This window comes from Ambystoma mexicanum, chromosome 2p, assembly GCF_040938575.1.
Source record: "Ambystoma mexicanum isolate Mex_15411 chromosome 2p, UKY_AmexF1_1, whole genome shotgun sequence".
In the NCBI taxonomy this organism is placed as follows: Eukaryota; Metazoa; Chordata; class Amphibia; order Caudata; family Ambystomatidae; genus Ambystoma; species Ambystoma mexicanum.
In genome coordinates, this window is record NC_090923.1 from 194,515,982 (window position 1) to 194,588,070 (window position 72,089).

Here is a 72,089-nt window from a genome sequence, read left to right on the forward strand (position 1 = left end):
AACGTAAAAGTGAAGACGAAGTCTGGAAAACCTTTGCCCCACATTTTGTATTATTTGAAAATAGCGCTTCCAAAATGGCCACTATGACTGCTACTGCACTGGGAAGCTCGAGCCCCTGCTGCTGCATCGCCTGATTGGCTGTCCTGCCCCAGAAGAGCCAACCACAGCCGTCGGCAGGCAGAAGTCGGCCTCCTACTCCTAAGGCCTGCTTTTGCATGGCCTGTCGATGCCTGTATCCTGCAGCGCCTCCACTTCATCCACACGCGTCGCATAGGAGAGAGCTGGAGCCCTTCTCCAGCACACACGACGGCGCCCGGCAGAATTGGAATCAGCAGCCTGACCCCCATGCCGCTTTCCGGTGAGATCACACAGCTTGCATCAATGCACACACCATCAGCCACAATTGCGCCAAAATTGCCATAATTGCGATTCATTACCTCTACTGCCTCTGCACAATGTAAAAGTGAAGACAAAGTCTGGAAAACCTTTGCCCCACATTTTGTATTATTTGAAAATAGCGCTTCCAAAATGGCTGCTATGACTGCTACTGCACTGGGAAGCTCGAGCCCCTGCTGCCGCATCGCCTGATTGGCTGGCCAGCCCCAGAAGAGCCAACCACAGTCGCCGGCAGGCGGAAGCCGGCCTCCTACTCCTAAGGCCTGCTTTCACAAGGCCTGTCGATGCCTGTCCATTGCCTGAACTGCCTTCTGCCAGAACCCCTGCACAATCCGCAGAGCCCTCCACTGAGGCCGTAACCAAGGTACTGTTCTTGCCCCTTTCCTGAGCACGCCCTAGATATTGGTCCTGTTCACATTGCAAAGATTCGCATACTATAACGCTCCTCGTGCCCACGATTATCTCTCATCACGTGTCTTCTCTCTCATCACTGCAATTACGAGAATTGCGCCTATGCCACTAATTGTAATACTGCCATACAATTGTAATCATATCTGCTCACACTTCTTGTCTATTAAGTACATGTACTTGAGTTCTTTTGCTGTTTGAAAATTTAGCATCAGCCCATCTGCACATATGTGGACCTGGCTATAAGAATTGCACTGCTCATTTGCCACTAGCCTTCAGTTGTTTATATTAGCCATAGTTGTGGTACTCTCTGGGCTTAGACTACCCACACCCTGCCTAGCCAACCCGATACCGACAATGTGGATCCATAGAGGAGCTACTGACTAACTGTTTAACCACTGAACCCTTACTGCTGAAACTAGCCACCTGATTTATTGTTGTTGCATTGTTAGCCCACACAGTGGACTCTCAAATTTAGGTGAAGACTCACTGTTCAAACTAGCTATATGTATTTCCAGCCCATATTGTGATTTACAAATGTAAGTGAACCCTCATTGTTTAAACTAGCTATATGCATCCTCAGCCTTCATTGTGACTTTCAAATTTTGGTGAACCCTCATTGTTTAAACTAGCTATATGTATTCCCAGCCTTTATTGTGACTCACGAATTCAGGTGAACCCCCACTACTGAATTCAGCCACCTGCATACTGCATTACCACCCCATACTATGATTTTCTAATATAGGTGCATCATAATTCAGCCCCTGCTGAAATTGCACCCTCTACCTGTACATTGCACTGTCAGCTTCTACAGAGACAGCTCAACTAGGTTATCCCCTTTCTGCCGAAACTGCTTCCTGGCCATCAATGTATAGTAGCCCCTTAGCGACACCTACCTCTAATTGCTACTACTAATAACGCTAGCAAAGTGCCTACTGCCCACTACCACCCTGCCTGTCATGAGTAAAAATATAAATACCCCGATTCTCATGCTCACGATTGGTCTCATCATAATCATGTCCTCTGCTACCTATAGCACACGTCCACCCACAGACAGAAACATGAGACTTAGGTCAAGACTGCCCTGCATCTATGAACCCAAAAGAAATAAAATAAGTAACACCACTGGACTCCTCTCCACCACCCACCGCCTGGCCAAGCGAGCACAGGTAGCTAAAACAGACACTCCAATCTCAACGCCGGACCACTCCTACACAAAGAAGCATTCAAACCAAAATAGTCACATAACCAAATCTTCTCACAATCCTAACCCTAAGAGCTCTTTAACGCTAACAGGGTCACTCATTAACGCCAGATCCATGGTTGCACATGCCACCGAAATTGCGGACATCCTAAACAACGACAGTCTGGACCTACTCGCTATAACAGAGACCTGGCTCCACGAGGCTGCAGGACCCACCCTGATGATAGCCATACCTGACAGCTACCAGATCCTCAGGGTAGATAGACCCAATACCAAAGGCGGTGGCCTAGCCATCATCTCCAAAACCCCCTTCCCCATTAGGCTTGCCACCTCTCCCCTGTGTTCTTCCTGTGAAATACTCACAGCCAAACTGCTATTATCTAATAATCGCACGTTGACCATCCATTTGATCTACAGGCCCCCGGGACCACTAGGGACCTTTAAAGACGACCTCACTAGCCTTATAGCGAACAACACTCAAAACCACTCTCAAACCTTGCTGATGGGCAATTTCAATATTGGCCTCAATGAACTGACAACAAACACGCCAGCTCAATAGCAGCTCTACTTAATGATCACGGCTTTACCCAAAAAGTCCTCGCCCCTACCCACATCAAAGGTAAAACCCTTGACTGTGTATCAGATCTCAACTGTAACATTGCCATTACCGACATTGTCCCACAACTCTGTACGGACCATTATCTAATAAACTTTACAGTCACACTTGATCTCCTGAGCCCTAAAACTATCAATATGGTACACCCCTCCCCACCAGAAGTAAAAAAGATATTACTGCCGACAAACTCATCCCTCTCCTCCTCCCGGCTATTAATAGCCTGGACAACAACACCGACCCAGACACCTTAGTGGACACCTTCAACAAAGCTATGACCACTGCACTAGACACCACCGCACCAACCAAACTGTGCAGAGGTAAGCAGGAAGGACACCTTAATGCCTGGTTCACACCCCAATTTAGGACTTAAGAAAACTAAAAAGAAAGCTTCAAACCATCAAACCATCTGGCGCACCTCACCCACCGAAAATAACAAAGTTAAACTAGCCCAACTATCCAAGCTCTATAAGAAAGAAATCATTAACACAAAAAAAAATCTATTCGACGATAGAATCACAAAAGCCAAATCAAATACCAAGGAAATCTTTTCCATGGAATCCCCCCTACAACCAGTAGACACCATTCCCAAGGTCAAGTTATGGTGTACTAACATACAAAACGCCCTATCTAACAAAATCATCACCCTTCAACACAAAATAACAACAACAAAAAAAAGACTCTCTGCCCCTCTCTGATCACAAATCATCACTGCCTTCCGAGCCCAATACTATCCCTCCCTTCAGCTTCAAAACAATCTCCATTATTGACACTGAAAAGGCCATTCTCTCCCTGAAACCGTCCAACTGCAAGGGCAACAGCTGGCCAGCGCAAATAATAAAGGACGCAGCTAGGGACCTAGCCCCTTTTATTTTGAAGCTTATATATTCCTCTTTTAAATCAAATACAGTTCCGACCAACTTGAAAGAATTCTGGGTCCTCCCCTTACTCAAAAAACTAACCCTTGATCCATCCCTCTCAACCAATTACAGACACATCACTACCGTGCCATTCCTTCTCAAAATCATTGACAGAGTAGCCTACTTACAAATCCAGGACTACCTGGAAGCCAACCACCTGCTAGGCTCTCGGCAATCAGGTTTCCGTCCCCTCCATGGCACCGAAACAGCCTTACTTGACCTCAAGACTAAAATTGAGGAGTTAAAGGATAGTGGAAAAACGGCTTTGCTACTTCTACTGGACCTGTCTGCAGCCTTCGACCTGGTGGATCATGCAGTTCTATGCAACCACCTCAGACTCGCTGCCATTTTCACAGGGGAAGCCATAGCATGGGTGCAATTCTTTCTAGCTAACCGGACTATGAGAGTCTTCTCAACCTCAACCTGTGCTGATCCCATCCAAATAACATGTAGAGTCCCACAGGGATCCTGTGTCTCACCCAATATGTATAACGTTTTCACCAAGCCACTGTTTGACAAGTTGGACAGACTGGGCGTCACCTACACTAACTATGCAGATGACACCCAGATCCTCATACCCCTTTCGAGCAACTATGAAACGGACTTGGCTTTGGTGAACAAGATATACATCCTTATTCAGGCATGGATGGCGACCCACGGCCTCTGCCTGAATGACGATAAAACTGAGATACTGTTCCTCGGATCTGACACTAATCTAAAGAAACTACCCCCAAACTACGCATCTTTCAATATTGATAACAATATCATTAAAGTTATGCCTGTAGTAAAAACACTAGGATTCTATCTAGACTCCTCCCTCACCCTTAAAAAGCAAGTTAGCTCCCTCACCTCCACAACAGCTTATACTTGCAAATTAATCCGCGCTGCCAAACCATTCCTCTCCAGCGCCAGCTGTATCACCCTGGCTAACACTCTAATCATGTCCAGACTAGATCATTGTAACGCCCTATACTCTGGAGCCAACAAATATGTCAATGACAAACTTCAACGACTGCAAAATGATGCCCTAATAGCAGCGCTGAACGTCCCAACTAGAGACCACATCACTAAATTCAGGAAAGAGACCCATTGGCTAAAAATAAAAGACAGAATCCTCCTAAAAACTATTTCTATCACATCCAAATGCCTAAACAACCTAGCTCCTTCGTACCTAGCGGAAATCATTTCTAGGAGAACCACGACCCGACCCACCAGATCTGCCAACTCATTCATGCTCGAAACCCCTCAATTTAAGCTGACCATGGCTGGAGGAACCAGTTTCCCAGTCAAAGCTGCGCAATCTTGGAATACACTCCCAATTGACCTTAGACGCCCCCTAGCCTACGCCAGATTTAGACACAATGCTCTCAAATGGCTCCGCACCAACGACATATAACCTTCTCGTCCCCTCACTCAACTTAGACTATGCTTAGCCTTGGTCCTTGACTTGCACCTTTGATCAGTTAGATCTTGTATTATACACTGTATTATATGTCGTACTCACACTAAATATAAGTAATGCCTAGTTCTTATTGTATTGTACTATATTGTATTGTACTCACATGTATGTACCTGCCTGAGACTGGCACTGTAACTAAGCTAAGAGAATTCTTGTACTGTTGCACCCATCTACCTAAGGGTTTGGCGCTCATTATCAAATTAATAAACAAACAAACAAACAAAAAAACACTATACCTACCCGTACTGTTCACAAGCAAGATGGAACTGTTCTTAGAACACACTCAGTGTCTGGAATGTCCGCAATTAACCAAAATGGGGGTGTTCTAAGGACACTATACCTGTCCGTACTGTCCGCAAGCAAGATGGAACTGTTCTTAGAACACACTCGGTGTCCGGAATATCTGCAATTAACCAAAATGGATGTGTCCTAAGAACACTATACCTGTACGTACTGTTCACAAGCAAGATGGAACTGTTCTTCAAACACACCCGGTGTCCAGAATGTCTGCAATTAACCAAAATGGAGGTTTCCTAAGGACATTATACATGTCCGTACTGTCCGCAAGCAAGATGGAACTGTTCTTAGAACACACTCGGTGTCTGGAATGTCCGCAATTAACCAAAATGGAGGTGTCCTAAGGACACTATACCTGTCCGCACTGTCCACAAGCAACATGGAACTGTTCTTAGAACACACTCGGCGTCCGGGATGTTCGCAATTAACCAAAATGGAGGTGTCCTAGGGACACTATACCTGTCCGTACTGTCCGTAGAACATATATGCGCATGCGCACCACACCCATAGGTCCTACGAACCTCGCGCCTGTCCGTAACTGCCCGTCTCATGTATGTTTCACTTTTAATTAGTTTAAGGACCCGAACACTGTCCGTAGAACACCCGCGCTCATGCGCCCAGCCATTCCTACGCATTTGGTGTGCTGCGGACACCCGTGCCATTCGCAGACGTGTTCACAACGTCATCATGTGACCGCACCCACGCTGAGTATGTGTCCTGATTTGCAGACACTGTCTGGGTCCCCGAACATTTTAAAAGTACTTTTTTGGACAATCCAAAGTATTTTTTTGTAAAAATTCACCATTGCACATTTCCCAGACAATGTACCTGGCGCTCTACATACTTTTTGAAACTTTTTGAGCCTTTTTGGGGTGTTCGATCTGTCCACGGACAGCGCGGATTTCCACAAAGCGCACACCAGCATCCCTATAAAAGGCCACACCCCAGAGCTGATCCTCATTCTGTCTTTCTACTATTGAAGATTTACCTGCTTTCCCTGCCTATGCTTGTCTTGCTGCAATTGCATAATCAAACCTGATGGCATCCATGGCTGCTGCTGCTCCTGTTGGTGCTACTTCTGCCTCAGCGCCACCCCCAACCCCTCCACCACCACCACCTCCCCAAGGGCCTGCAGAGGGGAACTGGCGTGAGGATGTAGAGGAGTCAGATGAAGAGGATGAAGAGGATGAGGTAGTGGAAGTCCCTACTACCAGCACTCGCCGTGAGTCTTGGGTGTGGCGGTTGCTTACAATTCATGGTGGAGTGCCAAAAGCATGTGCGAATAAGGTCACCTGCAACCAGTGCAAAATGGTGCTGAATCGTGGGAGGCCTGGTTCGTACAGCTTTGGTACGACATCAATGAAGCGACACCTAAGGTCGTTCAGTGGGGCTATTCGCAAGGTTGTACATTGTGATAAACGTAGTAGGTTGAGTTCCTCTACAACATCCTCCGCTTCCGCTCCTGTCACCACAAGAGACACTCCTGTGGGACAGTGCATCCCTCCAGCTACCTCACAGGGTATTCATGATGCTGTTGTCCATTACCTTTAGAGGGTCACTATATTGTTTATGTACTGCGACGCAGTACTCTGCAAGGGGGGTAATCTTTGGAGTGCTTTCGAGACTGCGGTCACAGAGCATGAGAAGGTCTGCTACCTACCTAAATAAGGCCCACCCTACATCTTCCTCTCTCCACCTGCCCTTCATTATCCCCGTGGTTGGTGTCCCTTCCTTACCCTCCTTTCCCCTCCTTTTACATACTTTTTGAAACTTTTTGAGCCTTTTTGGGGTGTTCGATCTGTCCACGGACAGCGCGGATTTCCACAAAGCGCACACCAGCATCCCTATAAAAGGCCACACCCCAGAGCTGATCCTCATTCTGTCTTTCTACTATTGAAGATTTACCTGCTTTCCCTGCCTATGCTTGTCTTGCTGCAATTGCATAATCAAACCTGATGGCATCCATGGCTGCTGCTGCTCCTGTTGGTGCTACTTCTGCCTCAGCGCCACCCCCAACCCCTCCACCACCACCACCTCCCCAAGGGCCTGCAGAGGGGAACTGGCGTGAGGATGTAGAGGAGTCAGATGAAGAGGATGAAGAGGATGAGGTAGTGGAAGTCCCTACTACCAGCACTCGCCGTGAGTCTTGGGTGTGGCGGTTGCTTACAATTCATGGTGGAGTGCCAAAAGCATGTGCGAATAAGGTCACCTGCAACCAGTGCAAAATGGTGCTGAATCGTGGGAGGCCTGGTTCGTACAGCTTTGGTACGACATCAATGAAGCGACACCTAAGGTCGTTCAGTGGGGCTATTCGCAAGGTTGTACATTGTGATAAACGTAGTAGGTTGAGTTCCTCTACAACATCCTCCGCTTCCGCTCCTGTCACCACAAGAGACACTCCTGTGGGACAGTGCATCCCTCCAGCTACCTCACAGGGTATTCATGATGCTGTTGTCCATTACCTTTAGAGGGTCACTATATTGTTTATGTACTGCGACGCAGTACTCTGCAAGGGGGGTAATCTTTGGAGTGCTTTCGAGACTGCGGTCACAGAGCATGAGAAGGTCTGCTACCTACCTAAATAAGGCCCACCCTACATCTTCCTCTCTCCACCTGCCCTTCATTATCCCCGTGGTTGGTGTCCCTTCCTTACCCTCCTTTCCCCTCCTTTCCTTGTGTGTTGTGTGTGAAAAAAAAAATATATAAAACAACAACCCCCCAAAAAAAGGCTCTTTTCAGAGCCGCCTTTCACAGTTTAAAAATAGAAGTGGCAAATAAATAGTGCAGGGCCCTGTGCATTATTTAGGAGTCCACGGACATTTCGCGGACATCCAAAATGTTGGGGTGCTGCCCTATCAAAACCATTGCACTTTTCTCTGGGAGGAAGTGGTGGCTCTGAAAAGAGTCTTTTGGTGGTGTTTTTTGTGTTTCAAAAACTTCAAATGATTAACACCTACTGCAAAATGTATTAATGTAATTACAAAAAAGGTTGCAATACATTTTGTACATTTCGCAGAAAAATCTGATTGCCAGCATACGTAAGATGGACTGCATCTCTGCGAAAAATGCGTGTGCTACGAAACATAATATTTTCATTGTGAAAAGAGGACATGCCAACATCTCTTAAAAAGGCACAAACAGCCTTATTGACATTGCGTTTCGCTTTCTCCATTTGTGTACCAAATGAAGAAGAACGCAGCCACATTTGTCTCTTCGCAATATGAGAAAAAATTCCTTGGGAAGTTGGAAACATGTCCATGACCTTCCCAAGTCCTTCTTTCATTGCAAATTGCAAAGAAATTCCAGACACATGTCCTAAACTGTTCCCTCCACAATGAAGTATAATTATTTCTGGATGATGCTGTGTCTCCAAAGTAGCACAGAGAGGTACCAAGACCAGCCACTTCATTCCACACACTCCATGCCAGTGCACTTCCACATGAGGGAATCCAAGATCTGCAGCTTCTCCACACCGTTCTGCATGCACCTCCAACCAATGTATCCATGAGTCTCCCAAAATCCAGATATTCTGTTTTCTAAAACACATAGCCATAGCTATTTGTTCTTCTCTCGACAAATACTTTCTGAGAAACTCTCTCCTTACACAACACAACACAACACACCCAGTAAACCTTATTGACCAATCCCTTGCTCAACTCTTTCTCAGTTGCATGCCATTCCACCCCAAAAATCCCTGTATGTAATACGCGGTGTCCGCGGACTAATGCCATGTCCGCGGACATATCAAAAATCCGAGCGTCGTGAATTTGAATTTAAATAGTGTGCCCCATTTCCCCTGTGAGGTTGGCTCTGGAAAGAGCTGTTTTTTGGGTTTTTTTTGCAGATGCTTGACAGACACCTGTAATTTATTTTTTTCTTTTCTTACTTTACTTCTAAAATCTTCACATAACCTTCTCAAAGCAACCCGTACATTCCAAAACAGCATGGCATTTCCCATAAAAGATAAAGAAATGCCATCTTCTTTAAAATAAACAGCATTACTGGAATCAATATTCTCATTATTACAGAAGAACATACCAGCTCTAAGCATGAAAGCACACATCCCTCGGTTGATTGCACACTTAGCAATGTTTTGCTGAGGACAAAAAACAGAACTATTGTCCCATATTGCCCTAGGTACTAATTCAGAAAAAATAATTTTGCAATTTGGAAGGATGTTCTTTACTGCTTGAACCAAGTGTTCCAAATCTGCCAACAAAGTAGGGGCACTGACATAGCCCAAATGCAAAGCACCACAGTGCAAAACTACCACATGGAGACTGTTCATCCTGCCCATATCTTCACAAACTTGTACAATTCCCTGTACATTGCAATCAGGCACAGTGCTCATACTCTATACAGAGTATATGTACAACTCTTATAAATGCATATAAACAGAGTAACTGCCACTTAACCTGTATAACCTATAAAATTAATTTACTATTATTTTTCCCATCTGCTATAATAAACTGTCACTTCCAAACCTGCATGCTATCTAAATTCTTTTTTTACACACACAACTATCTAAAAAAATTATGATATTAAAAGGTGGGAGAAATAACAGTATAATTGTAGAAAAACACTTAGGGGCCGATTCATGGAACAAACGTGCACCAAAAATCTTCGCGCAAGCAGGCGCAAGCAGGCGCAAGCGGAAAAAAACAGGCGCACGCGCACGCGTGCGATTCATGGAAGTCCCTGCGCGTGTTCACCTCGGGATGTGCGCCAAACCCGTGCATAACGCACAAGTCACTGCAACATCCCGAAAGGCGTGTGCGACACGCACAGTGAAAGCGCACAACCTCGGCGCATACACCAGAAAGTGGACGGGACACGGGCCGTAACGCACGGAATGGGGAACAACGCGCGAAAATAAGGGCGTAACTGGGGATGTACTGCAGGGAAGCAGACGGAACGCCCACATGCACTCGAACCACACGTATTCATGGAATCGAATAGGGCAAAGCCACGCACAGCCAAAGACACGCACAAGCTGAAACACGTCCGCCACACGAAGGCAGGCGGTAGAGTCCCAGAGCATCACAAAAGTGGCAACATACAGCAATTGGGCCTGTGCGAGCGGGGCACGTGTATTGCGGGGTGCACGGGAAGCAACACACGAGATCGAGCGGGGTATGTGTATTTCGGGGGCGCGCGGGCAGTTACATACGCGATTGAGCGGGGTACGTGTATTTCGGGGGTGCGCGGGAAGTTACACACGGGATTGAGCGGGGTACGTGTATTTCGGGGGTGCGCGGGAAGTTAAATACGCGATTGAGTGGGGTACGTGTATTTCGGGGGTGCGCGGGAAGTTACACACGCGATTGAGCGGGGTACGTGTATTTCGGGGGTGCGCGGGAAGTTACACACGCGATTGAGCGGGGTACGTGTATTTCGGGGGTGCGCGGGAAGTTACACAAGCGATTGAGCGGGGTACATGTATTTCGGGGGTGTGCGGGAAGTTACACACGCGATTGAGCGGGGTATGTGTTTTTCGGGGGTGCGCGGGAAGTTACACACGCGATTGAGCGGGGTACGTGTATTTCGGGGGTTTGCGGGAAGTCACACACGCGATCTCATCAGGGTACGTGTATTTCGGGGTGCGGGGGAAGTATCCCACGCAACATCAGCAGGGTACGTGTATTCCAGGGGTGCGCGGGAAGTTCCACACGCAATTCCATCAGGGTACGTGTATTACAGGGGTGCGCGGGAAGTTCCACACGCAATCTCAACAGGGTACGTGTATTACAGGGATGCGCGGGGAGCAGCACACGTGAATTGCACGTGTGGGTCCTCCCAGGTGTTCCCTCTACACCCTCCACGGCACCTGCAGGTGGCTCACACCACAGGGGCCTACCCAGCACATGTCCTGCAGGCACCCCATCCACCATGGCCATGCCCACCAGCCAACCCACATGTCAACTTGCACTACTACCCACCAACGCATGTCCCCCTGCACCCCCAGCCACCAGGGGCACCCTCCATCAGGCCCCCACCCATGTATCCCACCACCCCCACCCCCCAGCAGTGCAGGGGCACCCACCACCAGGCCCCCACCCATGTCTCCCAGCACCCCCACCCCCCAGCCACCAGGGGCAGCCTCCACCAGTCCCCCACCCATGTCTCCCACCACCCCCACCCCACCAGTCACCAGGGGCAGCCTCCACCAGGCCCCCACCCATGTCTCCCAGCACCCCCACCCCCCAGCAGTGCAGGGGCACCCATCACCAGGCCCCCACCCATGTCTCCCAGCACCCCCACCGCCCAGCCACCAGTGGCGCCCACCACCAGGCCCCCACCCATGTCTCCCAGCACCCCCACCCCCCAGCCACCAGGGGCAGCCTCCACCAGGCCCCCACCCATGTCTCCCACCACCCCCACCCCCGAGCAGTGCAGGGGCAGCCTCCACCAGGCCCCCACCCATGTCTCCCAGCACCCCCACCCCCCAGCCACCAGGGGCAGCCTCCACCAGGCCCCCACCCATGTGACCCACCACCCGCACCCCCCAGCAGTGCAGGGGCAGCCTCCACCAGGCCCCCACCCATGTCTCCCAGCACCCCCACACCCCAGCCACCAGGGGCAGCCTCCACCAGGCCCCCACCCATGTCTCCCACCACCCCCACCTCCCAGCCACCAGGGGCAGCCTCCACCAGGCCCCCACCCATGTCTCCCACCACCCCCACCCCCCAGCAGTGCAGGAGCAGCCTCCACCAGGCCTCCACCCATGTCTCCCAGCACCCCCACCCCCCAGCCACCAGGGGCACCCACCACCAGGCCCCCACCCATGTCTCCCACCACCCCCACCCCCCAGCAGTGCAGGGGCAGCCTCCACCAGGCCCCCACCCATGTCTCGCAGCACCCCCACCCCCCAGCCACCAGGGAAAGCCTCCACCAGGCCCCCACCCATGTCTCCCACCACCCCCACCCCCCAGCCACCAGGGGCAGCCTCCACCAGGCCCCCACCCATGTCTCCCACCACCCCCACCCCCCAGCAGTGTAGGAGCAACGTCCACCAGGCCCCCACCCATGTCTCCCAGCACCCCCACCCCCCAGCCACCAGGGGCACACACCACCAGGCCCCCACCCATGTCTCCCACCACCCCCACCCCCCAGCAGTGCAGGAGCAGCCTCCACCAGGCCCCCACCCATGTCTCCCAGCACCCCCACCCCCCAGCCACCAGGGGCCCCCACCACCAGGCCCCCAGCCATGTCTCCCACCACCCCCACCCCCCAGCAGTGCAGGGCAGCCTCCACCAGCCCCCCACCCATGTCTCCCACCACCCCCACCCCCCATTCACCAGGGGCAGCCTCCACCAGGCCCCCACCCATGTCTCCCACCACCCCCACCCCCCAGCACTGTGGGGCACCTGCCAGCAGGCCCCCACCCATGTCCAACTCATGTTCTCCACCACCCCCCCCAGCCACCAGGGGCAGCCTCCACCAGCCCCCCACCCATGTCTCCCACCACCCCCACCCCCCAGTCACCAGGGGCAGCCTCCACCAGGCCCCCACCCATGTCTCCCACCACCCCCACCCCCAGCAGTGCAGGGGCACCCACCACCAGGCCCCCACCCATGTCTCCCAGCACCCGCACCCCCCAGCCACCAGGGGCACCCACCACCAGGCCCCCACCCATGTCTCCCAGCACCCCCACCCCCCAGCAACCAGGGGCTGCCTCCACCAGGCCCCCACCCATGTCTCCCACCACCCCCACCCCCCAGCAGTGCAGGGGCAGCCTCCACCAGGCCCCCACCCATGTTCCCCAGCACCCCCACCCCCCAGCCACCAGGGGCAACCACCACCAGGCCCCCACCCATGTCTCCCACCACCCCCACCCCCCAGCAGTGCAGGGAAAGCCTCCACCAGGCCCCCACCCATGTCTCCCAGCACCCCCACCCCCCAGCCACCAGGGGCAGCCTACACCAGGCCCCCACCCATGTCTCCCACCACCCCCACCCCCCAGCAGTGCAGGAGCAGCCTCCACCAGGCCCCCACCCATGTCTCCCAGCACCCCCACCCCCCAGCCAGCAGGGGCACCCACCACCAGGCCCCCACCCATGTCTCCCACCACCCCCACCCCCCAGCAGTGCAGGGGCAGCCTCCACCAGGCCCCCACCCATGTCTCCCAGCACCCCCACCCCCCAGCCACCAGGGGCAGCCTCCACCAGGCCCCCTCCCATGTCTCCCACCACCCCCACCCCCCAGTCACCAGGGGCAGCCTCCACCAGGCCCCCACCCATGTCTCCCACCACCCCCACACCCCAGCACTGTGGGGCACCTGCCAGCAGGCCCCCACCCATGTCCAACTCATGTTCCCCACCACCCCCACCCCCCAGCACTGTGGCGTACCTGCCAGCAGGCCCCCAGCCATGTCCAACTCATGTTCCCCACCACCCCCACCCCCCAGCACTGTGGGGCACCTGCCAGCAGGCCCCCGCCCATGTGCAACTCATGTTTTCCAGCCAACATGTCATCACAATCTAGATCCCTGGTCCCTATGGTCAGCCTCCAAATGCAAAACACCCACCCGAGTATTGCATCCACCCACTCATAATTTGCAATTACATCACAGAACACCAATTGCAAGTTCCGAAACAAACACATTTCCCTCACATACACCCAATGGGTGTCAGTGAATCTCAAAACACATATCATGAAATGCATGAAACCAATGAGATACCACACATTGAAGTTCACCAAAAAAAATATGTATTAAAGGAAACATAAATAGAATCAAAAATGAAGAAACAGAAATGTGAATGTACAAAAATTAAAAGAAGCATGTCCGTGAAAAAAAGCAAAACAAAAAATAAAATTCCAAAGTAATGTTGTCGAAAGTCAATGTCCACAGTACAAAATCCAATGGGAAATAAAAAAGAAAGCCATTGCTCCATGGTTAAAATGTGAAAAAAAAATACAATCCAACAGTGAACTATGTACATGGGAACAAGCCAGGGTCCATTATCCCAACAAAAGAAAGGAAACCTATCTAACTACACTAACTAATAAAATAAACTATATACAAAAATGTGGCCAATGTCCGAAAGGTCCAAATAAAATCAAAACAAAAATGAAACCTAACACTACCTACATAACTATGTACAAGGGCAGCGGGCTAGTTTCACGGCTCACTTGTGGATGTCCCGGGCCAGGGCATCATCGAACTCCTGCTCAATGTCCCGGAGGCGGTCCTCCTCCATGGCCCAGAGGGTCCGCAGGGCCGTCGACGTGTCCACCTCCAAACCCCTGCGGATTTCCTCGAGGCACTCGGCCCGCCTCAGGGCCCTCCGCATGGAGTTCTCCGCCCTGACCATTGTGAGCCGTGCCTCTTCCGCCCGCTGCCGCTCCGCATCTATGGCGTGGCCCAACCGCTGCCACACGGAAGACACTCTCTGTTCTGGGTCCTCCTGCCCTCCGGCCGATGCCTGCCCCTCTGATGTTGAAGGCCCCGAGCCTTCATGGCTCCCACCACGTTGCTTCTGCTGCTGTGCCTCTGCCCGTGCACTGTCTCCTGCTGCCTGCACATCCTCCGCCGGCTGGGGTGCAGTCGTAGATGTGGCCACCCCTGCTGGACGTCCGACTCCCGAATGTGGCAGGGATGCCTCTTCCACCAGCCTGGCCGCACCGTCAGAGGCAACTCCACAGGGCACCCAGGAGACTGATGGGTGGGAAGATGGCACGGAGGACGACTGGCGCGTAGGGGGTCCAGTTGAAGAGGGGGTCGTAGCAAGCCCCATCAGTCGGAGGAATCCGGCCTGGGTGACCTGTCCCAGCAGGCTGACGTGGTCAACGAGCCATTCGAGATGACGTGCAGTCTCCTCATGAAAAGACTGCAGGTCACCTTGCATGGCCCGTTGACGCAACGCCACACCAGCCAGGACAGGGTCAACCCGGACCCGGATAGCCATGTCCGCAGGCAGAGGAAGGCCAGTTGACGTGAGCTCATCCCCTGCCTGAAAACGGGTCTGGACGTAGGCATCCCTGCTGGTGCAAGATGATGCAGGGACAGGATCAGGGACAGGATTGCACACAGGCACCTCCGCGGCGGCCTGTGCTGCCTCCTGTCCCTGGTCCTGCACTGCACCACTAGCACCAGTGGGATCCACACCTCCAGACCCCGTCTCTGGTGCTTGCACGGCCTCCTCCTCCACCAAACCCCCCACCAACCTGGATGACTCCGTGCCATCTTCCCCCGTTGGGCCCTGTGGGGTCCCAGCTGCCCCTTCTGCTGCCGAGGAGTCCAACTCCAACCTCCGCCTCTTGGACCTCCCCCCGGCAGCTGCGGCCTGGGACGCGGCACCGGACTCCTCACTCCCCGACAAGATCACAACATGGGAGGGGATCCGGGACTTGCGTCTCCGGCTGGCGGTGGGATCCCCGCCGCTGTGCTCCACAGCACCTTCTCCGCCCTCTTCATCAGTTGACGCTGCAGACAGGGAGAAACAAAACACAGGCATCAGGGCACTGTACAATGGACACATACACACATGACAGTTGTACATGAGTGGCATTGGCAAACCTCAGACATGTCATCACAATCCCCAACACACATTTCATTACAACTCGCACACATTAGCCATACCATAGCCATATCGCAACTGCCACCACCATCCATACACATACAACAGCATGAGCAGCCAAAGGTGAGCCAGACATCACATGCAACACAGGAAGTGCACCACACATGTACACACACCACCACACTTGCATGCATGTGTACACCTCTGCCAAGTGTCGCAGTGTTCAGACGGGCATCCATGTCACATCTGCCAATCAGGCTTCCACATACCGCTGTCACATGCATCCATGTTGCATCACTGTTACACCCTTGTCAAATACACACACATGCACATGTACACAGTGCTGATACATGCAGCCGAAAACAACATACATGCGTGACATCACGGACATGTCTACTTACATACACATTCATCCAAACATATGTGCCCACACAACTGCATTTGGCATGCAAGCCTACACACACAAGCACCATCCATGTCTCACACATTCCAGCCCTCGCATGTGTTAGCCCCACGGCCCTGTACACCCCCACCCATACTCGACCCCATACAAACAGATGTGCAACCTGCACACTACTGAATAATCACCACACGCACTGCTCACAATCAGGATGCATGTACACTCACCGCTCGACTCCAGACGGGTCTGCCTCTCAAGGACCTGGACGTGGAGCGCTGGGGATATGCGTTCCAGGACCCTCATCTGTTCTTCCGACAAGTGGCCCCGGCGCCCCTTGGCATCCGCTGCCTTAAAGAGGCGCCGGGCCTTGTTCAGGGTCCTGGACCTGAAGTCCTCCCAGCACTTCTTGACATGTTGTAAGTCGCGGACTGCCACCCCCTCCGCGTTGATGTCAGTCACGATGTCAGTCCAGATCCGAGTCCGTCCTTGCTTATCGGCGCGGGAACTTCTGAAGAGGGCATCATACTGCCCCAGGACTTGCTCCACCAGGACACCAACATCGGTGGCACTGAAGCTGGTGCCCCTCTGCCTCTCTGGCCGGGGGTTGTCAGTGGTCTCAGATGGTGTTTGGCCCGACATGACAACCCCAGAGGCAGGAGTGGGTGGGCAACTGGGTCCTGGGGCTGGGCTGTGGAGCGATGGAATCCCAGTCGGGAGTCTTCGGTTCCAGCAGGGGTGGTCACAGCAACAGCACCCCTGGCTGATGTGCAGGCCAGGGCACGTGGGCAGCAGGCAGTCAGGCAGCAGCAGATGGCAGGTGGGAGCGTGCTCGGGGCTCTGGGGGGCAGTAGTTCGGCCTTCTGGGCCGGAGCGTGGTCTTCCGTGTGCTTACGCATGGCCAGCTTGATACGGAGTGATTTGGCACGTGAAAAATCTGCACGTCAGCGTGTAATTCGAGGAAAGGCCCTTAGCGCGTAAGCGCGTCTGCACGCATACGCATTTTCATTGGACAGAAGGCCCCTCAAGCGCAAGCGCCCCTGTGACGTGACGCGTACAGACGTGCATGGGCATATCAGCGCGTGAAAAAATGCACGTCCGCGTGTAATACGAGGAAAGGGCCCATGCGCGTACGCACGTATGGAAAACTGCACGTCCGCGTGTAACACGAGGAAAGGCCCTTAGCGCGTATGCACGGCAGCACTCATATGCGATTTCATTGGACCAAAGGCCCTTAGCGCGTGAGCGCGTCTGTGACGTGACGCACACGAGTGTTTCCCTCATTGCACGTGATGACAGAACACACGTGGATTTCCACCAATCGCGTGTGAAAGTTCCCGGCACCCTGGAACACACGTACCCAGGCTAATCGCGTGTGGAACTTCCCGCGCACCCCGAAACACACGTACCCAGGCCAATCGCGTGTACGCTCACTCCCCTCTGATCACACGCGATTACACTCGGACCTACAGTCTTACCACGTATCCGAATACGGGAAACCCGCGCACGGCAAAAGACGTGCACAGGCATCAACGCGTCTGCCCACATGAAGGCAGGCGGAGGCGTCCCCGTGCACAGCATAAAAGTGCACGCAAACAACAAACGCGTATATACAGCTACGATGAATGCCTCATTTGTCGCTGCACTGATCGTGGGACACCGCAGGAGGAGGAGAATAGCCAGGGCATGCATTTTCGCACCACGGACAAGCCTTTTTGGGATGCCTGACGACCAGGTCTACTGCAGGTATAGGTTTCCACCCCATATTATCCTAGACCTGGTCAGGGAGTGGGAAGATGACCTCACATCCCCCACCCTTTGCTCCCAAGCATTGAGCCCCTTGGAGAAGCTGCTCAATGTCCTGCATTTTTTGGCCACTGGGTCATTTCAGCAGACCACTGCCATAGTGGGGGGGGGTCTCACAGGCCATGCAGTCATGCTGCCTACACCAGGTACTGGCAATAATGACAGCGCGCCCCTCAGTCCGCAGGCACATATACATGCCCAGAACACCCGCAGAAAGGCAGGCCGTTGTCCTGGATTTTTTCAGGGTGGCACACTTCCCCAAAGTGCTCGGTGCCATAGATTGCACCCATGTGGCCCTACGTCCACCTAGGGCCATTGAGCACATCTACCGAAACCGCAAGCACTGGCATTCCATCAATGTACAGGTGGTATGTGATGCAAAGGGAATCATCACCTCTGTCTATGCAAACTACCCTGGCTCCACCCATGACAGTTTCATATACAGAATGTCCGCCCTGAGCCGGGCCCTGGAAGCTGGGCAGCATGGCGACACATGGCTCGTAGGTGAGTACAAATGCCCTTGCACATGCATGCAAGTCACACACAGACAAATATCCAAACCCTAATAATCTCAACTATTATCACCTCCCCAGGGGACAGTGCCTACCATCTGAGCAACCACATGATGACGCCAATCCGGAACCCCACCACACCACCCCAGGTAAGATACAACGCCGCCCATATTGCAACCAGGGCCATAGTGGAGCACACATTCGGAGTGCTAAAGTCACGTTTACGCTCCCTTGACCGCTCTGGTGGGCAACTACTCTATGCACCACCAGTAGTGTGCAGGATCATTGTGGCAGCATGTGTCCCGCACAATGTTGCAACACGGCAGGGCGTCCCGGTGGACATGGTGGTGCCCCCACATCCCCAACCACAGGCACAGGCGCTGCCCATGGGAGGGGACAGGGCACGTGGCGAGGAAGCCCGGACCCAGCTTGTGGCCACATTTTTCACCTAAACTCCCACCCCTGCGGAGTGCACACAGGCCTGGCACATACCAGGTGACAATCGATGATGACAAAGAGACAGTCAACTGTCACAACCCTACCACCCTGAGATAGTTGCCATGGAAGTGCCACATTGTCTGCATCCCTAGCTACTTAAACACAAGCTATCCTGTGTGACCAAAAGGCACACATATGACATATGATATGATATGGGCCATACACAAGTATTCCAAGGCACAATAAGGCAGGGAGGGGGGAACAAGGGAACACAGAGAACGGCACTACTAGGCCAGGTGTCATTGAGATCGTGCAAGTGCAGGGGTAGGGGGAAGGGAAAAGTGCAAGGGGAAGGGTGGGGGGGAGTCCAGTACAGGGGAAGTAGCCCAAAAAAATAATACATAGGTCGCTTCGTGGCAACTGCAAAGGTAAGTGCAGACAAGTGCTGGGAAGGGAGGGCTGTAGGGATAGAGAGACAGTGCTGCAGTGCAGGGGTTGCCAGGGAGGCAGTGCAAGTGGAGAGTGGCTGGGCCAGGGACCGAGGTCGGTGAGAGTGGCCCTGTTGCAGCTCCTGTGCAGTTCCAGTGAAGAATTCTGCAAGGGAGAGGCAGAGAGTAAGCAGAATCAAAGAGGAAGGTCTTGAGGTGCTTCCAGAACTGGAGATGGTTCCCCTCAAGTTCAAGTGAGGCAGGAAGTCTGTTCCCGGGGGAGGGCCCTGCCCTGAGGGTAGAAATCTACCCCAGCTAGTTGCTCTGAGAAGCGGATGAGCCGACATGCAAGGTGTGCATCACACACACCTGCAAAACAGGCCATGGCCATCACTGTCATGTCACTCAAACCCTCCCAACATCAACATGATATGGCAAGCAATACCCATACACCAATGCAATAACGATAACGTACACATTGCCATGTCCTAAATGTACAGTGGCATCGGACAATGATGCCTGACCCGGAATCAGATGAAATGACAGACCAACAAAATCTCCCACCCAAAATAAGTAATTTCCAAATGCATTACAACAGTCGTAGACGTAACATCACAATGAATGCCTGTCTACATGCACATTATGCATTGCAAAATCAACACTGCAGCTCATGTGTGCAGTGTCCTACTCCTGCATCACACTGCTCAGCGCACAGCACAGTGAACAGCCATTGTGTGTGATGCACACCCTGAGCATCACATCTAAGTGACAGACCACATCAAACATCAAATTAGGCATGTACTGGATCCATAATCGGTCACAGAACATGTGCTGCCGGGACACAGTGGGCACCAGAAGGCAAACAGTGTACACGTGGATATGCAAGGGTGGGAGTACATGTAGTGCATCAGAGTGCAAGTGTGTGGTTCTGCAAGGACATGCACTCCACATATGCCTGTGCACTCAAGTGACCATCAGTGTTCCCTACACATCACATGTGAACATCCACCATGTGTACATCCCAGCATGTCACACCACAACTATCCCCTCGCACCTGAAAGGAAAACACAACACATGAACAGGCATTGATCAGCAGAACACAACATGTACATAGGATACCACCATTACTATGTCAGAGTTCCCATCACACTGCAGGGCAAGGCAACTATCAACAACAACCCCCCCCTCCCTCACAAATGACCATGACCCACTGAACAACTGCACCTGGGTCATGGAGCCTCCAAACCTCAATTCCACCTGGCCACAGGATCACCTTTACCCTTCGTCACCATCTCCCACCTCGTGTGTAAAAAGGTGCCTGAACCCTCAGAATCCACACTCATTTCCAAAATCACAAAATCCAAGGCATAAAAACGAACCCGAACACCCTCCAGTAGATGACTTGACGTAGCAGTACCTCACAAAGGCCAAGTACTACCACAATGATGCAACAACCAAGGTAGCACAGCAAAACAATGTCACGACAGGATGTGAGACATGTGTGGTACATGACATAGGATGATGCACCATGAATGGATGTGTACTGTCACAGGTCCCCTGTACAGGCGCGGGAGTGTCACGAAACAACCACCCCCACCATGTCCCGGGTGCCTGCAAGGTCAAACTCACACAGGCCCCTGAGACCCTGGTGGGGAATGAGGTTCAGGGATATGCAGTCGGGACAGGTGTTGACACACTGGATGACTGGAATGAGTGGCAGGAGAGGGGAGGAGGAATGACACATGAAACTAGGGAATGCACAAAAATGTACAACCTGCATGAACACATACACAATCCAAACAAACTTGGACATCATTGTCATGGCCTTCTGTAATCCAGGCTCAGGAGTGGTACGAACCAACCACCCCCTCTAGGGTTTTGGCGCCTGCAAGTTCGGGGCTTACACAGGCATCCGCAACCCCAGTGGGGAAAGAGGGTCAGGGAACGTTGCTTGGATAGGCACGGGAAGCAGGAACACCGGGTAGAGGGTACAGGTTTCAAAATTGCATAGGATCACGGGTGATTAGGGAGAAAAAACATACCAAATTGACCCACACATACATCCATGCATCAGTACACTCCCCAGCAAGCCTATGCAGAGCAGTTCGAAAGAAAAACAACAAGACACTTAGCTCTGGTTTTGAGTGCTGGCCTCCTGCCTGCGCACTCTCAGGTCCGGTTACAGGAGCACTGCAATGCTGCAAATAGAGCCACAGTCAACAACCTGTACGTGCCAATTACACAAAAACACAACACCAAACGTACCCATATATAACATCACCCCTGTGACGGGTCATACACAGTCAATGCAGTAAGTCAGCCGCTGGTGGGTGCGTGGCAAATGGAACACCAATGTGTCACAATTCACACAACATGCAATGTTCCCTGGGTAAGCAGACAGACCCATATAGCAAGCCATGACTACAGAGCAAGTTGCGTACCACCATGACCGAAACAAAGTTGGCAGTGCATTTATCATGAAGTACGTGGAAAAGACATGCACTGCACCCGAGTATGTCCCTTGCTGTATGTCCCTGTGAGCTGCCCCTTTCAATGTCTCGGAAGGCTACATGGTTGATACAAGTGCCTCAATGGACCTTGGTGTACCGGAGGGTATGTGCCACTGCCCCTGCATGTGTCCCAGACAACCCTACTATCAACAGCAATCAGTCCACAAACACATCTGAGCTGCATTGTGTGCTTCAACACCAATATTCGTCTAAGCTCACCCTCAGTGCTGTGACTAAGCCTGCATGTGCAACTCGCCTGGTGCAAGCTTTGCTGTGTCGTGGCCCCCCTGTGATGCTCACCTTGCCTGGAGTTCCTTGGAACATGTCAGCAGTTCTAGGATGTGGGTCTGCAATCACTGTGCCTCTGCTTGTGCACACATGTGCATGTGGGCACCAACAAACGGGTCCAGAATCCCGTCGTCCAATGGGCCATGTCTGCTGGCAAATGTGCTCTGGAGGGTCATCCCCCTGCAGAAAGGGCATGAAACACATGATTAATGCTTCAAAGTCATCTGGGTGTGTCTCATCAGGCATCTCATTACTTGAACATGTCAGAGAGTCACATCACGAGTCACATCACGAATCACACCATCTGTCCGTCTTTCACCTCCAAAGTGTGGAACACTATCTACAGCATGAATTGCAACAAGCACGTGTACAGGAAAGATATGAAACATACTACACAATGCGTAGCAATCAATGTCCACATTAATCATGACACACCCCATCTAGCAAAAGCTGAACAGTGGACAATGACACCTAAATCATCCCCACTAGGGGTGTCAACACAAGTCACACAGCACCAGACATGCCACAGATATGACAGTCCAAAGCCCTTGTGTAATATTCTGTAACACCGAACCATCCTTGCGAGCCCATGGATAAGGGAGGCAGGAGTGGCATATGTGAGTCAAGGACCCCAAGCAGCAAACACATACACAAGACAACCATGAAGGGCCCAGCTGGAACAGACAGTGGATGCCTTCAAAAGCCACAAAGCACTGCACCGTCACATGAAAGCACAATAGACTAGCAATTTTAAACTAACTCAACTATTAACTAATTACACTAACTATGGAAAACCTACATTACCTATTTAAACTAACTATCAAACAGAAACTTAACTAAAAATGGCCACATACGACCCGGGGGGGGAGGGGAGGCACCCAGGAGGGGGGAGGTACAGGGTGCTGATCAACATCCGCATGCGATGATGCTGAGCCAAAAAAAAAATCCTCCATGGGCTCAACGCCAGCACAGCACGACCTATGTGGGAGATAGATGGTCGTCCGAGTCTGGCTCATCCTGGAAAGGAGGACGTGGCACAGTAGCCTGGCCACGCCTAGCCACAGCTTGCCCCTCGTCGGCAGCAAGTCTGCCGGACGGGTGAGCCTGGTTCTGTGTGGCGATGTGACATAGGTCTGCATGCAGAACCTCACGTGATACACGTGATTCCTCTTGCAAGCTAGCATGTGTAACACGGAGTTCCTCCTGCAAGGCCTGTCTGGACAACCGCTGCACCTCCCAGCAAGCCTGTAGCTCAGCCGAGATGGTACGCTCAAGCTGTGCAAACCTCTCCTCTGCCTGCTGCCTCTGGGACATCATAAGGACACCCAGAGTGGATCTGAGGGAAGCATACTCCTCCCTCAGGGCATCCATGTGCGCCTCTGCGTGAGCAGCAATTGCTTGACGCAGAGACATTTCAGCCTGGCGTGCCCTGTCTGAGGCCGCCATGCCCAGCCTGAGCGAGCGGGCCGTGGACCGTGCCGCCTGCTGCTGGAGAAGCACCTGCCTAGCAGGGGGGAGCACAGATCGGGCCACACGCTCCATGCTCTCAGCGATGTTCTCCATTGCTGCCCCCTGCCGTTCGGAATTGGCAGCCATGTCTTGCTCCCACTAAGTATACAGCGGTTGCGCGCGGCGACCGCGTTGCCGGGCTTGACCCCTGCGGGACCAAAGGACCGGGGGTCCTCGCTGTGTTGGCACCGCCTGCGGCTGCACGACTACATGCCCCCGTCGACGTGATGTCCCAGGCACATCAGTGACTGATGTGTAGGGTCACCCTGCGTCCCGATCCACCACGGGCGGAGGAACCAAGACTGTCTGATCCCTCAGTGCAGGTGTCGCAGACAGAGGAGTGTCCACATCAGAATCACTCACCCCTGACACATGGACTTGATGCTCATCCAACTCAACATGGACGTCAGAGTCGTCATCAAGGCTGGACTCATAGGCAGCCAGAGACAAGATGGACTGCAGCACTTGGGGGTTTTCGTGGCCTACCACCCCACGACTGCCACTAGTGCCGGGTTGATGTGGTGTTACCAACCCTGTGTCTGGCATGACAACACCATCCTCCGCCTCCATTGCGTCATCACCTGAAAAATAGAGAGAAAAAGGTCACTACACATGTCAGAAGCACAAGACACACACACACACTGACAGCAAAGGCATCCGGCAGACATGTGACACACAACATATGACCTGGCATGCATGCTGGGTCTACTTTGAATAGCTTCTGTGATCAGACCTGTTGAAAGGTGTCAGTTTCCATGGAAGTGGGTCTATGCAGTGCAGAAAATGTGTGCGCCACTCACTACCTACATGTACAAGCATTCCATGGTGTGCGCCAGGAAATGTGAAGGCAGTGCAATGTCAAATTCAGACATCACGTGCATTGTGCATTCAATGTGTACCTTGTCTAGAAGCCAAGCACCCCTCCACCCAAGTACCAAAGCAGGGATGCCTAGCATGGTATCAAAAGGCTGACCATACATCTGTGTATTGACAGGCAGTGTTGACTGGCATCAACAGCTTAATGTGATTCAAATTACAACACTGCAAATGATGCTGGGACAGTGGGCAGGACACATGATGAAAACTCCGGAGGCCGCCCACGTGTGAAGAAGACACAAGAGTTGGACAGAGTCATTGGCCATTGAACAGGCTGAGGCCTGTGAGCCACACAGATTGTCAGTCAGGGCCTAAACATGTGTGCAACGCAGGACTGAGCCACAGTTGACATGGGGAGGCCGATGAGATGGCAGGCAATGTATGTAACCAAGGACTTATATTACAGTGATCATCCAGTCAAGGCCACATAGGGGCATGCGTGCAATGCACATGGAGCATGAATGGGCACTCATGTCCCTGCGGGACATCTGACCCATGCACAGTACAAGTGAGATACCCTGCATCGAGTACTAAGGCTGTACCACACGGCATATGTCTGGCAGTTTCTACGCTGGAAGTTAGCATCTACACAGGACACATGAACAAGAAACTACACATTGGCAAGATTGAAAAAGACCAGTGCAAAGGTGGAACTGGAGTGCAGAGTGGCGGAGGAGGGGCAAGGGAGCATGCCCACATGGAGTCCCGCATGCAGGCAGAGGAGACATGCATGACGGTAGCATTGCATTACTTACACATCAGAACCATGTACACGTCACATGTAGCAGCAATCATGCACAACACATCCCACAAGTGAAACACACACGTCCTCAACAAACACGCATCAACACTCACTGGACTGGGCATCAAAGTCCAGCATCTCTCCCACTCCTTCGACCAATTCAGGTGGTATGAACTCCGCAACGAGAGCCTCATGCGGAGTGAGTTCTTCCTCCTCTGGTGCAGGCTGTAACGCTCACCTGGTTCCCATGGAGGCGCGGCGTCGAAGGCGCAGAACTCTGAAGATGGACAGGAAGGGCCCCTCTATTCTGGCTTCCCTGGCTCGTTGGATACCTTCCTGTGCGTGAAAAGGGAGTATTACCTACTGTGGAACAATGCTCAAGCCTCCCACTCCCTTCCAACCCTCCACGATACCTCCTCCACGATTCCCCGTGAAGCCTCACCTTAGGGTTTGGAAGGATGAGCTCTCCATCCTGCTTCTGATGCAGGGGCGCGTTGAAACCCAGTTACTTCACTGGATTGAGGATTGATGGGAGTTCAGGTAAGCTTGACTGTTCAGGTAAGGCGCTGTAAAAGTTCTGTTCAAAAGTTCAAGCTTAATAATAATGTTCGTTGTCTAATTGCAGCAAGCGCTAATGCTTATGTCTTTTTCCCCTTAGGGGCCGGGGTTCGGAGTGCCGGAGATATGGCGCCGACCCGAAGTGAAACAGTTCTGGATGAGCGCTCAGGTAATGTCTTTGCATTCGCTCATTCAATGTCTTTGTCTTTTTTCCCCATAGGGGCCGGGGTCCGGAGATGCCAGGAAGCGGCAGGACCCGAAATGCAGTGGGAATAATCCAACAGGTAAGACTTAAAAGGAAACTGAGCTTTCCTTATTCCTTTTCTCCCTCTCACCTTTGTTCTTGTCTTTTTTCCTCTAGGCGCCGGGGCGTAGCTGAATCCGGAAGATCGCTGCTGAAGATGGAAGCGCCTTGCAAAGGTGAGTAAAATGCAGCGCTGCAGCGATCAAAACAAAATGCCTTTAAAATGATGTCTTCCTTTTCAGGGCCGTTGGAGAAATGACTCCGGGATGCAGATTTAGCAGGTAATGGCTTTTCTTCTCCTATTCTCTTCCTTTCTCCCCTTGCAGGTGTTCCAGGGTGCTGGCAGGCGTGGCTGAAGTCAGGATGCAGGAGCTGACATGGTGAGCGTCCAGCTGCTAGGTGCAGAACAACGCGAAGCACGTGTGGCTGTTCGGGTGGGGTTTAAATAGCCTTGGAAGAGGTTCCTGGTATGTATCCTTCCACCAATCAGGTATGTATCCTTCCCCGACCACACCCGGGTGGTGAAGTAGTCCTACAGGTAAAGTAGTCCCATTCAGGCCTCAAGAGGGCCTGGATGAAGCAGCAAGGTCTGCATCAGGTAAGTGTGCACCCAAGCACTTAAACACATATCCTCTTCTATGAGCCTGGCGCCTAAGGCGCCAGGACTTGGGTCCGCTATGAGCCTGGCGCCTAAGGCACCAGGACTGAGTCCAAAGGGCCCCGACTTGGGCCCGCTGAGACTTCCCTGGGGAAAATGATGTCTGCCTCTGGGGTTGCTGGGCCCGGCCTGGCTCTTTGGAGGTAGGCATCATGACAGTACCCCCCCTCAAGGCCCCTCCAAGGTCTTTTCCTCCGGGGGTTTTGGTTTGTGCGGGAATCTTCGATGGAATCGTTGAATTAATCGTGGTGCGTGAACATAGTTACTGGGTTCCCAAGATCTTTCCTGAGGTCCATATCCTTTCCAATCAACAAGATAGAAGAGTTTCGACTTAACTATCTTGGAATCTAAAATGTCTTTCACTTCGAATTCTAATTCTCCATCAATTTGGACAGGGCCTGGGGGCTCAGACAGTCTGGTTCCAGGTTGTACTGGTTTTAGAAGAGATGCGTGAAAAACGGGATGAATCCGCATGTTGGATGGTAAATCGAGTTTAAAGGCCACTGGGTTGATAATAGCTTTGATGGGGTAAGGCCCAATGAATCTGGGATTAAAAGTTCGCTGACCCTTGAGGGGTAGATGTTTAGTTGCTAGCCATACCTGATCTCCTACTTGGTAAGGAGGAGTTTTACTTCGGTGCAAATCAGCGTTTTCTTTATACTTTTTCTTGGCTTGCTGTAAGTGGGTTGTAGCTTCTTTGAAGGCTTGGGTTATTGTGGAATGTAGGTGATTTACTGCAGGCATCTCCAGGGTCAGAGGTGGATCTAGGTCAGAGGTCCGAGGATGGTGACCATACAGGGTATAAAAAGGAGTCTGTCCGTTTCCAGAATGCACTGAATTGTTGTATGCATATTCTGCAATCCAAAGGATGTCTTTCCAATTTAACTCGGATTGGTGTAACATGCACCGCAGATATTGCTCGAGAGTCTGATTGGTTCTCTCGGTTTGTCCGTCGGTCTGGGGGTGGTGGCTGGTGGATAACCGCATGTCTATTTGTGCTAGTTGGCAACATTTCTTCCAAAAGTGGGAGATAAATTGACTTCCACGGTCTGAGACTAATATGGAAGGGAAACCATGTAACCGCACTATATTTTCCATAAATTCCTTGGCCAATTTGGAAGCTGACGGCAATCCTTTTAAAGGGATAAAATGGGCCATTTTGGAGAATAGATCCACTATTACGAGAATCGTGTTGTAACCACCACAAGGAGGCAGGTCAGTTATAAAGTCCATTGACAAGGTGTGCCAAGGTGCTGGTGGAATGTCCAAAGGTTGAAGTAGGCCGGCTGGCCTTTTCTTTTGACTCTTATTTTGGGCACAGATTCCGCAAGACAACACAAATGACTTTATGTATTTTCTCCAAGAAGGCCACCAGAAGTGGCGTTTGATCTTTTCTTCTGTTTTCGCGATACCGGGGTGTCCTTCCATTAATGATTCATGATGACGGGTAATGACAAGTTCCTGCAATTCTTTACTTGGCAGAAATAACCGCTCTTGGAAGTAGGGTAAATCATCCTTAACGGTGTAGTGAGGACCCTTTTGACTCCATTCCAGTAAGGCAGAAGAGTAAAAAAGCTGTTTTACTTGAGCTTGGATGTCCTCAATGGTTTGCAATGAAGTCAAGCCCAGAATTCTTTGTTCCGGTATGATTGGCACAGGTTCTAAACTCGAATTGGGTTCTTCCATGCCTATCCGGGATAAGGCATCTGCCTTACCATTCTTGCAGCCAGGGCAATAGGTAATTACAAAATCAAATTCCGCAAAGAATAAAGCCCATCAGAGTTGTCGCGAAGATTGAGCTTTGGCCGTCTTTAAATACTGCAAATTTCTGTGGTCCGTAATTACGGTGATGGTGTGTCTTGCACCGAGAAGATAGTGACGCCAAGCCTTGAAAGCTGATTTAATAGCCAGTAGATCTTTGTCGGTAATTGCGTAATTGAGTTCAGGTGGAGAGAATTTTCTGGACCAAAAGGCTACAGGGTGTAGTTGGTTAGTTTCTGGGTCTCTTTGCGACAGGACAGCTCCCATGGCCGAACTGGAGGCATCGGTTTGCACGATGTAAGGGAGATCTGGGCGAGGGTGCTTCAATACAGGTGCAGAGGTGAATTTGGTTTTCAGGTCCTGAAAGGCTTGTTCAGCCTCAAGAGTCCATTCAAAGCGTTTATTTTTCTTTAGGAGAGCTGTGATGGGTTGAACAGTTCGAGAAAATTCCGGGATGAACCTTCGATAGAAATTGGCAAAGCCAAGCATGCTTTGCACTCCCTTCACAGAGCTAGGAGATGGCCATTTGAGAATGGCGTCCACTTTCCGCGAGTCCATTCGGATTCCTTGAGGTGTCAGGATGAATCCGAGAAACTCCAATTCTGTGGTATGAAAAACGCATTTTTCGAGCTTGGCAAATAATTTGTGCTAGCGCAATTTCTCAAGAACTGCCCTAACATGGTTTCCGTGATCAGATTCTGAGGAGGAATACACCAGGATGTCGTCAATATAAACGATGACACAAACATCGATAAGTTCCCGAAGAACATCATTCATGAAGTACTGAAAGGCGGCAGGTGCGTTGCACATACCGAAGGGCATTACTTGATATTCGAAGAGCCCAAATTTGGTGCGGAATGCAGTCTTCCACTCGTCGCCCTCTTTTATACGTACCAGGTGGTAAGCTCCTCGGAGATCTAGCTTGGTGTACACACGAGCATCTTTTACTTGGTCGATAAGCTCAGGTATCAGGGGCAAAGGGTAACGATTCTTAATCGTTATCTGATTTAGGACGCGGTAGACAATACAGGCCCTAAGGTCTCCTTCCTTTTTAGGTACGAAGAACAAAGCGGAAGAGACTGGTGACTTTGATGGGCGAATGAAGCCATTGGCCAGGTATTGATCCAAATACTGGCGCAAATGCAGGTTCTCAGGTTCAGTAAGAGCATAAATCCTACTACAAGGTAGTTGTGCATTGGGTACCAAGTCGATTTGGCAATCGTAAGATCGATGGGGAGGTAAGGTGTTAGCCTGCTCTTTCTGAAAAACGTCTTGGAATTCTTGGTATTCAGATGGTAGCTGTACAGGGGTGGAAGTTACAGAGGCTAGACCCATAGCTGGATTCCTTGGGTAACAGGTTGGTTCACAATCAGGAAAAGTTATCTTCTTTGCTCGCCAGTCTATTCTCGGATTATGTGTTTCTAACCAAGGGATACCAAGAAGTACTTGAAATTGTGGGGCCTTGATCACATCAAACACGATTGTTTCCCGATGTCCGTCCTGACCCACCAGAGTGATTTCAACTGTGGAATGCGTTACAGGCCCTGAGGCTATTTCGGTTCCATCAACTGTAGTAATTACATCTTGGGTTACTTTCGGGCGGAGAGGAAGCTTAATCCTGGAAGCCAATTCACGGTCTATGTAATTTCCAATAGCTCCACTGTCTATGTATGCTTTTATAGCATGCAACTGCTGAGGCTGTTTTGGGTTCACAAGCACCATTGGCATGACAAAATGCGAGGTCAAAGAGTTTGTTTTCAAGCTCGGCAAGCGGACCCCTACGCTTGTCGGGCTAGGTCGTTTCCCGAACCAGGTGTCAATAACTCGTTATCAGTGGCTCCAACGACCTTCTTGGGTGGTTTAACTGGACAACTTTGAAGAAAGTGACCGGAAGTTCCGCAATACAGACAAAGTTGCATTTGTCGCCTTCTCTCTCGTTCCTTCTGCGTTAATGGTCCTTTAACACTGCCAATTTGCATAGGTTCGGAAACGTCAGTACTCTTGGAGTTAACGTGGGTCTTGATAGGTACTCTGGTTTCATACCTGAGCCGATCTGCTTTTCTATTTTGAAGTCTGTGATCAAGTTGAACCACTAAGTCTATGTAGCCTGCGCAGGCCTGGGGTGGATCTACTATCTGAGCTATAACATCTTTAAGCTCTCCGCGCAGGCCTCGATGAAACAATGTGATCCTTTTATTTTCAGGCCATCCGGTTTCCACAACTAGTCTATTAAAGGTGGCGATATAGGACAAAAGATCCTGATTACCTTGTCGTAAGGATAGCAGTTCGTTGTCAAGGGCCTGTCCCTGCGAGTGTCGAGCGAACAATCTTTCCATGTTGGCCTGGAAGCCCTGGAAATCCCGGAGAATGGGATCATCCTGATTTACCTATGGAATAGACCAATCGGCAGCACAGCCACTGAGGTAAGATAGTACAAAGGCTAAAAAGTGTAAACGGCATTGGTTCATAAAAACGGCATATTTCTTGGGATCCCCCGCAAAACGTTCCGGCGGGGCCAAAGGCATGTGTCCAGGTAGATTGATTTGTACCGGGTTATTCGAACCCATTGTTGTAGAAATATCTCCGGAAACAGGTAAAGGAGTGTGCTCTGCCTGGCCCTGCAATAACCTTTTGGCCAGATCATCAGTTCTTTCCTTGGATAGGATTAGTTCCCTTCTGAGAGCATTAGTCTCCTGGCGGGCTGAGTGCACTTCTGCCCGTAATTCCCCTAAAAGATGGGCCAGCTGATCTGTCTCGGAAGTCTCCATAGCGCCCAGGTGGGAAATTGTGGTAAGGCTTCGCGTTCTGTAACGCTCACCTGGTTCCCACGGAGGCGCGGCGTCGAAGGCGCAGAACTCTGAAGATGGACAGGCAGGACCCCTCTATTCTGGCTTCCCTGGCTCGTTGGATACCCTCCTGTGCGTGAAAAGGGAGTATTACCAACTGTGGAACAATGCTCAAGCCTCCCACTCCCTTCCAACCCTCCACGATACCTCCTCCACGATTCCCCGTGAAGCCTCACCTTAGGGTTTGGAAGGATGAGCTCTCCATCCTGCTTCTGATGCAGGGGCGCGTTGAAACCCAGTTACTTCACTGGATTGAGGATTGATGGGAGTTCAGGTAAGCTTGACTGTTCAGGTAAGGCGCTGTAAAAGTTCTGTTCAAAAGTTCAAGCTTAATAATAATGTTCGTTGTCTAATTGCAGCAAGCGCTAATGCTTATGTCTTTTTCCCCTTAGGGGCCGGGGTTCGGAGTGCCGGAGATATGGCGCCGACCCGAAGTGAAACAGTTCTGGATGAGCGCTCAGGTAATGTCTTTGCATTCGCTCATTCAATGTCTTTGTCTTTTTTCCCCATAGGGGCCGGGGTCCGGAGATGCCAGGAAGCGGCAGGACCCGAAATGCAGTGGGAATAATCCAACAGGTAAGACTTAAAAGGAAACTGAGCTTTCCTTATTCCTTTTCTCCCTCTCACCTTTGTTCTTGTCTTTTTTCCTCTAGGCGCCGGGGCGTAGCTGAATCCGGAAGATCGCTGCTGAAGATGGAAGCGCCTTGCAAAGGTGAGTAAAATGCAGCGCTGCAGCGATCGAAACAAAATGCCTTTAAAATGATGTCTTCCTTTTCAGGGCCGTTGGAGAAATGACTCCGGGATGCAGATTTAGCAGGTAATGGCTTTTCTTCTCCTATTCTCTTCCTTTCTCCCCTTGCAGGTGTTCCAGGGTGCTGGCAGGCGTGGCTGAAGTCAGGATGCAGGAGCTGACACGGTGAGCATCCAGCTGCTAGGTGCAGAACAACGCGAAGCACGTGTGGCTGTTCGGGTGGGGTTTAAATAGCCTTGGAAGAAGTTCCTGGTATGTATCCTGTAAGAGGATTCAATTCAACACTACAGCTAAGTCAACGCCTAGTCTATAATACTGAATGAAAACCCTTATTGATATATCTTTATGTCCAGTTCATGCGTTCTGGATGACTACCCCTATATAACACCCCTCTCTTGGAATCCCCCTGACCCCACTGAGCCGAGAAGTAGTTCTGTTTTGCAAGTTAAAAGGTTTATTTGATAATTTAAACAATAGATATATATATGTCACACCTTATAATAAATTAATAATTGAATAGCACACTTAATCTGATATGATAAAGATTAACAACGGAGAATCTGGCACCAACACGCTTCTCTATAATCAATAAGGAGTTGACATGAAATGGATAAGGTAGCACACAGGTGAATAGGAACAAAAGAAGAAGGTGGTACAGAATGCTTTATGTAAGCTCAGGTGGATGCAATATTCAATGAATGCAGTACAGAAATACTCAATATGATTTCAACCAAACAATGTAATCACTTTTCTCTGGCTATTCACTCCCCCCCTCTTTATGCAATGCAAGGAAATGGAAGGAAGCACACAGTTCTCAGAAATGCAATCAACTGTAATTCAGTTCACCCCAGCAAGCTTAGACTACAGAAGTTTGAAAACACAGGCCCAAATTGCTTCTATATGTGCTGGCAATTCAGTGAAAAGTATGCTAAAATGCTTTTGATTCCCTCTAGAGGTTCAGGGTGAGTGGTATCTAGTTAATATTAGCTCAGGCTCACTCTTGCAATGATTCAGGAATGATTAGCAGGTTAAACGAATTTCTGGCAAATGGAAGGCAAGCAGCAGCTGTTTTACACGAGGAGAAATTTGCAAATCGCGGTAAAATTCGCGGATGCGTGTTCCGCGATTGCGGCAAAACTATAGGGGGTAGGAATGCGGTTCTTAGTGCGATTAAAAGCTTAGATTCTCAACTTTCAGATGAAAGTTACTGCAAGTCTCTAGCACAAACGGTTGCAGAGATATGAGCGATTGAATAAAGGTCGTTTTTCAGATTTGAAATTTTAAAAGCTCAAAATGACAAGTGCAGCTTGCAACTAGAAAATGACAAGTGACAGATTTGGAGCTATCAGGCAGTTCTACTTAGGTTAAATAGATTGAATTAGATGAATTTAAACTAAGAGCTTTGGTTTGGTACAGTTTGGCGGTACTCACAAGAGATTTTAAACAGGAAGGCGGCTTTGTCACGATCTGGTCAACAGGTCTGGACTTCGGACGGTCTCTGGGCACAGCGTCTGGTCTCTGGAACTGCTCACAGCATCGGGGTCAGCACTCTGGATACAATGGCCTGGTCTCTGCTAGGCACCGGTTCTCTGGGTCGGGTCCTGCCTTCTCTTTGGATATTTCTGTCACCGGGTTCTTGCAAAAGTTCTTGGCAAAATTCAGACGGCTCGCCCGGCTGTCTGAAGAGTTCAGTTGCAAAAATATTTTGAGGCCTGCTGACAAATACTCTTGCTGGCAGTGGCCTTTTTGGTTAAGGTTCTGAAGTCTCTGTTTATCTTGGAGTCTAAGTGTTGGCTCTTTGAAGTTTGATGGAGGTAAGTATGGATTTTTCCGGCAGAGCTTCCAGCGGCAGATGGAATTGAAAGTCCCTATCTGTCCTGTCTGTCTGCTTTTATGTGTTTAGAATGTGGGTGTGTTCTAGCATCACTGACCCTACCTCTCTCTCAGCTTCTAATTGGTCAAACTTCCATTTCTCATTTGATTGGGGAAGGAACTGTGAGTCAGAGTGATGTCATTTTATGGCTTGCAGATAGGACACTCCCCTGTCAGATTGCACATATTCTATATTTGATAACAAAAGACATATTTCACAGTTACACAGTTGCTTGAAATTACATATACATGGTGTGGCTGAATTTAGCCATGTCTCTTTCCAAATCTGCTGTTTCTAAGAGCTTGCATTCAGAAATGGCACATAATTGACTTTTTAACTGATTTTTCAATTTCTGACATTGACCCAACTTTACATACATGTGCGCAGGGAGTATGGACATTAGCTGATGAAGTTTCAGATTTTTAACATGCATACATTTAGAGTAATATCCACTTTTCCGCTAACACCCCCCTGAACATACCACCGGTTCTAAAAACCTCTTAAACTGTGGGCAGAAAAATCACAAGAATTATGGTATCATTTATAAAATGTTCACATGTCCGCTCTATGAGTTATTCATCTTTTTCTAAACAATATTCTGGCTACAAAGGGGTGTGGTTTCCCAGGTCACATGGTGGAAATACTGGTTTATCCAGTTCTGCCAAGCCAGCTTGCTCTCACAGGCAGTGCCCCTCCCAGCTTCTGCCAAGAGGAAGCTACATTTTACGACCGCTGTAATAAAACCTTTGCCTGAGTCAAGACAGGCTTTGTTCAGAGCTCCTGTATTCTGTGGGGCTCCCCTTAATTCAATTATCAGAGAGATGGCATATCCTTAGTGTGGCCAACAAAGGCAGATGGGCCTGGGAACACAGTTGTGACTCAAGTTTCACTCCTGATGGGGGTAGTTGCCAGGCAGAATCAAGTTCCTTAAGCCAGACTTTCAGCTAACTGTCATGTTTTTTTGTTGCTTTTTAAATTAACTTGCAATTTTACACATGCAGCTAGAATGCTGATTCTAAGTTTAAACTATGACATTTAAACAATTGCAAAGGCATGTGACACCAAACATAGGTCACTCATTTAATCTAAACATTTTCGATTTTAGTGTCTTTAAATCCAGTGCAACTTAAACTGCTGACTCCATAGCAGTTTTGTTATAAGCATTGTTTTGGGCTCTTCATTTCCCAGATTTTGTAAGCACACAAAACCTCATTCTGCCAAATGTCTGCTGGTGTTCAGTGAATATTTTGCACATGTTGCAATGTTTGAAAATAGGCATTTTGAGCCTGCCTTCAGAGAAACACAGGGTGGTTTTAAACTGCCGGCTTTTGGATAGTGGTGAGTACTGGTACTGCACCCATTTTTGGGATTTAAGAAAATGAATTCCCAACAGTTATGGGTTTGCTTTTGGCAATCAGCATTGCCATTCCCAATGGTTTCAGACTACTGTGTGGGTAGTCCAATGGTGGTTTTAAAGCGCTTTGAAGCTAACCGGCGCTACTGTTTTTCCTTTGGCAACCCATTTCCCTCATGGCAACCCAGCCTTTCCTTCTCGCACTGGTGGGTGGCAAGTGAGGCAACCATTTTGGTGTGCGCACAAACTGCGCAGCTTTCCTGGATTTCGGCGCACATGTGGGTTTTCCGCCATCTTGAATTTTCTAAGCCCACAGCACCAAATGTTGTAGCATGATAGCTTAAACGTGGGTCAGGACACCCAACAAGCCCCCCCACGCGACTGCACTTTGAATTTGAGTCGATGGGGAGTCGCGTGCCCAAGGGTTTTGACCCACGCACCGGTCTGTCCGCATAATCTTCTTCCTCTTCTGTAGATGGCACAGTTCAGCATCTTCTTCTCCATCCGGTACTGATCGATCGGTTCTCCTCGCCAGTCCTGATGGGAGTATTGGGCGGTCCACTGGGCCCATTGGATCTTCGTTCCCGGTCTCCGGATCGTCCTCCTTGGCCCGTCTTCAGGTTTTCTTTCTCCTAGGACGACAAAGGAAGAGCGGCAATACCTACTCATAGACGTTTTTCCACCACTGTTGAGATAGTGGGGCAGCATATGCATTTCATCATAACGAAACATTACATTCTTATTTTGATAAAAAACAAACAGTATAACTAAGAGACAGTTTCATGCAAATCACAATATTTTAGAGACTAGATGTGGTATGTTTTATGATTGGAACTGAATTAGTCTGAGACAGTACCCGCTAGGATTCCAGAGGATTCCTCCAGTTGTTGCAGAGCGTGCCTGGGATGGCAACACTTCAACTGGTTTATGTGGACCCACTTGTCTTCCCCCGCTGCCAAAGGACCTTTGGGGATGTGGATTTTGTAGGCCACAGGGGAGATCTTGTCGATGATCTCCAAGGGTCCTTTCCATGTAGGCAAAAATTTGCGCTGCTTGGCCTGGTTCCTTTGGAAGTTGTATAGATAGACCCGGTCTCCCACCTGATATTCCTTCCTGGAAGTTTTCAGGTCATAATGGGTCTTCATGCTATCAGCTGATCTTTCTAGATTCCGCTGAGCATAAGCAAAAGCATGTTGGAGGTGTTTCCTTAAATTCTCTACATACTCATGAGTAGTGGAGGCATTTATCAGTGTCTGCTCTTGGGTCCTGTAGAGCAAATGCTGAGGAAGCACCATCTTGCGCCCAGTCATCAACTCAAATGGTGACATTTTGGTTGCAGATGAAGGGGTAGATCTGATGGCCATTAGGACCAGAGGTAATCGGATATCCCAACTTGGCCCAGAATCTGCCACAAACTTCTTTAATATGCTCACAATGGTTCGGTTATATCTCTACTGCCCCAGAAGAAGCTGGTCTATAAGCAATATGCAGCTTTCTCTTGACCCCCAGTATCTCCCACATCTTTGTCATTACTTCACTGGTGAAGTGGCTACCTCTGTCTGACTCAATCCTTTGAGGTAGACCAAAACGGGAAAAGATGTGGTTAATCATCAAGGCAGCTGCAGTTTCTGCCTTGCAATTTGGGGCGGGGAGACATTCCACCCACTTGGTAAACAAGCATGTCACGGTCAACATGTACTTATTCCCCCTAGCCGAGCGAATCACAGGGCCTACAAAGTCGATTTGTAAATCTGACCATGGCAGTGTCATTCCCCTCTTTTGTAAAGGCGCCCGGTGTGTGAGGGATGTCGGCTGAAATTGTGCACACACAAGACACCCCTTCAAGTATTGGTCGAGGTCCTGCCCCATGTGTGGCCAGTATGCAACCTCTCTTAAGATTTCCAATGTTGTGTGAAACCCCCTATGACCGGCGGTGGCCGCATCATGGGCGTGACTTAACATCAGGCTTCGGAATGAGGTAGGAACCACCCACTGATCGTGGCCAGCTTTGGATTTCCTTACCAGCAAACCGTCTTGGATTCGGAACATTTTTGGACATTTCATCAACACTCTTAGGTCCTCTTTCCCATTGTAATCGGTATCCGTCAGGGGAAAGTTCTCAGGGTCCTCAAGGTGCTGGTAAAATTTACCAATAATTGGATCCCCCTTCTGAGCGGTAATCAAATCAGCATCAGGGGTCTCCTTACTCCATTGTGCAATTGAAAGGTCGTTGTGAGCATTTGTCTGGGACCTAGTGATAGCAGTGACCTGGATTTCCCCCAACAGGGACTCAATCTCAATTAGATCCCCTTGGATAGCCCCGGTTTTGGCCAGCTGATCAGCTAAGTCATTTCCAGTTTTGTCTGGTCCCTCTACTTTGGAATGACCCTTGATCTTTTTCCAATAGATGGTCATCTCATTCGAGGTGACCAGATCATCAATGTTTTGGATCAACTTCCCATGTTTCAAGGGTTTGTTGTTAGCACATAACATGCCTCTGGTTTTCCAATTAACCAGGTGCTCCACGAACCCGTTCCGTACATAATCCGAATCTGTGATTATGACCAGTTCGTGGAGTTGATGCTGGACAGCAGTGAGGATGGCCTGATGCACAGCCATCAATTCTGCCACCTGACTACTTCGGGGACCAATTTTGTATCCAGCGGAGGGTTCTGGGGACTCATTCACCCATGCATTCCCTACGCCGGCCACCAGTCCTTTCTCCCCGTCGTTGTCAACATGGTAAGAGCATCCATCCACATACACAGTGGGCATTCCCTCACACTTGTCTTCTTCAAAGACTTTGTGTGGGGAATTAAGGTATGCCTCCGTGTTGTCCTTTATTTTTAGACTTTCGTCCTCGAGACAGTTTTCTCTGGCACAATCATGCTAGTCAGCCAGACCTTGCGCGAGGGGACTCTTCTTGTTTTGGCCATATCTGACCTCCACAGGAAAGTCTTGCATTGACAGAATCCAGGAAGTAATTCGGGAATTACTCACATTTCCGGCCCGGATTCTGTCACTTTGGAGATATTGCAGAGGCTGGTGTGGAGTCTCCACTATGATGTGTTCCCCCTGGATAAACGGGCGGTAATTCTTCAATGCCCACACCGTTGCCAGGAGTGCCTTCTCACAATCGTTGAATTTCTCCTCCACAGAGGATAAAGTTTTGCTCGCATAGGAGATTACTTTATTGACCTTGTCATGCTTTTGGTATAATACTGCCGTCAAGCACGTATTAGAGAACCCTGTCTCCAGGAAGAACTCCTTGTTTCTGACAGGGTAAGCTAGGCAAGGCGCTTGTGAGAGGCTTCTTTTGAGTTGTCTTACTGCCTCGGCTTGTTCTGGACCCCATTCCCACTTGACCCCCCCCTTCAGGAGATGAATCAGGGGTCTGGTGATCTCTGCGTAGCCCTCAATGAACTTTCTGCTGTAATTAGTCAGTCCAAGGAGGCTCCTTAGTTCCCGCAGAGTTGTGGGGTCTTTCAGTTTCTGAAGTGCTTCCACTTTCTTTTCCTGGGGACAGAGACCCTGAGGAGTAATCTCATGCCCCAAGAAATTAACACGGGTTCTACACCACTGTGCTTTCTGAAAGGAAAGTTTTGCTCCGGCGGCCCTCAACTGTGTCAGAACATAACGGATCTCCGCTATGTGTTCCTCCACAGATGAACTTTTGATGAGGACATCATCTACATAAGCCAGGTTACCCCTCGCACCCAGGTCGGGCATGGCCTTATGTAGGAAAATGTTGAATTCATTGCCGGAGTTGAGGTATCCGAAGGGAGTCCGGGTCCATGTATACTGCTGGCCCCCAAAGGTAAAAGCCAGTTTGTATTGGTCCTCCCTGCTGACAGGCACGGTCCAGTATCCATTGGTCAGGTCTATTGCAGTGAATACCTGTGACCCCTGGATCTGGGCCAGCCCTTGGTCAATGTAGGGCAGAGGCCATCGGGAAGTATGGACCCGTTTGTTGAGCTCCCTGAGGTCAGCGCAGAGTCTCCACTGGCCGTTTGGCTTCAATATTCCCAGCACCGGATTATTGAAGGTGCTGTGGACTGGACGGATTATTCCCCGGGACTCAAGGTTCTTAATTATTTCAGTAAGGGACTCCATTGATGCGAGAGGCAAGCGATATTGCTTCACAAACACTGGAGTCATGCCAGGGTCCGTGGGGATTGTTGTTGTGTGGATGTCGGTGCGACCGCAGTCATATGAGTCTACCGCAAAGAGATCTTGGAAATCCAAGAAAACTTGTTTCAACTTTTGCTTTTGTTCCAGAGTCACACAGGCATCAGCTAGGTTGACTCTCTCTTCCACCATCTGCCTGAAGCCTGGAAAGACTTCTGGTTTGGCTATTTCAGCGGCCTCCTCCAGCTGGGTGGAGAAGTCCCTGGACAGAGTGCTGATTTGGACTGGAGGCTTCAGGTGGGAAAGGCAGCCCTCATGGACCTGGAAAATCACCTCATCCCTCCTGAAGTCACAAGTCACATCTTCCTTACCATAGGGGCAGGAAGTGTACACCAGGAAGTTCCCCCCATGCCGGGTAAAAATCCTGTCTGGTGTTGTATTGTCATCACTGTCACTGTCAAAACAGTCCTTGGGGATTGGTCCTAACAGTTCATTTACTAAGTCGATGGAAAAATGTCGGTCATCAACCGCCATTCCAATAATGGTGCCTGCGGCTAGAGTAATACTCTTTAAGTCGCTGTTATCCACCTCTATTGGAATGGTGTCATGTTCTATGTTGACTAATGGTGTTGGGTTTACCCCTAACCCTTGCTGTTGGAGAGAAGCATTTAGATGTATGTAGGCATCAGGGTTTTGCAAATATTGTCCTCTTTTAACTTTCACTTCCAGGGAGAATTGTCGGGTCCTTTCTGGGATGGTGACTTCCTCTTTAACCTGAATTTCAACTGCATAAGGTAGCAATTGAGCTGACCTAAATGCTTTTTCTGGATCATCAAAGCCCATGGGATTATCCGCTAATCGGGACCAAGCTTTGAAGTTTATTAGGTCCAAACTAATGGCGAAGCGATTGAGAATGTCACTGCCTAAGTAAAAGGCGGCAGTGACGTCTCGCACGATCCAACAATTATGGACTATGCTCTTGTTGCCAATGGAGATTTTGAGCATACACCTGCTTGGCAGGAGATGTTTGGAATTAGGTGCTTCCAGGTCCATTTCCCATTTGTCTATCAGTTTGAAGGTGGGAATGGCTGGATCCTTTGGGAGTTGGCGAAACATGGCTTCGCTGATGAAGCTCTTACCGTTGTTCACACACACTCGAGCGAGAACAGAGTCCTTCCCATCATTTAACTGAACAGGGATGAACAACTGCTCTCCAATTTGCTGAATATCAGCCAGGCTCTGAGCTGATTTCACATCTTTCTGGACTATAGGAGTGGGAGTTTCTGATTGTGGATTAGTATAGAATTTCAGAGTGTTTCCTTCCAGCGTGGAATACCACTTTAGACTGGAAGGAAGGTTGATTTTCAGAAATAGAGAGGACCCCCCATCACCAGTCTGTTGTCCTACTGCTATTACTGTCACGTCTGGAATTTGGTTGTTCTGGAAGTGGAATTCTACTTGGTCAGATTTTTGTTCAACCATGTGGCAGGTGCCGTTTAAACTAACATGGTTGACACTCTGTTTTAATTTTATTGGTCGGCTAGTCTGGGTCCAGAGGACCTTGTTTACACAATCTATTAGGGGTGACAACCTTCTCAGGAGGTCATTCCCTAGTAAACAAGGGGTGCCCTCTGGGGTCACAACTATGACCGGGTGTTTCAATTTGTGTCGCCCAATTTTAATGTCCAAGTCTGCAGTCCCCTCAACGGGAATTTCCTTCCCGTCAAAGTTCTGCAGTTGTCCAGGAAGAGAGGTGAGAGGAATTTGGTAATTCTCTCCCCTTCCTGCATTCAGTTCGTCAAAGGCCCTTCTGGACAGAAGGGTAGCTTGAGATCCAGTGTCCACCAGTGCCAAAATTGTACCCTGCCCCTGAACTTGTACCGGGGCATAATATCTTCCCTCCTTCTCCTCAAGGGGGCACAGATAATGTACATTTTTGGACAACTGGTGGGCTAATTTTCTGGTTTTGGACATCGCGAGAGAAGAATTTTGGGCAGAATTCTGTGGAGAGCCTTGGGAATCTGAAAGAAAAAGTTGGCAACTGGAGATCAGAGCCATTGTGGGTTCCCCTGGTTCCGGTTCCGGGCCGCCCCCCCCTTTTTGGAGGCAGTCACCAGGATGGGTTTGAACCAGGGGGTTTTCTTGCTGTTGGTTCTGGGATGAGATGGTGGGCGGCGGTAGCTCAGTCTCCACATCTCCCCAGTCTGGATTTGCATCCCTAGGGACCCATTTTTCTTTGGGAGGAGTTCCCCCCTCTCTGAAGGAGAAGATCCTTTTCCCAGGATCCTCTGAGGATCCCTCTCCCTCAAATTGGAAGATCTGTACCTCCTCCTCAAACTGAGTCTGTTTGGGTCTTTTGTTTCTCCTACCCCCCCTCTGCTCCTTAGGAGGCAGACTTTCAGGGGCAAGAGATTTTGTTTCCGGTTCCTGGGTTTCCAGGGGCTGTTTACAAGTGAGGAAGGAAGCTTCCTCCAAGGCTTTACACCCCCCTTCCCTTTGTGCCTCCTCCCTGGGAACCGGTGAGTTATCGGGGTGCTGCCCCCGTCATTGTTCTGGAGCACCAGGTCCAGAGTTGGGTGCGTTCTGCGCCGGCACGCCCATCTGAGGGTTCTGCTGAGCCCTCAGTATGTGACCCAGATCCCGCGCCATGTTTTGAACCTGGCGCTCTAACTGGGAAACCCGCTCAGGCTGATACGGGGCCCTGTTTTCTCCCCTGGGCTGATCCCGGGAAGGGTAGCTGTCCCTCCTCTGGTAATACCCCGGGTTGGGAAGATTTGGGTACCCCTCCACCCTTGGCCTCCCCTCTCCTGGATTAGGTTGTCTGGGCTCAGGGAATTGGGGAAAGAAGGATGGATGATTTTGGGGTTGAAAGTCGGGTGGATATCTGGGGAAAAAGTTCTGCCCAGGGTTTAGAGAATTTCTGCCCTCCTGTGGGAAGTTTGGAGGGAAGGTGCTTGGCTGGATTCCCCCCCTTGGGCTGGAGGAGTCCACACATAACCCAGGATGGGTCGATTTCCCTTGTAACGGGGACTTACATAATCAGGAGAGCGAGGGACCCCATTTGTGGGGCTGCCTCCTTGGCTCCCTGTCTGTGACTGACCCGAGGACCTTCTGGGCCTAGCATTATTAGGTGCAGGTAGGTTTTTAGGCCCCCCCATCTCCAAATCCAAAACGGGGGTGACCTTTACCTCTGCCACCTTGGCAGCAGCAGGGGTGCTGTTGGCTTTGGGGTTTTTCTGGGCATTACTTTTGCTATCTATCGGTTTCTGCACCTCATAGATCCGGGTAGCCTGTTCAATGACCCAGTCTAAAGATCTTTTCTCGTGAAAATCCCTCACGAGCTGGGTCATGATATATTTGGGCAAGGCATGGAAAAACGTATTTATAAATTCTCTGCTATCCGTGCGCACCATTCTTGTGGTCTGTGCAAAAGCACGCTTTAACTCCTGCACAAATTCTTGTGGGGCCTGATCCTCCCCACATTGCAAATTGTAGGCTGCCTTGCGAGCCTCTTGAGGATTTCTGTGAACAGAAAAATGTTTCAAGATGGCCGCCTTATAGGTGGACCATCTTAAATGATTTTGGTCCTCCAGCCCCGCAAAGAAACTGGAGTATTCCGGGGAGAAGGTCCACTTTACATATTGAATACAGCTTTGGCTGTCCTTCAAATGGAAAGTCTCCATCATTTGTTCAAACAACTCTAAGTGCTCCCAAACAGAATACTTAGCGTTCTTATGGTAAGGCGTGATGACGCTCCTGATCGCCTTAATCTGCTTTAAGGGGTCCTTAAGCAAGGCCCTTTTTGCCTTATTGGCCTTTTTGGTTCGGGTAACCCTTGTCCATTCGTCCTCGGACTCAGAGGCACTGCTCCCAGAGGTTCCCGTCTGTTCTTCCAGGTTTTCCCGGATTCTGCGAGCCTGGGAATGGCTGGCAGAATGTGGGGACCTGGTCTCCTGTGTCCTGCGCAGTTCAGAGGAGTCTTCAGATTCCTCCTTGCTGCCAGGATTTGATGGGTACCCCCCCCCACTGACCTAACTGGGCAGAGGTTTTCAGGATGCCCTTAAGGGGCCTACTCTCCTGGGGTTCCCCACTGAACTGTACTGTACTTGGGTGCCCATACCCGGATGCCCACCCCTCCATTCCTGGGTGGTACTGGCCTATGAGCCCCATACTCTTAGCTGGATAGTAATCTGCCATCCCTGTGGCCCTGTGCTCACGTGCGCCAGGGGACATGGGGGTGGCAGAGTCCAGGGACTGAGAGGTATGAGGGCCTCTGGTACTAGGGCTCCTGAGGTTATGCTCCGGAGTTTCCATTTCCCAGCGAACCTCATCTCTATCCGCCCCTGCTCCCTGTTGCAATGCAAGAGCCTGCATTTGTGCCTTCAGTTCCTCAGTTAAGGCCTTACTAGACTCTATCAGTCTCTCCTGCATCGCTACCTGTTGTTGGAGCCTATCATTGTGTTGACAGAGGGCCTCATTTTCCCTCTGTGCTTCCTGGTTGGTCCTGGAGAACTGGGCCAGTCTTTGCTGCAGGAGGTTTACCTCCTGAGCTGTGTCCCTATTGGCCTGCTCCTTTCTTGCTAGAGCATCCTCCACCCTCCTGGTGTGCTCTAACAAGTTCTGGTTTTCTTTTTGGAGGTCACCCAGCCCCTGGAGGGCCAGGTGATTTTCTTCCATTTTCCTTTTTAAATGGCAGACTTCCTGGCCTATGGCGTCTCTTTCCTGACTAAGAGCCTGCATTTGTGCCGCCAGGTCGTCCCTCTGCCTTTGGAAGGCACCAGCTTTCTGGCGCTCCTGATCAAACTCTGCCTGGGTATCCAGGTCTTTCAGAATCAGTTTATTGCTCTCCTCTTTCTCTCTATCTAGCTGGCTTTGCAGGGTGACTACCTGCTCCGCGCATGCCCTGTTGAAATTGATCTGTTGCTCCAACTTTTTCTGGTTCTGCAGTAAGGAGTCCAAACTGTCTTGGTGCTCCTTCTGCAGGGCCAGAAATCTGGTATCCTGGTCTGTCTTTTCCTGTTGTAGGATGCCCATATCCTCTTTTATTTTAATGATGTACTGCCTGCTGTCATTTTCTGACTCCTGGCTCCCCTGCAGCCTCTGCTCAGAAGAGACCAGGTCAGATTGGACCTTCTCTAACACCACCTGTTGCCTATTTGCCAGATTTTGGCTTTCAGCACATCTATCCTGCATGTCTCCCATATATAGGTACAGGTATGCTGCTATCCTGGCAATCTTATTGTGTTCCTCTTTGGCTTTAGGAGCCATATATAGTTCACTCAGGGCCACATGTAATGGACCCTGATCTCTCCATAAGTCTGACCCTGTTTCAGTGACCTGTCGCGTGATGGCCTGCAACCAGGCATCCTGGCCCTGCTCAGCCCATTCACCTCTCACAAATAGTTTATGTAAGAAGTGCTCTCTGGCTATTTTCATATCTACCAAGGTCGTCATTCTAGAGATTGGTCTCTGTCCTGACTTACAGAAGTTAGTATTTTATTTTTGCAGAACAGAACTTTTCTTGGAGTGTCCCTTTTGAGGAATGCTTCACAGCGTAATGCAGCGTGGTGATCCGACCGGATGTATGTATCCCGTCAGTTAGCAAACTGTATTAAGCTGCACAAGTGGTATTCTAACCCAAACGTCCGGCCGAGCCCCCAGTTTGTAAGAGGATTCAATTCAACACTACAGCTAAGTCAACGCCTAGTCTATAATACTGAATGAAAACCCTTATTGATATATCTTTATGTCCAGTTCATGCGTTCTGGATGACTACCCCTATATAACACCCCTCTCTTGGAATCCCCCTGACCCCACTGAGCCGAGAAGTAGTTCTGTTTTGCAAGTTAAAAGGTTTATTTGATAATTTAAACAATAGATATATATATGTCACACCTTATAATAAATTAATAATTGAATAGCACACTTAATCTGATATGATAAAGATTAACAACGGAGAATCTGGCACCAACACGCTTCTCTATAATCAATAAGGAGTTGACATGAAATGGATAAGGTAGCACACAGGTGAATAGGAACAAAAGAAGAAGGTGGTACAGAATGCTTTATGTAAGCTCAGGTGGATGCAATATTCAATGAATGCAGTACAGAAATACTCAATATGATTTCAACCAAACAATGTAATCACTTTTCTCTGGCTATTCACTCCCCCCCTCTTTATGCAATGCAAGGAAATGGAAGGAAGCACACAGTTCTCAGAAATGCAATCAACTGTAATTCAGTTCACCCCAGCAAGCTTAGACTACAGAAGTTTGAAAACACAGGCCCAAATTGCTTCTATATGTGCTGGCAATTCAGTGAAAAGTATGCTAAAATGCTTTTGATTCCCTCTAGAGGTTCAGGGTGAGTGGTATCTAGTTAATATTAGCTCAGGCTCACTCTTGCAATGATTCAGGAATGATTAGCAGGTTAAACGAATTTCTGGCAAATGGAAGGCAAGCAGCAGCTGTTTTACACGAGGAGAAATTTGCAAATCGCGGTAAAATTCGCGGATGCGTGTTCCGCGATTGCGGCAAAACTATAGGGGGTAGGAATGCGGTTCTTAGTGCGATTAAAAGCTTAGATTCTCAACTTTCAGATGAAAGTTACTGCAAGTCTCTAGCACAAACGGTTGCGGAGATATGAGCGATTGAATAAAGGTCGTTTTTCAGATTTGAAATTTTAAAAGCTCAAAATGACAAGAGCAGCTTGCAACTAGAAAATGACAAGTGACAGATTTGGAGCTATCAGGCAGTTCTACTTAGGTTAAATAGATTGAATTAGATGAATTTAAACTAAGAGCTTTGGTTTGGTACAGTTTGGCGGTACTCACAAGAGATTTTAAACAGGAAGGCGGCTTTGTCACGATCTGGTCAACAGGTCTGGACTTCGGACGGTCTCTGGGCACAGCGTCTGGTCTCTGGAACTGCTCACAGCATCGGGGTCAGCACCTGGATACAATGGCCTGGTCTCTGCTAGGCACCGGTTCTCTGGGTCGGGTCCTGCCTTCTCTTTGGATATTTCTGTCACCGGGTTCTTGCAAAAGTTCTTGGCAAAATTCAGACGGCTCGCCCGGCTGTCTGAAGAGTTCAGTTGCAAAAATATTTTGAGGCCTGCTGACAAATACTCTTGCTGGCAGTGGCCTTTTTGGTTAAGGTTCTGAAGTCTCTGTTTATCTTGGAGTCTAAGTGTTGGCTCTTTGAAGTTTGATGGAGGTAAGTATGGATTTTTCCGGCAGAGCTTCCAGCGGCAGATGGAATTGAAAGTCCCTATCTGTCCTGTCTGTCTGCTTTTATGTGTTTAGAATGTGGGTGTGTTCTAGCATCACTGACCCTACCTCTCTCTCAGCTTCTAATTGGTCAAACTTCCATTTCTCATTTGATTGGGGAAGGAACTGTGAGTCAGAGTGATGTCATTTTATGGCTTGCAGATAGGACACTCCCCTGTCAGATTGCACATATTCTATATTTGATAACAAAAGACATATTTCACAGTTACACAGTTGCTTGAAATTACATATACATGGTGTGGCTGAATTTAGCCATGTCTCTGTCCAAATCTGCTGTTTCTAAGAGCTTGCATTCAGAAATGGCACATAATTGACTTTTTAACTGATTTTTCAATTTCTGACATTGACCCAACTTTACATACATGTGCGCAGGGAGTATGGACATTAGCTGATGAAGTTTCAGATTTTTAACATGCATACATTTAGAGTAATATCCACTTTTCCGCTAACACCCCCCTGAACATACCACCGGTTCTAAAAACCTCTTAAACTGTGGGCAGAAAAATCACAAGAATTATGGTATCATTTATAAAATTTTCACATGTCCGCTCTATGAGTTATTCATCTTTTTCTAAACAATATTCTGGCTACAAAGGGGTGTGGTTTCCCAGGTCACATGGTGGAAATACTGGTTTATCCAGTTCTGCCAAGCCAGCTTGCTCTCACAGGCAGTGCCCCTCCCAGCTTCTGCCAAGAGGAAGCTACATTTTACGACCGCTGTAATAAAACCTTTGCCTGAGTCAAGACAGGCTTTGTTCAGAGCTCCTGTATTCTGTGGGGCTCCCCTTAATTCAATTATCAGAGAGATGGCATATCCTTAGTGTGGCCAACAAAGGCAGATGGGCCTGGGAACACAGTTGTGACTCAAGTTTCACTCCTGATGGGGGTAGTTGCCAGGCAGAATCAAGTTCCTTAAGCCAGACTTTCAGCTAACTGTCATGTTTTTTTGTTGCTTTTTAAATTAACTTGCAATTTTACACATGCAGCTAGAATGCTGATTCTAAGTTTAAACTATGACATTTAAACAATTGCAAAGGCATGTGACACCAAACATAGGTCACTCATTTAATCTAAACATTTTCGATTTTAGTGTCTTTAAATCCAGTGCAACTTAAACTGCTGACTCCATAGCAGTTTTGTTATAAGCATTGTTTTGGGCTCTTCATTTCCCAGATTTTGTAAGCACACAAAACCTCATTCTGCCAAATGTCTGCTGGTGTTCAGTGAATATTTTGCACATGTTGCAATGTTTGAAAATAGGCATTTTGAGCCTGCCTTCAGAGAAACACAGGGTGGTTTTAAACTGCCGGCTTTTGGATAGTGGTGAGTACTGGTACTGCACCCATTTTTGGGATTTAAGAAAATGAATTCCCAACAGTTATGGGTTTGCTTTTGGCAATCAGCATTGCCATTCCCAATGGTTTCAGACTACTGTGTGGGTAGTCCAATGGTGGTTTTAAAGCGCTTTGAAGCTAACCGGCGCTACTGTTTTTCCTTTGGCAACCCATTTCCCTCATGGCAACCCGGCCTTTCATTCTCGCACTGGTGGGTGGCAAGTGAGGCAACCATTTTGGTGTGCGCACAAACTGCGCAGCTTTCCTGGATTTCGGCGCACATGTGGGTTTTCCGCCATCTTGAATTTTCTAAGCCCACAGCACCAAATGTTGTAGCATGATAGCTTAAACGTGGGTCAGGACACCCAACAATCCTTCCACCAATCAGGTATGTATCCTTCCCCGACCACACCCGGGTGGTGAAGTAGTCCTACAGGTAAAGTAGTCCCATTCAGGCCTCAAGAGGGCCTGGATGAAGCAGCAAGGTCTGCATCAGGTAAGTGTGCACCCAAGCACTTAAACACATATCCTCTTCTATGAGCCTGGCGCCTAAGGCGCCAGGACTGGGGTCCGCTATGAGCCTGGCGCCAAAGGCGCCAGGACTGAGTCCAAAGGGCCCCGACTTGGGCCCGCTGAGACTTCCCTGGGGAAAATGATGTCTGCCTCTGGGGTTGCTGGGCCCGGCCTGGCTCTTTGGAGGTAGGCATCATGACACAGGCCCACCGCCAGTCACCAGAGTCAAGTTGTAATTTGAGGCACGCTTGGCCTTAGTGCTGCGCTTGATGTAATTCCAACGCCTTTTGCACTCCTGCGCCGTGCGCACCTCATGGCCGAATGAACTGACATGTTCCGCAACATGCTTCCAGTGGGTGTCACGTTGGGCAGCCGTAGTCTGACTATTGGCACCCACTAGCATGTCACGGCCGTGGCCCCGCACGTAGTCCACGAGGAAGTCCAGTTCCTGCTTACAGAAAGGCTTCTTCCTCGACGTGCAGGAGGTCGTGGCTGTGTGTGGGGTCCCAGCCTGTGCTGCAGGTGCAACCTTCCTCCTCTTGGACTGTGGCGCAGACCCTGGCTGGCTAATGCCGCCCTGACCAGTATGGCCAGTGGGTTCGGTGGATTGAGCCAAGGGAGTGGCAGGTGGAGGGATGACCAAAGGCCTGACTTGTGTCAGTGGCAGCTGGGTGCCCACTAATGGACCCTGCGCAGCAACATCAGCTGTGGCAGGGTCATTGACCGCAACGGTCCTGGTTGGCAGACTCACAACCGGGGTGCTGTTGGGTGCATCTGCCCCTGCACTTGCCAACACCCGGCTGTTCGGGGCAGCAGATGACATGACTGCCCCAGGGACACGTGTCTTGGTCTGAGCAGCCCGGCGTGCCCCTATGGTTTCCCCCCTGGCCTGTTGGAGATCTACCAAGGGCTCTTCAAGTGCCAACGCAGCCTGCGCTTGCAGACCCTGAGCCTGGGTGGCGGTGTCCACAGCTGCACCTGCAGCTACCACTACCCATGGGCCCGTGGCAGTCGATGGAACAGACTGCCGGGTCATACGGGTGCCAGTGCCAGATGCAGGAGCTGCATCCCCCGGAACCACAGGGGGTGGTGGCATGGCTGCACCGACACAGGGCACAACATTGTGCTCAAGTGGCGCACCCCTGCCTCTTCCCCCTCTGCTGCTGCCCTGGACACCCTGGAGTCCCCCTACTCCCTGGTCACCACGGCCACATCCCCGTCCACGCCCGCCACGAGGAGTACGCCCAGCTGAGGTGCCCCTCACCTTTGGTGGCCTCCCAACAATGGCACAGATGTAGTAGTGCTGGCACAGATGGAGTGGTGCCAATGGGAGGTGTACACCACAATTGACCTGGGCAATTGGGGTGAAGGGGGTGGGAAGCAAGATGTTAACAGCTGACCCCGGTGATGTGGTGAAGGGTCACGCAATGTTCAGGCACCCCAAAACTGCAGTAAAACCGTGCACGCAACCCTGCAGCCTACATGCGTGGATTCAACCTCCCGCAGTACGCGGTGGCACCCAGTAACACGAATAACGCGTACGCGTGGGACACGCAGGCTACTATGACATCGAAAATCGGTGTGATACACAGGGGCACCCGCAGTGGGAAAAGGAGCGTGTGCGACTCAGCGTCTGACTAGCGCGATGCAGAAAAACACGCGTAGCCAATACCCCGCCAAAGGAAGAGATACGTCCTTGATAGCTGTGAAGTTGTGATGGCGCGCGAAACAACAGGAAGCAGCAACACACGTCGGTCTCAACGAAAGGCACGTACAGCGAACTGCTGGGCCTGCTCACCTTTAACCCGTGCTGAGGGAAACGCACGCGCTCATCACGTCACTTATGCGCATGGGCCCTTTCCTCGTATTACACGCAGACGTGCAGTTTTCCACGCGCGCTTACGAGCCTGGGCCCTTTCCTCGTATTGCACGCGGACGTGCAGTTTTTCACGCGCGCTTACGCGCATGGGCCCTTTCCTCGTATTGCACGCAGACGTGCAGTTTTCCACGTGCGCTTGCGTGCATGGGCCCTTTCCTCGTATTACACGAGGACGTGCAGTTTTTCACGCGCGCTGAAATGCCCATGCACGTCTGTACGCGTCACGTCACAGGGGCGCTTGCGCTTGAGGGTTCTTCTGTCCAATGAAAATGCGTATGCGTGCAGACGCGCTTACGCGCTAAGGGCCTTTCCTCGAATTACACGCTGACGTGCAGATTTTTCACGTGCCAAATCACTCCGTATCAAGCTGGCCACGTGTAAGCACACGGAAGACCACACTCCTGCCCAGAAGGCCGAACTACTGTCCCCCAGAGCCCCGAGCACACTCCCACCTGCCATCTGCTGCTGCCTGACTGCCTGCTGCCCACGTGCCCTGCCATTTGCTGCCTGCACATCAGCCAGGGGTGCTGTTGCTGTGACCACCCCTGCTGGAAAGGAAGACTCCCGACTGGGATTCCATCGCTCCACAGCCCAGCCCCAGGACCCAGTTGCCCACCCACTCCTGCCTCTGGGGTTGTCATGTCGGGGCAAACACCATCTGAGACCACTGACAACCCCCGGCCAGAGAGGCAGAGGGGCACCAGCTTCAGTGCCACCGAAGTTGGTGTCCTGGTGGAGCAAGTCCTGGGGCAGTATGATGCCCTCTTCGGAAGTTCCCGCGCCGACAAGGAAGGACGGACTCGGATCTGGACTGACATCGTGACTGCCATCAACGCGCAGGGGGTGGCAGTCCGCGACTTACAACATGTCAAGAAGCGCTGGGAGGACTTCAGGTCCTGGACCCTGAACAAGGCCCGGCGCCTCTTGAAGGCAGCAGAGGCCAAGGGGCGCCGGGGCCACTTGTCGGAAGAACAGATGAGGGTCCTGGAACGCATATCCCCAGCGCTCCACGTCCAGGTCCTTGAGAGGCAGACCCGTCTGGAGTCGAGCGGTGAGTGTACATGCATCCTGATTGTGAGCAGTGCGTGTGGTGATTATTCAGTAGTGTGCAGGTTGCACATCTGTTTGTATGGGGTTGAATATGGGTGGGGGTGTACAGGGCGTGGCGCTAACACATGCGAGGGCTGGAATGTGTGAGACATGGATGGTGCTTGTGTGTGTAGGCTTGCATGCCAAATGCAGTTGTGTGGGCACACATGTTTGGATGAATGTGTATGTAAGTAGACATGTCCGTGATGTCATGCATGTATGTTGTTTTCGGCTGCATGTATCAGCACTGTGTACATGTGCATGTGTGTGTATTTGACAAGGGTGCAACAGTGATGCAACATGGATGCATGTGACAGCGGTATGTGGAAGCCTGATTGGCAGATGTGACATGGATGCCCGTCTGAACACTGCGACACTTGGCAGAGGTGTACACATGCATGCAAGTGTGGTGGTGTGTGTACATGTGTGGTGCACTTCCTGTGTTGCATGTGATGTCTGGCTCACCTTTGGCTGCTCATGCTGTTGTATGTGTATGGATGGTGGTGGCAGTTGCGATATGGCTGTGGTATGGCTCATGTGTGCGAGTTGAAATGACATGTGTGTTGGGGATTGTGATGACATGTCTGAGGTTTGCCAATGCCACTCATGTATAACTGTCATGTGTGTATGTGTCCATTGTAAAGTGCCCTGATGCCTGTGTTTTGTTTCTCCCTGTCTGCAGCGTCAACTGATGAAGAGGGCGGAGAAGGTGCTGTGGAGCACAGCGGAGGGGATCCCACCGCCAGCCGGAGACGCAAGGCCCGGCTCCCCTCCCATGTTGTGCTCTCGTCGGGGAGTGAGGAGTCCGGTGCTGCGTCCCAGGCCGCAGCTGCCGGGGGGAGGTCCAAGAGGCTGAGGTTGGAGTTGGACTCCTCGGCAGCAGAAGGGGCAGCTGGGACCCCACAGGACCCAACAGGGGAAGATGGCACAGAGTCATCCAGGTTGGTGGGGGGTTTGGTGGAGGAGGAGGTCGTGCAAGCACCAGAGACGGGGTCTGGAGGTGTGGATCCCACTGGTGCTAGTGGTGCAGTGCAGGACCAGGGACAGGAGGCAGCACAGGCCGCCGCGGAGGTGCCTGTGTGCAATTCTGTCCCTGATCCTGTCCCTGCATCATCTTGCACCAGCAGGGATGCCTACGTCCAGACCCGTTTTCAGGCAGGGGATGAGCTCACGTCAACTGGCCTTCCTCTGCCTGCGGACGTGGCTATCCGGGTCCGGGTTGAGCCTGTCCTGGCTGGTGTGGCGTTGCGTCAACGGGCCATGCGAGGCGACCTGCAGTCTTTTCATGAGGAGACTGCACGTCATCTCGAATGGCTCGTTGACCACGTCAGCCTGCTGGGACAGGTCACCCAGGCCGGATTCCTCCGTCTGATGGGGCTTGCTACGACCCACTCCTCAACTGGACCCCCTACGCGCCAGTCATCCTCCGTGCCATCTTCCCACCCATCAGTCACCTGGGTGCCATGTGGAGCTGCCTCTGACGGTGCGGCCAGGCTGGTGGAGGAGGCATCCCTGCCACAGTCGGGAGTCGGACGTCCAGCAGGGGTGGCCACATCTACGACTGCACCCCAGCCGGCGGAGGATGTGCAGGCTGCAGGAGGCAGTGCACGGGCAGAGGCACAGCAGCAGCAGCAACGTGGTGGGAGCCATGAAGGCTCGGGGCCTTCAACATCGGAGGGGCAGGCATCGGCCGGAGGGCAGGAGGACCCAGGACAGAGAGTGTCTTCCGTGTGGCAGCGGTTGGGCCACGCCATAGATGCGGAGCAGCAGCGGGCGGAAGAGGCATGGCTCACAATGGTCAGGGCGGAGAACTCCATGCGGAGGGCCCTGAGGCGGGCCGAGTGCCTCGAGGCAATCCGCAGGGGTTTGGAGGTGGACACGTCGATGGCCCTGCGGACCCTCGGGGCCATGGAGGAGGACCGCCTCCGGGACATTGAGGAGGAGTTCGATGATGCCCTGGCCCGGGACATCCACAAGTGAGCCGTGAAACTAGCCCGCTGCCCTTGTGCATAGTTATGTAGGTAGTGTTAGGTTTCATTTTTGTTTTGATTTTATTTGGACCTTTCGGACATTGGCCACATTTTTGTATATAGTTTATTTTATTAGTTAGTGCAGTTAGATAGGTTTGCTTTCTTTTGTTGGGATAATGGACCCTGGCTTGTTCCCATGTACATAGTTCACTGTTGGATTGTATTTTTTTTTCACATTTTAACCATGGAGCGATGGCTTTCTTTTTTTATTTCCCATTGGATTTTGTTTTGTGGACATTGACTTTGGACAACATTACTTTGGAATTTTATTTTTGGTTTTGCTTTTTTTCACGGACATGCTTCTTTTAATTTTTGTAGGTTCACATTTCTGTTTCTTCATTTTTGATTCTATTTATGTTTCCTTTAATACATATTTTTTTTGGTGAACTTCAATGTGTGGTATCTCATTGGTTTCATGCATTTCATGATATGTGTTTTGAGATTCACTGATACCCATTGGGTGTATGTGAGGGAAATGTGTTTGTTTCGGAACTTGCAATTGGTGTTCTGTGATGTAATTGCAAATTATGAGTGGGTGGATGCAATACTCGGGTGGGTGTTTTGCATATGCAGGCTGACCATAGGGACCAGGGATCTAGATTGTGATGACATGTTGGCTGGGGAACATGAGTTGGACATGGGTGGGGGCCTGCTGGCAGGTGCCCCACAGTGCTGGGGGGTGGAGGGTGGGGAACATGAGTTGGACATGGGTGGGGGCCTGGTGGCGGGTGCCCCTGCACTGCTGTGGGTGGGGGTGGTGGGAGACATGGGTGGGGCCTGGTGGAGGCTGCCCCTGCACTGCAGGGGGGTGGGAGGGTGGGAGACATGGGTGGGGTTCTGGTGGAAGGTGACCCTGCCCTGCTGGGGGGTGGGGGGTGGGGAACATGAGTTGGACATGGGTGGTGCCTGCTGGCAGGTGCCCCACAGTGCTGGGGGGTGGGGGTGGTGGGGAACATGAGTTGGACATGGGTGGGGGCCTGCTGGCAGGTGCCCCACAGTGCTGGGGGGGGAGGTGGGGAACATGAGTTGGACATGGGTGGGGGCCTGCTGGCAGGTGCCCTACAGTGCTGGGGGGTGGGGGTGGTGGGGAACATGAGTTGGACATGGGTGGGGGCCTGCTGGCAGGTGCCCCACAGTGCTGGGGGGTGGGGGTGGTGGGGGGCATGGGTGGGGGCCTGCTGGCAGGTGCCCCACAGTGCTGGGGGGTGGGGGTGGTGGGGAACATGAGTTGGACATGGGTGGGGGCCTGCTGGCAGGTGCCCCACAGTGCTGGGGGGTGGGGGTGGTGGGGGACATGGGTGGGGGCCTGTTGGCAGGTGCCCCACAGTGCTGGGGGATGGGGGTGTTGGGGAACATGAGTTGGACATGGGTGGGGGCCTGCTGGCAGGTGCCCCACAGTGCTGGGGGGTGGGGGTGGTGGGAGACATGGGTGGGGGCCTGCTGGCAGGTGCCCCACAGTGCTGGGGGGTGGGGGTGGTGGGGAACATGAGTTGGACATGGGTGGGGGCCTGCTGGCAGGTGCCCCACAGTGCTGGTGGGTGGGGGTGCTGGGGAACATGAGTTGGACATGGGTGGGGGCCTGCTTGCAGGTGCCCCACAGTGCTGGGGGGTGGGGGTGGTGGGTGACATGGGTGGGGGCCTGGTGGAGCCTGCCCCTGGTGGCTGTGGGGTGGGGTGCTGGGAGACATGGGTGGGGGCCTGGTGGAGGCTGCCCCTGGTGGCTGGGGGGTGGGGGTGGTGGGAGACATGGGTGGGGGCCTGGTGGTGGGTGCCCCTGCACTGCTGGGGGGTGGGGGGGTTGGGAGACATGGGTGGGGGCCTGGTGGAGGCTGCCCCTGGTGGCTGGGGGGTGGGGGTGGTGGGGAACATGAGTTGGACATGGGTGGGGGCCTGCTGGCAGGTGCCCCACAGTGCTGGGGGGTGGGTTTGGTGGGAGACATGGGTGGGGGCCTGGTGGAGGCTGCCCCTGCACTGCTGGGGAGGTGGGGGTGGTGGGAGACATGGGTGGGGGCCTGGTGGAGGCTGCCCCTGGTGGCTGGGGGGTGGGGGTGCTGGGAGACATGGGTGGGGGCCTGGTGGAGGCTGTCCCTGCACTGCTGGGGGGTGGGGGTGGTGGGAGACCTGGGTGGGGGCCTGGTGGAGGCTACCCCTGGTGGCTGGGGGGTGGGGGTGGTGGGAGACATGGGTGGGGGCCTGGTGGAGGCTGCCCCTGGTGGCTGGGGGGTGGGGGTGGTGGGAGACATGGGTTGGGGCCTGGTGGAGGGTGCCCCTGCACTGCTGGGGGGTTGGGGGTGGTGGGAGACATGGGTGGGGGCCTGGTGGAGGCTGCCCCTGGTGGCTGGGGGGTGGGGGTGGTGGGTGACATGGGTGGGGGCCTGGTGGTGCGTGCCCCTGCACTGCTGGGGGGTGGGGGTGGTGGGAGACATGGGTGGGGGCCTGATGGAGGCTGCCCCTGATGGCTGGGGGGTTGGGTGGTGGGAGACATGGGTGGGGGCCTGGTGGAGGGTGCCCCTGCACTGCTGGGGTGGTGGGGGTGGTGGGAGACATGGGTGGGGGCCTGGTGGAGGCTGCCCCTGGTGGCTGGGGAGTGGGGGTGGTGGGAGACATGGGTGGGGGCCTGGTGGTGGGTGCCCCTGCACTGCTGGGGGTGGGGGGGTTGGAGACATGGGTGGGGGCCTGGTGGAGGCTGCCCCTGGTGGCTGGGGGGTGGGGGTGGTGGGAGACATGGGTGGGGGCCTTGTGGTGGGTGCCCCACAGTGCTGGGGGGTGGGGGTGGTGGGAGACATGGGTGGGGGCCTGGTGGAGGCTGCCCCTGGTGGCTGGGGGTGGGGGTGGTGGGAGACATGGGTGGGGGCCTGGTGGAGGCTGCCCCTGCACTGCTGGGGGGTGGGGGTGCTGGGAGACATGGGTGGGGGCCTGGTGGTGGGTGCCCCACAGTGCTGGGGGGGTGAGGGGGGTGGGAGACATGGGTGGGGGCCTGGTGGAGGCTGCCCCTGGTGGCTGGGGGTGGGGGTGGTGGGAGACATGGGTGGGGGCCTGGTGGAGGCTGCCCCTGGTGGCTGGGGGGTGGGGGTGGTGGGAGACATGGGTTGGGGCCTGGTGGAGGGTGCCCCTGCACTGCTGGGGGGTTGGGGGTGGTGGGAGACATGGGTGGGGGCCTGGTGGAGGCTGCCCCTGGTGGCTGGGGGGTGGGGGTGGTGGGAGACATGGGTGGGGGCCTGGTGGTGCGTGCCCCTGCACTGCTGGGGGGTGGGGGTGGTGGGAGACATGGGTGGGGGCCTGATGGAGGCTGCCCCTGGTGGCTGGGGGGTGGGGTGGTGGGAGACATGGGTGGGGGCCTGGTGGAGGGTGCCCCTGCACTGCTGGGGGGGTGGGGGTGGTGGGAGACATGGGTGGGGGCCTGGTGGAGGCTGCCCCTGGTGGCTGGGGGGTGGGAGTGGTGGGAGACATGGGTGGGGGCCTGGTGGTGGGTGCCCCTGCACTGCTGGGGGTGGGGGGGGGTGGGAGACATGGGTGGGGGCCTGGTGGAGGCTGCCCCTGGTGGCTGGGGGGTGGGGGTGGTGGGAGACATGGGTGGGGGTCTGGTGGTGGGTGCCCCACAGTGCTGGGGGGTGGGGGTGGTGGGAGACATGGGTGGGGGCCTGGTGGAGGCTGCCCCTGGTGGCTGGGGGGTGGGGGTGGTGGGAGACATGGGTGGGGGCTTGGTGGAGGCTGCCCCTGCACTGCTGGGGGGTGGGGGTGCTGGGAGACATGGGTGGGGGCCTGGTGGTGGGTGCCCCACAGTGCTGGGGGGGTGGGGGTGGTGGGAGACATGGGTGGGGGCCTGGTGGAGGCTGCCCCTGGTGGCTGGGGGGTGGGGGTGGTGGGAGACATGGGTGGGGGCCTGGTGGAGGCTGCCCCTGGTGGTTGGGGGGTGGGGGTGCTGGGAGACATGGGTGGGGGCCTGGTGGAGGCTGCCCCTGCACTGCTGGGGGGTGGGGGTGCTGGGAGACATGGTTGGGGGCCTGGTGGTGGGTGCCCCACAGTGTTGGGGTGGTGGGGGTGGTGGGAGACATGGGTGGGGGCCTGGTGGAGGCTGCCCCTTGTGGCTGGGGGGTAGGGGTGCTGGGAGACATGGGTGGGGGCCTGGTGGAGGGTGCCCCTGGTGGCTGGGGGTGCAGGGGGACATGCGTTGGTGGGCAGTAGTGCAAGTTGACATGTGGGTTGGCTGGAGGTCATGGCCATGGTGGATGGTGTGCCTGCAGGACATGTGCAGGGTAGGCCCCTGTGGTGTGAGCCACCTGCAGGGGCCGTGGAGGGTGTATAGGGAACACCTGGGAGGACCCACACATGCAATTCACGTGTGGTGCTCCCCGCGCACCCCTGTAATACACGTACCTTGATGGAATCACGTGTGGCACTTCCCGCGCACCCCTGAGATACGCGTACCCCCAATTGCGTGTGGAAATTCCAATGCATCCCTGAAATACACGTACCCTGCTGAAATTGCGTGTGGCACTTCCCGCGCACCCCTGAGATACGCGTACCCCCAATCGCGTGTGGAAATTCCTGCGCACCCCTGAAATACATGTACCCTGCTGAAATCGCGTGTGGCACTTCCCGCGCACCCCTGAGATACGCGTACCCTGCTCGCACGGGCCCAATCGCGAGTGGAAATTCCCGCGCACCCCTGAAATACACGTACCCTGCTGAAATCGCGTGTGGCACTTCCCGCGCACCCCTGAGATACGCGTACCCTGCGGAAATCGCGTGTGGAACTTCCCACGCACCCCTGAAATACGCATACCCTGCTCGCACGGGGCCAATCGCGTGAGGTACTTCCCGCGCACCCCAGTCATACACGTAGCCCGCTTGCCGTGCTGGTACAGGGTTAGCGCAGCCCTTTGCGCTGGATTGGGTATATTGATGGCTTTTCCCTGCGCGAGAGGCATTCTTGGGGGCGTAACTGGCGCTGCTGCAGGGTCGCTGCGCCACTGTGCGCCACGGCTGGTTTTGGTGGCTGGAATCCATGAATACCGCGTGCGCCACTTGTGCACTGAATTCTATAAATTACCCCCTCAGTAGTGTATTCTAAAATTACACTCAGCCAGGATAAGTTCATGCATCTTTATACACTCACACAGATAGACACTATCATTGAAAAGCTCCCAGCTGAAATAACACCACTGCCTATGCATCACATACTTCTGCTTTATTACCCACACCTTAACAAATGCATACACTCTATGCTTTTCTATACAGTTTCTGCGATTTACCTTATAAAAATTGCAAAATAAGTATATTATTATTTCTTCTATCTCCTAATATGCAATAACACAACCTTAAGAAACCAAGTGAGTTTCATACACTTAGTATTCTACTCATTTGCAAAGCATATTGAACTAACATATTGTAAGTAAAATATAAAGCATGCACATAGTCAAAGGAAACTGCATGCACACACTATGTTCAGTTATCAAACAACAATACTACTACAAAAACATAAAACCTACGTCTAAATTAACATCAGTGCTATAAACACACAAACTTACTAACTTCTTTCTTTTACAATTGCAGTGAAGACCACTCTCCTGAAAAGCAGCAGCATCTGAAGTACAAACAACAACTCAGAGGAAACCTGCTCATTCCAAACAAAAAAAGTAAGTACAATACTACAATAATATTCTTACTGTTACTCAAACACACTGTGGGGTTGATTCATGGAATTTGTGCACCGAAAAACAGGGATTTGCAGGCAGAATGGCGCACAAATCCCTGTTTTTCGGCGTACAAATTACGTAAATCAGCCCCTAGAATGTTAGTATTGCAGAACAAAGAACTGTTTTAATTCTATACCATTAGATTTAGTATTAGTTCTTCTCCTCATCACTAGCTTCCTTTCTACTGTCATCTGAACCCCAGTAAAGTAACACAAAAATACAAGAATAGCCTTCCCAACTATTTGTAGCTGCCCAATGCACAATCACACACCACCTCATACATCCTTACCATCATACTCAGACACCCATGCACACAGCACACATACATTGCAGAACAGCCCAACCGATACCTTCTTTTTTTACAACAGACCCCAAAGAATGCCTACCAAAAAGCAAGTCCGTAGAAAGCAACGCAGAAGTAGAGCAAATGAAAATAAAAGTGTCCAAAATAAGCATCCATCTCTAGCAGAATTTCTACAAAAAGCTCAAACAAAAGATCTAATAGAGTCATTAAGCGAAACAAAACAAGCTTCCAGTACAAACACTTTGCCTCCTCTTTCAAAATGTAAAACGAAAAAGAAAGTGATTAACAAGAATTCAGCTAGCACTACTGCTAACACTGCTCCTATAAATCTTGATGTAGTGGAAAGTAACCATACCAAAAAAAGTATTTTACAAAAAATGGCCCGCCACAGAGTCCTTCAGAATCTTATAAAAACAGCAGAGAAATCATGCACCACCCTTAAAACCTACCGTAGAAAATTAATCTTAGAAGCTCTCATAGACAGTGCAATCCTTCTCAAAAGGAAGTTGTTTATTTTACTGTTAAACAGAATGAACTAACTACTAAATTACAAAAAAGACTTCTCAATAAACGGAATGTCAACAAAAATAACTTCTTAAATATCTGTGGAGGTGAATGGAGTCACACCACGAGCACAGAACCATATTTCAATGAAGAAGCATACAAACAAAAGCAAACCAACACAATTTCCATACATAGCAATGGACGAGGTTATGAAAAACTTAATAATACCATAATGAAACAAGAAACGCTGCTTACAAAAATATCCCCAGAAAACTCAGTATCACCTCTCCATCAGACTGAACCACAACGTTCATTGACAAAAAATCTTTCAAATCTTTACGCCAGTTCCTCAATCAATATGTAAAAGGCAAAGACAAATTCATAATGGAACTTCTAGAAAATATGGATACCTGTCCAGTGCGCAAACACACAGGACTACAAGGACATTCATTAGCCTGCATTTCAGGACCTAATTGCAAAAGTACCTTCCATCATATCAAAATGATATCAACACATCATTCAACTATAAGAAATCTAGTCCATAAACTGTACTATGCTAAAATGTCCAGCTTTAGCATTAGACAATTTAAATAACAATCTTGTACATGGTACAGCTAAAGACCTACTCGAAGAAATAGAGCATATCCAGAGAAAATATTTTGGAAGTGAAAGCCACTTACAAAATGCAATAGCTTTACAACAGACTAGGAACAATTCTCCAAATGGCAACCTTCTACTACACACATACAAAAAAGAAATACTAAAATGTAAAAGTGCATCCGCTGAAGTACCAAACCATTGTGTGAGTTGCCGCAGAACTTTTTATAAAAGTAGCACAAAAACTGTAGACATAACATACAAAATAGAAGACAATGAAGATTCCAAATGGTTTGAATTAGCTCTCTACCTTATAGCAGAAAACAAATACGAAATAAATCACCCCTTAATACTTTGCAGTTACTGCACTGCAAAACTTGACAACAACCAAACTCCTTCACGTGCTATCACAAATAACTTAGAATTATTCCCACTACCAAAACCCTTGCAACAACTCAATTTATATGAGAGCATCGTAATTCAAACAGTGCATCCATTTAAAGCAATAATACACCTTCAACCAAAAACAGCAAAATTACCAGCCTCAGAATTAGTGAAAGGCATTTCTGGCAAAGTAGTTTATTTACCATTAGATCTGAAAGTAAATGTACACACTCTAGGAGTGCAACGTCCAATAGAGCAATCTTTAATTGTCTTAGTAAATGTTGTACCTAGAAAAGACCACAAAAATTGGCAACAACTTGTAGACTTACATAAAGTTAGACAAGCCTTGCAATATCAAAAAGACAATAATGAATACTACAAAGAAATGAATAGTGAAGACAACTTGAGGGAAACCACTGAAATAATTCAAGATTCACCAGAAACTGGGCAATTTGACCTTCTAGATCCTGCTACAGTATCCAATATTTTAGACCATTATACAATTCATCCATTACACTCTAAAGACACCATAGATGATGCACTAGAAACATACCAAATGCGACAAACCAAAGGATCAACAATCAGTAAATGGGAAAAGTATAGAAGCATGTGCGTATCCCCTACTCTTTCCTACTGGGAAAGGAGGAAGGTACAATGATAGACCCACTCAGATAACAGCATCAGAATACCGCTTGTTATGAATGTATTCTGAAGATCCCCGATTTAGACAAAATGTGGAATTCATATTCCACCTACTTTTTGAAAGTGAACTAGCAACTCTATGTTACGGAGTTGCACACACATTGAAATCAGGTACCCATTTTCAGAATATGTCAGCTACGCAATAACTACAAAAAGTGCAAGGAAAAGATGAGGTTTTACAATCAAGAATTACACATCTGTTAGGAAACATGCGTGGCACTAAAGAGTACTGGTTCCGACGTCACGGAGATGTACGTTGTATGATAAGAAACCTTGGCCCACCCACTTGGTTTGTTACATTAAGTTGTGCAGAATATGCATGGGAGATTTACATGATTTCCTATGCATTTCAAACAAAACAAAACAAACATAGATATACCAACACCTGGAGAACTTTGCTCTCTAGATCCTGTTAATGTTTCAAGATATTTCATCGCTTCATTGCTATGCTATACTTTATTTGTAATAAAACTGTTCCTCCTCTCGGAGCATTGGAGAAAAGAATACAAAGCCAGAGGAGCACCACATATCCACATGCTTTTATGGATTAAAGATGCTCCTAAATTTGGTCAAGACAGTGATGCCACTGTTTTACAGTTTAACGAAAAATATGTCACTTGTGAAATTCCTGACGAAACAACAAATAGTGATCTTCTTGCACAAATTTTACAATTTCAAAGACACAAATGTGGGAAATATTGTTGTCGCAAATACAAAAACAAAGGGAAATACTACACCAAATGATGCTTTGGTTTTCCTAGACTAGTCACCAGTCATGTCTTCAGTTAGGCACAGTGTTAAAGGTAAATCACCTAAGAACACTAATTACAGAAAAAGAACAGAAGAAGCAAAATATATGAATGATTACAATGCAATCATTGTCCTCTTATGGAATGCAAACAGAGATGTGAAGTACATTGCAGACAATTCCACTGCAGTTGCATGATATGTTACACCCTACTTAACCAAAGCAGAAAAAACAGAGCATCAAGACCTCTTGGATGACCTACCATCGGACAAAACACTATCTCAGAAATTGTACAGTTTAGGCATAAAAATGCTCTCTCATAGAGAAAGCGGCTGCTATGAAGCTGCAGATCGTTTAACCGGTACTGCTTTGCATGGAAAATCTGAAAATATAGTATGGCTAAGTCTTGGTCCTGCTAAATCTAGAAAAAGAGTTCTCAAATCATACGACAACATAGAAACATTAGCCAAAAATGATCCCCAACAGCCAAGACATTTTGAAAAATAATTTGCTAGACACATACTACCCAAACAGGAGTACCACTTTGGAAACCATGTGTCTATACCACATAACCCAAAACTTCACATACAAACATAATATAAAACCATATGAAAATAAAGGTAGATACAGAGTGACAAATTGTGAAGGCAGCTTAGTGAAACATACCAAACGAAGCTTAATTAATCATATCAAATTGTCATTAAAAGCTCCTCAACATAAAGAACTAAATTACATGTCCCTGCTACAACTTTTTAAACCATGGAGAAATGAAGAAGAGTTACTAGATATCTATGACTCCTATGAAGACGCTTTCAAAGCAAATGAAAGCACTATAACCGATGTTAACTTTACACAGTACAAAACAATGTTGCACAATGAACAGCAACATGCAGAAGGACTCCAGGCCCAACTAGATAAGGACACTCCCGACAGTAGTCAACCTTCTGTAACAGGAAGCCAAGAACCACTGGGACAGCCACTAATAGCAAATGAGGCAGAATTAGCTATGACAGAAGTAGAAAACACCATGTGTCACTATGAAGAGAATACAGAAGACTTAACTGTACTGCAATCAAAACTGAACAATGAGCAGCGTGGCATTGTTCAAGAAGTAACAAAAGAAATTGCACATGGTGTACAACATGAAAATAAAGAATGTACCTGCAAAATTACAAACCTATACTACTATATGTCAGTGGTCAAGCTGGTTCAAGCAAAACATTCTTAATCAAAATCATCAGCAAGTTCCTTCAACTATTGACAAACAACAAACTGTCAGCTGTTGTAACTGCCCCCACAGGTTTAGCTGCCTACAACATAGGCAGTGTCACTTTACACCGATTACTACTCCTTCCAGTAAAACACCAAAATAAATTAGAATATTACAAACTTTCTACAGAAGCTGCAATGGAACTACGCAGAGTGTTAAAACAAATGAAAATGCCACTAATAGATGTAACAAACTACGAAGGAGGAAAACACATTATTGTTTAGGGAGATCTTCTTCAATTGACACCAGTGAAAGGTGAACCTATTTTTAAAACCTTAGGACACAAACTCTGCCGTAAAACTATTGGCAGCAAAGGAAATGTCAATCTTTGGCAACATTTCCAATACAGAGAATTAACAGAAAACATGCGCCAGTCTGCAGACCTCACATACACCAACATTTTAAAAAGTATTAGAGTTGGTGTACTACCTCAAGAAGCACAATCAATATTAAACACCCGGCACATCCATGCACTGTATGGCCATAAATCATGTGCTACTTATGTTATGGAAAAATGAGCACACAAACATGTCAATTGTATGTCCGTTATGCCAACTCTTGCAAGCTGTTCAAAATTCAATGAAACAATGTTGAAAAAAGAAATGCAACCAATAATTGAAATTTGCTCCACAGACAAACTGAACGTACATGGTATGACACTACCCATGTGTCAACAAGCCACTACAAGACAAATACCTTAAATAATTCTATCTCCAACACAGCTGGTTTGTAGAAAATATTAAACTGTAGAGTAATGCTTAAACCTAACCTTGACGTGGCGCAAGGGCTATTTAATGGAGCACTTGGTACAGTTGTTGGCTTTCAAACATACCCACGTGACGACAACATTCAGTTTGTCAATATTCTCTTTGACAAACTATCAGAAGTAAAAAGGATGGGACGCTCAACAGCTCGATTCCTTCTTTTCAAAGACATGTATGTACGCAGGGAGCAATTTTCTCAAACTCTAGCATACGCAGTCACCATTCACAAATCACAAGGTCTTACCCTAGATAAAGCATTGATAGATATTGGGAACACAGTCTTTAAAGAAGGCATGAGCTACGTAGCACTATCACGCTCACGTACACTTGACGGTCTATTTCTAATTATCGTTGATGCAAGTAAAGTAAACGTTGATATTCCTTGCATTTTAGAATACAATAGACTACGTTCACTGTACACCCCCATCTAAAAACCTATCCTGTTCCACAAAAAGCAAAACTTTGTAAAAGAAAACTACTTCAAACAGAAATGCAACAGGATCTCACTGTAAATCCTCCAAAGAGAGTAAAAGAATCTAATTCTTCATCAATTACTACAACCAAAGAAGAATCTAATACTCAAAGTAACTCAGGTACTTCTTCAAAGAAGCAACACACACTCCGAAGAAATGACTTGGACACAGAACTATCTGGTCCATTCAAATTTTCAAATAGAACTGGTGTAAATTGCTACGCAAATGTAGCAATAAATATTCTATTCCAATTGCCACCAATTGTTGACAACATTTACCTACAGAATACAGACCAATTGTGTTTGCAAATGTTAGTCCTTCATAGAAATGCAGGCAACAATCCTGACAACACATACAGTGTTCATGGAATAAGACAAGAATTGGACTACTGTGCACAAGAAGATCCACAAGAATTTCTAATGTACTTACTACAAGTACTGGAAAACAGAAACATATCTATAAATGAAATCTTCCAGATTTCATACATGTGGAAACATACATGCTCTCTCTGCAACAATGTGGCACAGGAACAAATCCCTAATGAACGCTTTGTGTATGTATCCATACCTAACTGTGAATCCATTCCATTTCAGAAACTTGTACAAAATGCAAACCATGGCAGATTATGTACTACCTGCAATTCAGATAATCGCTCCACCTTACAAATACAAACACATAGTAAATACGTAATACTAATGCTTCTACGTTACAATGCAGATGGTACCAAAAACAACTGCAAGCTGACTGGATGCACACATGGTCAAGTATCACTTGGTAAGAAAACCTTCACAACAATAGGTATAATCTACCACACAGGAGCCATAACCAAGGCAGGTCACTACAATGCATATATAAAAAAAAATTGTGGATGGTTCGAATGTAATGATAGTACCATTGCTCTAAAGCAGAGATTACCAGCAAATCTTATAAACACTTATTTAATATTCCTAAAACCAAAATGTAATAACTAATCTGTGCATAAACATTAATGAAACTAGAAAACTATAAACAGTGAGAATACGCCAACAGGTATCTAACTGCCACAAGATTTTGCAACAACCAAACAGATAAATCAATACCACTAAAACTTCAAAAGAAATAAACAGTTAGAATATGCCAACAGGTATCTAACTGCCCCAAAAATCTGCAACAACCCAACAGATAGATGAGCAACTTGAAAATATAAAAAAACTATAACCAGTTACAATACGCCAACAGGTATCTAACAATCTGCAACAAGCCAACAGATAGGACATTAGCCAGAAACAACAAATACACACTGAAACCAAAGAAAGAAATGTACAGTACCATAATTCTTTTAATCCAACATGGATTTCTACTTTTTTCAGAGTCCCAATGATTTAAGAAAGAAACACAGAAACTGAACAAATAGCACAGCAAACTGGTTTGTAAACTACTAAATATGAGGGTCGAAATAATGCAGAAATGTCTATTATGCAATGCAATAACTCATTATGAACTACCTACACTAACATGATCTTTTCTTTTATCACAGAAATTAAAAAAGAATATTTTCTCCAGTTACTCAAGTCATGAAGAAAATATATCCAATCACAAAAAAATCAAACAGTAAGTATATAATAATTGAACTCACAAAATCTGCTCCCTAACACAACCATTGAAGCAAACATCTAACCATACACCTCAATCCAAAATGTTTACTTCCATGGATATGTTATGCTGCAGTGCTTGTTACCAAACTATACAATCTTAATTGCATGACTTAGCCAAAAATTCACATACAAACTATACAAATGAAACAGTACACAAACTTTAGATTTGTGGATATTTGATGAATGTTTGATTCTATGGGTGTGTTATGCTAGGGTGGTTGTGGCCAGGGCCTAGAGTCTTGGGTCCATGCACCCAAGACTCTAGGCCCTGGCCACAACCACCGTAGCATAACACACCCATAGAATCAAACATTTTAACTTTGCTACATTGGCTACTTATACAGAATATTAAATACAATCAACACTTACTAACAACTCAAAACCAATATCATACTAAAGTAAAATAGCCAGAAGTGCATTTTGTTATGTCCGCGGACAGCCGCGGTGACCGCGGACATGAAGAACACCTCAGGGGCACCTGCCAACTAAACAAAATACAGCATTTGACCCATCTCTTACGCCCCCAACCTCCCCAAGCACTCTTACACACCAACACACTCCCCAAAGTTGTATTTTTCCCGTTCGTCGCAGCGCTGTCCGCGTATGTCCGCGGATCCAAGATGGCGGGCGCATCGAAACAATATGACGCACCTCACGCATCAACCCAGCCAATCAGTGAACACGTTGCATGTCCGCGGACATGATGCAAGCCAATTAGCCAAACGGTGTCCTGTCCGCTGAGCGAACATGGAAGTGTGTCCGCGGAGGGAAAAGGGAAAGGTGCCTTGCCCAATGGTTTTCCAACATATAATAAATGAGCACATGGAGGTGTCTGGCACCCTTGTGTTAAGTAGCATAGAAATGATTGAAACAAATCCGTGCAGGAGGAGGAAGAAAGGCCTATTTTAGTGAAGTACAGTTCTCTTTGTTAGCTGACCATGACTTTTGCCTCTATTTGTTTTCTACACAAAGTAATTGACATTTTATCCATCAATGCGTCAAGAAGAAAGAAAAAGAACAGCAGAGAAATAAGACTGTTCCTTTTGTGTTATTGTTGGTTTTGTCTTGTATGTTTCATGGTCATAAGAAAGGGGACAATTTAACCCCAGTAGTTTAAAAAAAAGTACACAACTGTTTATAATACGTTCTATCAAGAATAAAGGAAAAATGTTTCTTTTCAAGTAAGAGAAGAGTTTGGAGATGATGTTTCAGCTCAGCACTGCACCAAAAAGGACAACATATGGTGTGAACTTATGGAAAGGGTGGGGCAAATGAGGGTAAAACAACATATGTGTGTGTTTTTTGGTCTTATGTTACAGGCACACCCAGGTATAAGCATAGATAAACCCAGGTGCCACTAAGGTATGCACAAAAGGAAGGAGAAGCAGCCATTCAATTAAATTAAAGAAGACATTTAGTAGCAAGTGTTTAAGAGGTAGGAGTACTTAACAGAAATAGAAACATCATAGTAGTAATGTTTAGGTTTTAGGAATAAACTCACCCAGTTTTCTATATTTTAGATGGACAGAGAATACCTGGCACTCAAGTGACCTCTGCACACAAGCCTATTAGCATGGAGAATGGCCCTAAAAATGTCATAAAAAAGGGTTTCAGGGACCAGGTCAGATGCTCATATGCGCTGAATTGAAGGCAATAAGAAAAAGAAACAATCCTCCTTATGGACTCCCCATCCTTATGTCCCCAATGATGACAATGTCCCTTTCACTTACTATTGTATTCAAGAAGACAATACGGCTTAAAGCATGGCCCTTGGAGGAACTAAGGGGCCCCTGAGCTTGCTGCAAAGCAGCCCAAAAACAGCAATAATGGACTGATGAAAGATCTGCAAACTCGATATGGAGAAGAAAAGATAACTCAATGGAAGATGTTGGCCAGGAAATGTACTCCAAGCAGCTTGCAAATGAGACAGGGACAACAGAAATGTTGAGGGGTGGAGAAGACAAAGAATGTGGGTGCACAAATGTATAATTAATAACCTACTACCTATAAGAAAAAAAGAGGAAACGTGGAGAGGAAAAACATGAATGAATGTGCTGGTAGGTCCCCTCAGCAGAAAATATATAAATGTCGTTTAACAATATCTCCCGATTCTCGTAGTGGCAGAGGCACTGACTTTGCATGTAAATTAACGTTTAATTGTATAACATGGGTGGAAACAAGATGGAAGTGAAGAATGTTACTTCCTAGGGATACATATACAAAAGATTAGAAAAATATAACATGATTGGGGACACTATTGATTCTTTAGGAGTTTCTTTAACGATACCTCCCATATTTGAGATAGAGCACTGAGTTGAGGGGGATGACTGAGATAGAGATGCATAGGTACATTTCATGCGGGGGAGGGTAAATAACAATTATGTAATAGACAGGTGAAAATATCATTCAAGGGCATGTGTCCCAAAATTGTAAAAATCAAAAGCATTGTTCATTGAGGCAAACATGTTTCCCTTATTATAGACAGGTACAATAGAAAATAGGTGACTACACACATTTAATTAGAACAAACATAAAACATACAAATATGTTTACATTGTGCACAACATAATTAACACAGAATAAAGATTTCTGATATAGAATGCAGGGCGGCAAAAGGCAGCAATTGCATTATAGATGGATACAGGCCTCAAAGCCCCATGAAGATTTAGAAGTGTTGAGCTAGCAGGAAATGTGGTGCTGTGTGCAAATAAAGGGAGTGCATTGGGCAGAAGCCAAATGCAGTGATTCAGCAGTTTAAATGGTAGGAATAGACCATTTTTAATGGTGGTGTTCAAAGGTTTTTTATATATAAAATGTGGCAGTGGACTGATGCAGATAGGCAAAGGGGGTTGGCCATGGGCACAGTGGTCTGAAGAAATGTGTCATTTTCAAAACCTGGTTTTCCAGTATAAAAGTTGTGAAACCCTCTCTTGTGATTTAGAAAGTATGGAAAACACCTAGTCATGCTCATTGGCATAGTATAAAGTCATTGAATTATTGTGGAATTATTGTGGAATGCTTTATTTTTGATAAAAGTGTGTTCAAACTGGTCCTTGCCGTGCTAACTGACATCTGTAGCATGAGAAATTGCTACATATTAATAAAGCCTTTGTTGTTTGCACAGTTCCCTCTCTAAAAGGGTTTTCATTAAGTTATGTCTGAGAAGACACCTCCTCAACCCAATACATAGTGAGGGGTATGGAAGAGAAGACATGAGCAACAGACACTAGACATGAGTAAGAGACTGGCGCAAATTAGTCTTAAGTTGAGTCCAGAAAATATTGATCAAATATGTAAAGGGAGGGTGTTCCAATGTTTGGGCGCAATAAGTGTAATAGACCGAAAACGAGAAGAGGCACATGGTGGCTTCAGGACAGAAAGAAGGATGCAGATTGAATGAAGATAACGAGCAGTTGTGTACAAGGAGACCAGAGAACAGAGGTAGGGAGGGGCGAGACAATAAAAAGATCTGTAAATGAAGTAAAGAAAGTGAAAGAGAAGGTAAAGATCACAGGAGAGAAGAGAAGCGAGATGAGAGTAGTAACGGGGAGCAAGGAGGGAGCAGAAATAATACGCGAATTTCAGAGTTGTAGACAGAACGTAAGTGAGCAAGATGAGAAGATGGAAAGCCAGGAAGGAGGACAGAACATTAGTTGAGTTGAGAAAAGACTAGAGAGTATACCAAGAGCTTAGGTGCCCTAAAGAAAAGAAAGGAATGGGCCCCGGCTGAGATTATAGCGATGATAGCAGGCAGAGCAAGCTGTTGAATACATATGAATAGAAAAGGAAAGAGAGGGGTCAAAGGTAAAGCCAAGATTGCGGGCAGAGGAGGCATAAGGTAGCATTGGTGGTAGAAAATAAATTCTGGATGGAGAGATAGAAAGGGAAGGCCAAAGGAAACTAGATAACCTCCATCTTGGAGGGTTGAGGTGAAGGAAGCAGGAGGCCATTCAAGTCTTGACAGTTGAAAGATAAGAAGAAACAGTGTGTTGAATAGAAGGGGAGAAAGAAGAAAAGGAACGTAAGATTTCAGTGGCATCAGCGTAAAAGTGGCTAGAGAAATTAAAAGAGCTAATGAGTGCAGAGTGCAGTATATATTGAAAACAGAAGGGGCTGAGGACAGAACCCTGAGGGATCACAAAAAAGAAGCAGGCTGCAGAGGAAAGTCGACCAGCCCAGGAGAATGAGTAAGAGCGGTTAGTAAGATAGGATTCGAACGACCTCAGAACAGACACAGAGAGACCCAAGGACGAAATAGAGGAAAGGAGAAAAGGGTGATTGACAGTATTAAAAGCAGCATAAAGATCAAAAAGGATAAGAACTGAGGATAGCTTGTTATGTTGTGCAGATAGAAGTGAGTTAGAGATACGTAGAAGAGCAGACGCTGTGGAGTGGGCAGGACGAAACCCAGATTGGAGAGGGGAAGAAGAGAATGAAGATGCAGGTAGCCAGAGATTTAAGTTTCAACATCTAGGAAAGGGAGGAGAGAGAATTGGCAGAAGTTAGTTTATAAGGAAAAGTCAAGAGTAGGCTTTTTGAGGATAGGGATGACAACAGCATATTTAAAGGAAGAGGGGAAGTAGAAGAAATTAGAGTCAGGTTGAGAAGACCATTCAGGTAAGGCATCAAGGAAGGACAGATGGAGGAGATGAGGGAGGGAAAAATAGGGTCTGACAGAAGAACATAGGGTGAGCACCCTTCAGGTAAGAAAGGGTGGTTGAGTCAGCAATAGGAGAAAAGTACAGGGAGGGTGTACAAGGGTAAAGGGGTGGGCGCGAAGTGGGCAGCACAGGGGGAAATGGAGGAGAATAGGAGAGGGAGGAGATAGGGGGAGGAAAGAGACAGAAGTGGGGAAGAGAAAAGATTAATCCAGAGATGTTACTTTAGAAGTAGTCAGCAAAGTCGGTAGCAGAGACTGGCCGTCTGCGAAGTTATAGTTAACCCTCTGAATACCATGACAACCTCAAGAATAAACCTTGCCCGAAACTAGAAAAGAGGCTCCCATGCTGGGGTGAAAGGATTCCAGAGACGTGTCCCTATATTCGTAAATATACCGAATTCACGAATATCGAAATAAAAATGCAAACATTCTGAGGTTATTAATTAAATGCATTTGTGTTAAACATATTCATTGTGGATTTGCAGAAAACATGACAGACCCATGCGTTGCAGAGTTCCCACACTGACTACTGACACTACCCTCGATAGCTCAGTTTTGCCAGAAATTATAGCTCTACTCCATCCATCAGTGCAGCAATCCTGTACGTGCGTACGTGTCCTACGTCTGTTTCCGTCAGCACGACAGCACGAGCTATTTAATGAAACCTGCCCCTTCTTTCGGTGGGAAACTTCGAAGCTGGCTGTGAAATCTCGCGGGGCGT